The sequence below is a fragment of the Cebidichthys violaceus genome, unplaced genomic scaffold (assembly GCF_023349555.1).
Source record: "Cebidichthys violaceus isolate CVI_PGR_0920_01 unplaced genomic scaffold, fCebVio1.0.p SCAF_11, whole genome shotgun sequence".
Lineage (NCBI taxonomy): Eukaryota > Metazoa > Chordata > Actinopteri > Perciformes > Stichaeidae > Cebidichthys > Cebidichthys violaceus.
Genome location: NW_027176274.1, coordinates 5,140,062 through 5,212,150, shown reverse-complemented (window position 1 = coordinate 5,212,150; position 72,089 = coordinate 5,140,062). Strand labels below are relative to the sequence as shown.

The 72,089-nt window shown below is 41.0% G+C and overlaps 2 protein-coding genes across 2 annotated transcripts in view; both read right to left on the bottom strand.

Annotated features, from left to right (window-relative positions):
• Positions 1-30,999: 30,999 nt before the first annotated feature.
• wnt10a (wingless-type MMTV integration site family, member 10a) lies at positions 31,000-53,682 on the bottom strand. The gene is made up of 4 exons (XM_068701594.1): positions 53,242-53,682; positions 51,274-51,539; positions 45,367-45,740; positions 31,000-33,439 (listed from the first exon to the last, which is right to left on the bottom strand). Exons 1-4 carry the CDS (start codon positions 53,301-53,303, stop codon positions 32,876-32,878), a joined length of 1,266 nt encoding a protein of 421 aa, XP_068557695.1. The 5' UTR covers positions 53,304-53,682; the 3' UTR covers positions 31,000-32,875.
• Positions 53,683-65,005: 11,323 nt separating this feature from the next.
• Positions 65,006-72,089, bottom strand: part of wnt6b (wingless-type MMTV integration site family, member 6b) — a 22,063-nt gene continuing 14,979 nt past the window's right edge. Inside the window, exons 3-4 of the mRNA XM_068701582.1 lie at positions 69,745-70,049; positions 65,006-68,366 (exon numbers count right to left, since the gene is read on the bottom strand). Of these exons, the coding sequence (XP_068557683.1) occupies positions 67,905-68,366; positions 69,745-70,049 (767 nt within the window). The 3' untranslated portion in view covers positions 65,006-67,904. The remainder of the gene's footprint in view (positions 68,367-69,744; positions 70,050-72,089) is intronic.

The window sequence follows — 72,089 nt, the reverse complement described above, 5'->3', positions numbered from 1 at the left end:
CTATTCTTTTTTTTTCACCTGTGCTGCCAGCATCACCTACAAAGTGTTGGAACAACAGAGAGAAAACACTCAAGAGTATGGCAGTTAAATGGTGCCCTGTCTGAGATTACTATCCACCGTGTGTGTGTGTGTGTGTGTGTGTGTGTGTGCGCGTGTGTGTGTGCGTGTGTGTACATTAGCATGCTATGCCCGTTGAGTTGCTCCGTCTGGATGCTCGTCGGATATCAAACACAATAAAGCAGCGAGTGGAATGGAGCTGATTGCTATCTCCAAATGTAATCAAACCAATTCAACCCACTAAAACACAGGCACATACTCTCCCTCACACACACACACACACACACACACACACACACACACACACACACACACACACACACATCCTCTCCTACTTCAAACCCAGAGTAAAGGCCACACTCTTCCACTCCTTTCTCAGTGCCTCCTCCCTGGTTCAGATCATTGGTCATGCTGTGCTCGCCATGTCCTTGGCCCAGGATGTACGGCACAGTCACCGAGTGCTGCTCTTTGCTGTGGTATCAGTGGTCGGCCATTTTACAAACATCCTCCAAGAGAACCTGTCAGTGGAGTTCCTATCCAGTCGAGCCAAGAACTGCAGCTTCCCATGACCCTCAGCTTTCATGGGTTGGGCTGACCTACAGTGAACCCCAAGAAGACCTTTTGGAGCAACTCAAGTTTTTTGGATCAGTTTGTCTATTATGAATGAGGCATGAATATGATAATATCTGACCATCGCGTAAGGCCTCTTATCATGCTCTTTGGGTTTTTTGGGTTAAGTTGCCCTGTGTTCTCCAATCGTTTTTGGCTTGGTGGCTCTCCATAATGTGAGTGTGTGTGTGGGTAAGAGAGATGGGTAGAGAAAGGCAGTGACACAGGGAGAAAGAGGCTGTGTGTGACAGAGATGAGCTGGGGAATAACTACTTGATCAGGGAAATGTGGATGATATCTGACACCAAGTATGGACGTAAAATGTCAGTTTCTGGTGAGAGAAAAGCTGCCAAAGATGATTTCTGGTTCAGGGACCTTGGATCTTAGACGTAGATTTGGTTGACAGTTTCAGATTTTTGGTCCACTTAGCCTTCATGAAAATATCTGTAAGAACATCTAAACTTGTCAAATCTACTTGAGCTCTCAGATTAAGTATGGCTATACTTGCACGAGTATGTGTGTGTCTGTGCATGCTCTTGGACAAGTGTTTGGTTGGCTCTCACATAGTCGTAGACTACTTCAGACAGAACAATCTGTTCAAGCACACAGCAGCAACCGAACCAGTGAAATGTGAGGAGGTGAGGAGGACAGAGAAAAGAAACACAGAGAGAATAAAGTGTAGACAGAGGCACAGAGACAAAGCCAGAGGGAGACAGAGACAAACCAGCAATAAGTCAAAAAGTTAGAGAGCACTGAGATAAAACGTTGAGAGTGAGAGAGAAGGCACAGACCGAGAGACAAGAATCAAACAAGACAGAGCCAAATCGTAATTTTTTGATTCCTTGCTAAGACAAGCATGTTCTAAGTATCCAGGAGTGATCTGCTGGCCTTCTCTGAAAACACCATCACAGGGGGAGGCATTCCTTAACCTTTAACCTTTTGTAACCGGCAACAACCAGCTCTCATCTCCCGTTTGCCAATTTGTGGCCTGGGAAATAAAAGCTTTGAAAAAGGAGAGAATCCAAACTAATGTCTTATGGGTTTAGAACTGCTCAGTGTATAATGGTCAGACATTTTGGGGATGATTAAGCTATATATATATATATATATATATATATATATATATATATATATATATATATACAGTCCTGGTTATAGTATAGCTTAATCCAAAGAATGAAAACATATCCAAAGTGTAATTATTTATTCGGCTAAATTTTTCTTTTTTTTAAGATTACCTCTGAAGGAATAGTTTAATGTTTTGGGAAATTTGCTTCAAGGTGATACCACTCTTACTTCTGTATATTTCAACAGGAAAACACAAAATAACACAACAACACTGGGACACAAACACTGGCCTCGAATACCGGACTCCTGGTTATAAGTTGTATGTTTTTTAGTTCTTTATGCTACGCCACCATTTTCAGAGCAGTTTCTCTTTAGTGACTAATAATGACGCCGTTTACATTGTAGTAACTTAACAGCCTATACGTCTCATAAAGACACTAAAGGGTGCATTATGCGTCGGTATCAGACACCCAGAGGCGTGACAAAGTGTTAGTGTTTGATGCTGTGTGAATGAGCACAGCCAACAGCTAGCTGGCTAGTTAGCTTAGCTTTGTACAAAGGCTGTAGACTGAGAGAAACAGCTAACCTGCCCAAGTCTAACATTGCTAATGCTCACTAGTTAACGCATATCTTATTTGTTCAAGTTGGATAAACCGAGGTGTTAAAATGTTTTTACACTTCAGTTCTGTTTAATGTGTTATGTTTGCTAGTAGTTTTCAGTCTTTATTCTGAGCTAACCAAGCTAGAGTTGACTGTTTCTTCATCGTATAGACATGATAATGGGGGTGAACTTCTCATCCAACTCTTGAAATCTCTTTGCTACCGAACATGTATAAATACATTTTCTGTTTAAGGTTATATGGTTATTCATTATTGTGTTGTTTTTGATTCAGCGTAGATCAAATACAAATGAATAACTTGCAGAAGGAAGAGATACACGAGTTCCACCTTTGGTGTTAACCTTTGCAGAGGGCCCCTTTTGCAAAGTCATATGAAACAGATTTACCTGGCCAGAGCAGAAAACTGCCGAGAGAGGAACAGAAAGAACAGGCAGAGGGGGGAAGGAGGGGGAGAAAGAGAAAGGGTGAGAGAAGATCCTCTGAGGGCAGCAGCTCTGGTTTCATCCAACCACTGATGCTGACTGGCAGCCATGTCAAAAGCTCAGGAGTCAAACGATGCTGATTTGCAAGTTCATCTTCAGGGCACGTCAAAGTAAAGCTTATTAAACATGGGTTTGGAGGGCCAGGAATGTGCAAACACACTAATTCACGTACACGAACACACATATGGAGGCACACACACATACATAAATGTGCAGACACTATTTGCAAAAATATATAACGTATACCCGCAAGTATTTTTACATGTGCTTGTGATATACGTGTGCATAGACACACACACATACGCTCTCCTTTGTCATAACTTCTTGACTGTCAGTATTTAATGAGCTGTAAAAACTTTCATGGTTATTATCCACACATACAGAAGAGTGGATTAAACATAATCACCGTTAAGACATCTTCATGTGGAGATTATCTCTGTGATGTACAGTAAAAAAAAAAAAAAAAGCCAGGCTTAGACTTTTTTAAGGGTGCAAGGCTCATAGGTTACTGGTAATAACACATTAAGGATAGTCACATGTCCTTGTTTTTTTCTGTATTTGAGGTCCAACTCAAAATCTTTGTAATGTTTAAGTTGCCCCATCTTTCACTTATAAATTGAGGTAGAAACAGCTAAATGAATACCGTGGTCAGTAACCATAAAAACATGGCATTCTCCGTCTTCTACATAGTTGTTTTCTGTTTTGCACTGTGTAAATATCCATATTCAGACACTGATAAAACAAAAGGCAACACTTTTGGCTGGTGTGTCTTGACCGAAATCAACATCACAAACCACTAATTGAGTAGAATAATTGGATGATTGAATTTGCTGTTTTGTCTGGAGGACATCACATGCACAAAAAAAACGCCAATGAAACAGTCACGTTGAATGTTTGAATGTGACAGTTTGATTAAACTTTAAATGTTTCGTATTTAACAAATGGTTGCCCAAGGCACATATTGCTTCATTTAATGCCTCAATTTAGCTGTTACATTTCTTTCTAATTTTGCTGTGATCATTTCATCGTGGTATGAGACAAGACAGAACACCCATTCCTTGTGAAACAATTTAAACATTTTTGCTTTTGCATTGTCAACACAGTGATTGACTTGGTTTATTAAGTAAAGGTCGACGCTTCCTTTGGGAAGCTTTGTTTTTACGAGGTGGCAGGCTTTGGTACACAGCAGGAGTGTCTCTGGGTGACATTCATCTTTTCCTCATGAACAGCACAGGAGCTCCGGGTCAGCTGGGGCCTGGCCTTGAGAGTTGGAAACCTCATTTAGGATGTAAAAATAAGAAAGTCAGGAATTGTAAATACATACAGAAGAACATCTTTATTCTTTATGACAGCGTATATCATGATTTTGGAGTATGCACTTTTAATGGTTTATTTTAGAGGTTTTTAAACTATCTGGGTCACTCATATTACAAGTTTCTCTGATAATTTATTGCCACTATAATACTTAGACAACATACTATATTTTCTGAATATGTTCTAATTTTCTTCTAGTTTTTCATTCAAATGCTGTATACTGGAGATGTAGAGGAGAGAAACAACACACACACACACACACACACACACACACACACACACACACACACACACACACAAGGATGGGAAATCTTTACAAGATAGAATAAATCTTCAACCTTTGGTATTTTTACTTAGGACACACTGTGTCATGCTGAGATAGTTTTTCACCATGACTTTAATGTGAATTGCTTGTGTCTCAGCATCGCTGCTAGGGCAACTAGACATGTTTGTAATAAAGAGAACAGAATGGGGGAAGGGGATTTGTCTGACACATAACATGGTTCATTCCATTTTCCAGTGGCATTAACTGTACATCAACCAAATTCTGGAGTGTGTGGAGACCACATGTCAGCGACATTCAACTATTTTTCATTGAAGCCATAAAAATGCTCCATTGTGTTTTACAACATTGCACTCCATTTTATGTTCATTTTCCCACTGGTGGGATGTATAACACTGGCATTACATCACTTGCAGAGACAGCCATTCCTGGCGTCAACAGCATCTCCGGCTAAAACATACAGATTTGGTGTCATCAAAGTTTCACTGGTGTTACACTCTGTCCACTGGGACCAGGCTGCCTAGACATCATGCTTTACTTAAATGCTCAGCTTAGTGGCGGTCGTGCTTCATGACTTTATTAAATCTTTGATCTTCACTGAGGTTATTCAAGGGGGGTGATCAGTCCTTTTATTGAATAGTCCTTGTCTGGACATGTCTTGGCGTGTTCCTGTCATTAAACACTAAGCTGCAATGCTTAAAAATGACCTATAGAGGGAGGAGTTCTCTATGCTCCTCCACCATGTCCTCTTATACCGCAGCTGGCTCCAACACCTGCTCTCCAGATGTCTTCTTCTGCAATCGGAGAAAATGAGCTCGACTTTCAAATTTTGTGGTACTTTTTTTTTTCTGTCAGCCACTCTCTCTCTTACTATCCTTAAAAAAAAGTGCCCTCACAAAGGAAACCTTCTTCATGAACTCTCCTCACCTTTCTTTTCTCACCTCTCACTTTCTGTCTCACACTGCCCTACTTTTCCACGCCATGATTGTTTATAGAAGTTTTTACGACACCCAAGCTGCTGGAAGCGAAGGTAAAGTGAAGGAACTGAAACATCACCTGGTGACAGAATGCAAAAGACACAAGGGGACCTCTTCACATCACTCCAATGACGCCACTCCCTCCCATATGCCTTCTTCACGCTCAATATAGCCGCTCAAACTGACAGCGATGAGGTATTTCTTTTTAATGCCCCTTTTATACACTTCAGCACCTAAGTGCACTGTGGCTAAATTAGTATATTTTTCTTTGGGCATGAAGAGAAGGAGGGAGTTGCCACACGCAAATGTTTTATGAGTCACATAATGATTCAGCGAGAAAATTAGTCTGAACTTGAACAATGGATTAAATACATGTGGGTTTTCTGTCAAGCCGGCAAAAGGTAACAATGAAACTTTACCAGCATTAGTGAAGTGTCCTGTGATTCTAAGTTGTTGGAGTGTAAATCATTTGCCCTTGGTGCAATTATCCTGTGTGTTTGTAGTAAATCTGCACGCATATGCCCTGCCTTTGAAGAATTAGCTACTAATCCTGTAACCCTGTCAGAGAAAGAGAGGGAGGGAAGACAGATAGAAGCAAGGCCAAAGAGAGGGAGAGATTCCTCCACGAGGGACAAGAGAGCACTCAGTTACAGATGATGATGATGGAAATCTCTGCAATGATTTCTGTTAAACCCTTTCAGAAAAATGTATTCCCATATTTAAATAGTTGGGGAAGTAGCCTATAACTGGAAGAAAAAAAAGATAAAAGTGAGCCACTGAGAGTGGTTCCACAGATGTTGATGCTTCAATGTGTTTTGTTGTATTTTGGGATTTCAACAGATTCGAAGACTTACACATTTCCGAGGGCAAGATCATTTTTTTTTTTTTTTACATTTTCTTTTATTTACACCACCACAAAATAGCATGCCAATAAAGGATAGCAGACACGGCCAAAGGGGAAGGCCAGGTCTTTAATATTTGTCAGAAGAGGGAAGCCACAGGGAGGGTGTTTCCCTCTGGCCTAGGGGCCGGTGCTGTGGTGACCGCTGCCTGCCTGCCGGGGCGCCTGTTAGCAACGATGTTTGATCCCGGGAGCTCCAGATCCCTGGAAAAGCTGAACTCCATTTGCCTGGGTTGGTTGACTTCTGGAAGCAGAACAGTCAAGTCAGCGGCGAATTGGCCCCAATTCTGTGCAGCTGCTCGGAGAGCGAGCACCACGAGAACCGCTCAAGGAACCGCTCGGGGAACCGCCACAGAACCGCGCGGAGAACCTCGACATGTGTCATAGCCACAATTTACAGAGTTGTGTGTTGTGAAACAGATATATGATACCACGACACTTAACAAAGTTATTTTGGAAATGGTATATAAGTCCTACCAACTACGGGGCTTGACTGCAGCAATGTAGATTTTCTCATTAAAGCGTGCTCTCTGCTTTCGCACACATGCAGTTGCAATAATTTCAACTTATTTGTTGCACATTATACTCTCATGCCTGAAGGTCTTACCAAAACAGTGCAGAAACATGTACGCCCAGACAACCACACTGTAGTGTGCAGTGTATTAGCACACACAGGGATGCTATTGCTCGGCGAACAGCAGGACGTAGTCATGTTTTACAAAGTTACATTTTGAATGTGACTGGTGTTTGGTTTCCATCCACCATGGAATGACTAATACTCCTCAGTATCAGTCAGTCCCGCTGGTCTGTGGTAACGCAGCGTATTTTTACAATACAGAGACAACAGCTGTTATGTAGATCTCTGCCCAAAAACACTACATCTCCATCAGTTATTAAATTGTTTCTTCTCTATTTATGTGGTTTGCTGGTGTATTTGTATGAATAAAGACAGTTAAAAGTGTATGTGTGTGTTTTCCGGCTCATTCATGTTACAAAAAGCTCACCAATGTGAGTGTTTTGCATACGTAATTCACAAAGTCAAAACTTATAAAACCTTGAAGAAAAAGGAAAAAGACGACCTATTAATACAGACAATGTGTTGGGTTCAAGGGATAAAAAGCCGTCATCCATGGAAACACGGGTTGTCATACCCTCTTCTGCCACAATGAACACAAGCTGGACTTGAGTCACGCTGTTGCTACATAGGAAAACACAACAAGACTAAACAAAAGGCAAAACATAAAATGAATTAGGAAATATTACTAATTAAAATCAAATCACTAATGTTGTAAGACATTACTGCACTGATTTCTTACAGGACCCTGAAAATTCTTATGATGTAAAAACATGATAAACACATGAAGGTGAAGTCCGTATCCATACAGTGAAAGAGAGATACATTCACGGAGAGATCGATAGTGATGGTGGTGTAGCATTGGGGGTTAGAGGGGCAGCTGTTCCTTGTATCTGGAGCAAATATTCCCAGGCCATCGTCATGACACACAAATACATAATGATCGGTAAGGCCACATCGGCCCATCAAAAATCACACTGTACACACAGAGGATTCCCAGACATTCTTGGTGATGCGTGGAGCCTCATGCCCCTGTCACCATGTGTTGAAGTAGTGCAGAGGCGACCACATCAGGGTCCTTTGCCCCACCCTGCTCTCCCACAGCATCTAACACACACACAAGCACACACACACACACACACACACACACACACACACGCCTGTGAGCCTTTTGTAACATAAATGTAACACGAATGAACACTAATATGCAAGTAAAACACACAAACACACACAGACAACTGCATGTGCAAATACACTCGCAAACCACATAAACACACACAAACACACACACACACACACACACACACACACACACACACACACACACACACACACACACACACACACAAACAGATGTATGCTGAGGCTTACCATGGACATATGGAACCATGCAGGGGTTCAAACCAATAATGTTTTTTCAACTAAGAATGTTTGCTGGTTGAATCTGGTTGATGTTACTGTGGTCTTGGTTGGTTTTTAGAATTTTTTGGAGATCTAAAAAGAATGCCGTGGGAAAGGAATGCAGCAAGAATTTGAATTGTAATCAAAGAGGAGCATGAATCCCAGTTTTCAAATGTTTAATGATCGTTGCAGCGGTTTCTGTTACTGCGTTGTAGTTCTGTTTCTTGACTTTGTCACAGAAGAGCTGTAATGCAGGACTCTCCAGATTTGACTTACTTTCTAATGTGATTTTCCAGCTATTTTATAGATAATATAACTTTTTCTTTAACAGCACCTGATTGAATTTAGTCTAACATAACGTACATATGTATTACAGGAACATATGGTGTGATTTTATCCTACAGATCTCCCAGGGTCTCCTAACCCACTGTTAAATATAACTAATAATCATTTTTAACAACAAGTATATGCTTGAAATGTTGCTGTGGCACTTACCTTTGCTATTTATTTACATATATTTGTGCAAGAACTATCCACCTGATTTCATTTTTTACTTGTTTACTTGTACTTGTACTCCCTGGTACCTGGTAAGCTTTCATTTACTCTTTACAAGTAAATCCAAGCAGCTTCATCTTCCTTTATGTGCCAGTAATTTGCCCGAATAAGTAATTTCGAATAATTTATCATTTAGGTATAGAAGAGCATACTTATCCAATATCACATATTGCTTCTGCAGTTTTCACCTCAAACTCAAATCTGTGAAGCTTTGAATCCAGATTCCCAGGCCCTGACCCCGTTTAGTGAAGAGTGATGGTGACCCTCTTTGACCCTGCAGTGGACCTGCGGGGGTCACACCTATTAGAGTGGTTATAAAGTCTTTCTGGTATTCTTTCTGTCTGTAATTAAAGCAATAAATTACCTGCTGATGGTGGCAGGGTGTTAATAGTGGCTTTACGGAGCCAATAACATGCAGGTGCTGCCGTTGGGCAGCTGTAGATGTCTTATGGACATTTGTTTTAATACACATTTTGACATGATTTTACATGTAGTTTATCTTCAAATGTAGTTTATTTATTAATTTGAGTCCCACATGGACTTAAAATAAGCTATATGAATGAATATACACATTTTTAAAATATTCTTTCATTTTGATTAAACTCTGTATGGTTTTCTGATAGTCATTGTGTCATTGTGATTATGATAATTCTAATTTACTACAAAGTATTGCAGAGTGCAGGATAGTTTGAAGAGAAAACGGGGAAATAATTATGAGTTGGAATCGATCGTTCTAAAGTACAATAATGAGTGTTAATGTTGGAATAAAAGAAAATCTTCATAATAGTTCTTGACATTAAAATATCATAGATATCTAGATATTCTTGATTCATAACAGTACCGTCTCTAAGTAAAGCAGTGGTACATACATTGTGTAATGTTTGTGATGAATATAGTTGTTAATTCGTAACTATTAAGAAGTAATTATGACATGTTCCTGCAGGTATCTGTCTGTTAGCTGGCAGCTCTCCAGGACCAAAGCTGCTCTACGCTCATGGAAGCTAAATGTCAGGCCAGTGTGGAGTGAAGGAGCCGTTTGACTTAATGGAAATATTGACCAAGTTTTCAACGTCTCACCCCTCAGTCTGGACCTCTAGTCCGCTCGATAAAACCTTCCCATGATACCACATGTGCGCACACGCTCACACACAGATCCCAGTTTCATCAGCGTCTCTGTCTTGTGTAGTTGCTATGGCTACGAATGGCCCCGATTTCAACCGTAACAAAACCTCACAGGGATCCAAGACCAAAAAAGCATCATGATAACCAACGACTGTATATTTCAGAGACAGCCAGCTTTGTTCTTCTTTCCAGTGCAGTGATTTCAAGTTCAAAATAACACGAGAGAAAATGAGAAAAGATGGAAATTAGGCTGGATGGCTGGCTCGTGGCTGGTGTGTTTTACTCCAAGTTGGTGCAAAATGTAGTTTTTCAATAGAAGGTCTAAATGAGATGTCATCATTCTCTCAGTCCCACAGTGTCGAAACAAGTTGTGAAACGAGGATCAAATGTAAAACAGAAAAGTCATGATAATGCTCCCCTTCCTCGAAGGGATTATATGTTTACATTATGATTTGGACAGTCCATTTTCAGCTCTTCATTACGTGTCAAGGCTCCATTTAGGCAATCAAAACAACTTTGGTTCAAGATGTTATTACGGTTAGGAACCTTAGACCACTTAAACAATTTGGCTGAGGTTAGCGTTAGGGTCAGCTCAAATCTCTGAAGAAAACAAGCAACTTGACTCACAAGAAAGTGACTGACAGACTGCCTTCTCCATGCCAAACTATTATTTTCAGCAAGATGTCACCATTTTTCCTTGGTGATTGTTGAGCTTATTTTTCTCTTTCTTTCTCACTTCATCAAATAAAAGCAGGGAAATTGTATTACCAATGAGAATTCTGAATCGGCAGAAATGGAAAATTTAGAAACACAAATTTAGCAATAGTTAAAATCTAAGTGAAAACACTTGTTGCTCATGAGAATGTGGACACCCTGAGCATGGATTCATCATGTTTGATCAACAGATGATGAAAGCACAGTATGATAATGATGCATATCTCAATCACAAGCTACACATCAGTTATTCAGGTTTTGTTGTGCTTTTGTAAATGCAAGTAAAAGAGTTCCTGTGAGAAAAGACTTTAAAGAGATCCTCCCCTCCATCACCATCATCTGGATACAATTGTGTCATTACAGCGCCGACTCCTGTCTGCGAGTGAGGGGCTGTTAAACACCCCGATGATAAGGCTTCAAAATGAACTTTTATTTTCTCAATCCATTCCTCGCTTGACTCTCTCTCCCTCTTCCAATGTATCCAGTCTCAGGCGCCACACAAGAAGCTGGGGAATAAAGGAAATAAGGTTGCTCCCGTCTCGGCAAGTGGGACCTCATTTGACTTTTGACCTCACTTTGTGACTGGTTTAAGAGCGGTGACTCAACACAGACACACACAAACACTTACCGTAACTCAGTGCTCTTGTTCCCGTAACATTTACAAATAAGTGAGACAGCTTGCAACTGTGTGTAGCTGCTAGAAACGCTGGAAGTCAGAGAGCAGCTTCAGAGCTTTTACTGGAAAGACGAATGAAAACTCTAGATTGGTTTGTGTAAAATCACCTGGTTTTGAATACATCGAAAACACTTTTGCAGATTTTGAAAATATTTTTCAGTATACCAGCCTCTTTGTACCAAAGTCCCTGTAATTTTCCCTGTAGTGAAAAGAGAGAGGGTGTCCTCTATTCTTACCAGATTGTCAGCAGAGAAAATGGCTCAATTAACATAACTATAGAGATTTTCTCATTTTCCTTCAGCATGTTATGACTGTGCGCTGAAAGTGTTGCTGTCATGCAAATGTGTGTGACAATGCGGGCACGCACACATGCGTGTGTGTGTGTGTGTGTGTGTGTGTGTGTGTGTGTGTTTAAGTGTGGATCATTTAACAAATAATTTTCTCTTGATCCTCAAAAGTGACAACCACTCATTCACCTGATCTTCGAGTCGACCTCACCCTATTATTTGGCTGCAGCACATGGCCTTCCCCCTCAAAGCGGGTCAGCACTAACTTCTTCATCTAACGACTCCCAAGTCATTACTTAGTCTGCCCCGAAAATCAAAGACTTCATCCCACATGTAGAGCAATTTATGGCCATTTTAGACATCTTAACGGTCAAAGAGATTTATACTGGCTACACAGTATAAATAGAGTTAATTTTATTGAAAAAAAAAAAGCAAAAAAAGGCAATGTCTGGTCAGTCTGTCTGTTTAGCAAATACATAAAGCAGAAGATTTGTGTTTTTCAGTCTGGCACCTATATTTGGGATACAGTCTCATCATCCTGGGACACGGGCCTTTTGAATCATACAGTTCATGTGGTGACCCACCAGACACAAGTTTGTGACTCATTCTGGGTCTTGGGTAATTGCCTAACATCCAGTGGGGTAGCTGCTTCTTCTTAGTCTTTTCATCAACATCATTTAAAGTGTATTTAATCTTTAGATTTAAGGAAATCTAAGAATGTTTTTCTTCAACGATTGTTAATAAGGCTGGCTCCTCCCCCAACCAATTCCCTAATCAGGGACATCTTATAAAATGCACCTATTGCCATAGCCTCATTGTTTTTGGCCCCTGTCCTCTGTTGTGGCTAGCAGTGGTCGATGTTACAGGAATGTATTTTATAGAATATTAAAGATTGGGGTGTAATTCCCCATATGGCGTTGTTGGTTCCCTGTCATTCTCCCCTTTAAGCCGTGCCGCATTCGTATTCATGCAACAGACCTGTTTGACTTTTTTATTTAGATGACTGTCGGGTTCTCGATGAAATAGCCCCACGGATTGATTGGATCTTGTAAGAAATAATTACTTCAATTAACTGAAAACGTTCAAATTTAAACTTCATACTTGCAGGTTTCGTAAAACAGCCATGGGAACATTACATGGGGGAAAACAGTGTTCTTCTTTAGTTCTCCTTCCTTCCGGTCCTCAATAGCTCCCACTGCTGCTGATTAGCAACATCCTGATGTCTGTGTGCGAGTGTGTGTGATCACTTCTGGTGTGGGATGACAAGATGACTGCTTTGATCACACCATCACCTCCCATGAACAGACACAGCTGGTCACGATGCTGTGTGAGTGTATTTGTGTGTGTGTGTGTGTACTGTATATATGTGTGTGTGTGTGTGTGTGTGTGTGTGTGTGTGTGTGTGTGTGTGTGTGTGTGTGTGTGTGTGCTGTATTGTGCATGCTCCAATTGAATGAATGGAAGTCCAATACACAGCGTGAACATATGTGACAACGGCTGAGTTTGTGTCCACAAAAGTGGGGGGAAGCTCGTCCCAGTGAGCCTTTACAATGAGGTTAGGTTACAAAGTGTTATTCAACACAACCTTATTAAAACATTAAGGAGCATTGATGCTTTTTTTTTTTTATAAACCACAAAAGCCTCGATACAAAACACATTTCAAGCAACTCATTATTAACTTGTGCCTCAATGTTGACTAGAGATGTGTAAACGTGTCTCTGCTTCATTTGCTTGTGACCAGTGAGCTGTTTTCTTAGTCTTATCAAATGTTTTAATATTTCTGTATGGTCCGCTTGCATTTAAGTGATTCAGCTTTTACTAAACCACACATTGTTTCACCACCGATCTCACTGTAACATGATACAAAGGTCTCTGTTGCATTGTAAACACTGTCCTCAATGCAGCATTATGCTGTTGGAATGTGGAAGACACAGTTATGAACAGACAGAACAGCACAGACACACCACTGTGGCTCCAATGCCTTGATTTTATGCTTTAATACTGTCATCTAGAACCTATACAGGATAAACCATTCATTATGTCCCTCTCCAATTAATGAATCTTGTCTATATTCTTGTTTTTCAATGGGTTGCGTGCAAATCGGGGGCGGGCCTCCACCAAGACCAGAGAGTGGTGGAATACACACCCGAAGCTGTTTAGTAACAGCTACAAATTCTGCAACAGGGATTACTTTTACAGTTTAGTTACAACCCTGAATGTGTTAAGGAGAAGTGGGTAACACTTTTAAAGCTGGCACCCCATTCATTCCTATGAAAATTACTCAGTGAGCAGATATACGTAAAAAACGTCCTTTTGCTTCTGCTTTGTTGGGCCCATTGAGAAAGCGCACCAAAGTCCATCTCAAGCCAGTTGAGAGCATTTATGTCCCGTGTGCTCCCCACACACAAAGTCATGTAATCATACGGATCAAATCAAAAATACAGAGTCATTTTAGTGTGTTTGTTCCACTCAGTGTGTCACGTGCTGTTGTTAGAAGACCAATTGTTCATCACATGGATGCATCGCATGGATATGAGAAAGACAAACGTTTTCATCACGTGTCCTCAGTAATGCTGCTCCTTCAAAAAATAGCCATATCTATGAGAAGATAAGTTTGATATTGATATTACTATATTTCACTTTGTGGAACCAGTAAGCAATTCTCTGAGAATTGTAGGCCTCTGTTAAAAACCTTTTGCTACCATTGCCAACCCATGGCGATGGAGAACATGTGACAGATATTACCCCGCTTTCTTTATATAGACCTAATTCTGCCCAAAGCTTTCCTCATGGCCCCGAACCTGACAAGCAAAAAGAGGGAGACAGAGAGAGAGAGAGAGCGAGAGAGAGAGAGAGAGAGAATAAATACATATTCCTGAGAATGACATATTCGCTAAAGACAGCAAACAGGAAGATAACAGAAGGAGAGATCAGAGAAGGGGAGAGAAACGGACAGAGAGGGTTTGGAACTGAGCTCTATAAAGGAGGAAACCACAGAGAAAACCTCTGTGGCCGAGGCATCCATCATCCTCATGTTACTGCGATGGGAAGAGATTGCTGACCTCACCAGCAGATGTGGAGCCTGCTAGCTGGGCTGGGTTTGCCAGGGAAGAGTTGGACTGATGAATTTACATCGGCATTCCCAGCCAAGTTTTTCAATGGCCATTTAGCTGGCATGCTTATAATTGAATGGTCATCTTGCTAGTACACATTTATGGTCATTTAGCCTAAATATGTATGTAGAACAGTCACCTAGTACAATCATGTACAAGGGAAATAAAGGAAATATTTGTTAGGGGGGGGTTATCAAAGCTAATACAGCTGAGTCTGAACATACCAACCTGATGTTTTTGATATTTAACCTTATTCTAAGTGATTTAGTAGCCTAGACCTAACCATATGTGGGTTGCAGGACGCAAACCAGAGTCACATCAAAATATTTGTATTTATATACGTAGCCCTCAGTCAGAGATCACACATTTTCCTCAAGGTACTTTACAATCTGAATAACATACAACACACTATATTCCTCCAGTCCAAAGGCAAAGACCCACAGACTATGGTGCGATGCAGAAGAATCCAGGAGGACGTTGAGCAACTTCCAGGTGCCGGCAAAGATATAGGACCTAAACCACACAACCTCAACTCCACCATGGAGACCTGAAAGAGGACATACTACACAAACACACAAGAGGCTAAACTCAAGCGCAGCATTCACACAGACAAGAGAAAAGAAGCATTCTTATGGAGAGAGAGACAAGAGGCTAAATCACATGAAGGATGAAGATCGGGTTCCAAAACATCTGGAATGAGAAACCAACAGCCAGGGGAACATCAGTCCTTTGCCTTGTACTGCAAATCTCTATGTGACAACTGGCCTATATCAATGTTTATGTAATGTGTATTGCTCTGTACTAGAGGATGTAAGGCTGATTTACAATATGGGATACACTATCACTAAAGCCTCCACAAAGACGAGCAAGTTATGGCAACTTCTCTTGAGAACTGCTGAAAGTACCACAATGAAGAAAATAACACTTGGCCCCCAACGGCTCAGTGTTCATGAAGACTTGGTCCCATGTTGGTGTGTTGACAAGTCATGCTATATCAATATCATTGGCTCTGGACTGACCTCTCCAGGATTTTTAACATTTAAAGCTTTGTTACTCAGTTAATCAATGTTTTATTTGTTTTCCACATGACTCTCCTTGTCCATGCTTCTGCACTTTTCCTTCAATCTCACCCTCTTCTTCTCATAAGCTCTCATTTCCCACCTTCTCATGCTATTGCTACTACTTTGTTTTGTCTTTAAGCCACCTTTACTTCTCTTTATCTCTAACCATCTCTTGATCCCATGCAGCGCTCTCTGTCACATCTCCACTGGAAAGTCCCCTGAGTTTAGCAGTGGCACCAGGAGCTGCAGCAGCAGTGTTTGGGTCGCACTGGTGAGGGGAAGGCACGCCACTGGCAGCTGGCCTACCACATTAGAGGACTTTGGTGTATGCGTGTGTGCATGTACGCGTGTATGCATGTGCGCTTGAATGCGTGTGAGTGCATGCGTGTGTGTGTGTGTGTGTGTGTGTGTGTGTGTGTGTGTGTGTGTGTGTGTGTGTGTGTGTGTACAATAATAAGAGCCCTGCTGCCTGTCAGCCACAAGGCAGCAGCTGCTCAGGCCCACAGATTAGAGGCTTGCACTGCACTGGATGCCCTTAGTGAGTGGTTAGATGGATGGATGAATGGATGGATGGATGGATGGATGGTGGTGAGAGGTTGGGAACTGACCGTTCACTAAGACCCTCTTAGTTACAGTTACTACACCTGACAAGTTTTGCTTTCTTGTACGGCACGTACACAATCATAATGTTGGGAAATTTACCACTCAAGATTCATCGAAATTTTCAGACCGAGGTTGACAAAAGCAGATTTCTTAATTTTCTCAATGTGCTAACATTAGTAGACAAAACACACAGATTGTCCACCTCAACATGTTGAAAATTCCAAAGCTTGTTAGACTTGACTAGTGCTGTTAGAGCCACAAGACAAGTCAAATAACGAGAGAAAAGAAAAGCGACAGTATTGGAAATTTGTTCAAATGCTTCCAACCTTTGTTTTCCTGATAAGCATCCTCTCAATGTCCAATCAGGAGAGACAGATGAAGAAAAGATAATTGTTTACTATTAGCAGATGATATGTGATGATAAAGTCTTGACAGAATGTTTGAAGCTTGGACTCTACAGGGAGATTTGTAATCGAGGGGCGTAGCAGATAAATCCACCCGTGGAGTCAGACACTGGTGGTGGTGGCGGCGGATGAGGCTGATGAGGCTGATAGAATGATGAGTTGATGAAGCTGATGGATCTGCAAAGACTGGGCGGAGATGGGGAAGTGTAGGGGCGCGTAACAGCAGCATGAACCCACTGAATAGAGAGTCAATCATATTTAAAAGCGATAGCAGCAAGATGATACGCTAACGATGTAATTGTTACGTTGGATAGAGGAGACCAGCTGATCTAAACAGCTGATATCATGATTGACAGCCCCGAGGAAGGAAATTCTGAGTGAGCATGCGTGAGGAGTGAATGGCAGATGTATGAGAAATAAACTACAAGCCTAAACCCAAACGTGGGACATTGTGGTGATGTGTTATGCACTGTAGCTAGAATTTTGCTACAAGTGCGCCCTGACCACAGACGTTTCTATAACATAACCCACGTAGCTTTAGTTACCCGAACGTAACCATAAGTTTAGCAGATCAGAATGGTCACATGCATTGCTTTTTGAAAGGTCAGTTGGTGGTGAAAAAAATCACAGGAATCACAGAATTATTGCCAAATGACTAAACCATCCCACAGAAGTTCAATAAAAGAGATATTTCATACATGATACATGTTGCATTAGAGCGCCCCCGATCCTCATCATTAGAGCTTGTCATCCACAAAGATCGTCCTTCACTCCTTTTCCTTTGATGACATGGTACAGCTCAGTCTTAAGTAAAGTTTAACTAATATCTCCTTTGTTGATGTCTAAAAAGCATATTTTTTCCATCCAAAAGTTTAAACTTCAACTATTTAAGCTGCATCACTCTAGTGGCGTTTTCATGTATTCAAACTGAATTCAATTTGTTTGACAGCTGTACAAGGACCTCTTTAGAAGACTAGGTGACTGCCGTCTATCCCACCTGTGCATAAAATCTATTTTAGGGTGGAATTCCCCTTTAGGCGGGAGCTATCTGTCATGTGCCAGTGAGGTATCCCCCCTGATCCTCTGTTGTGGTTTCTCTGGGTGAGATGAAGGCTATTGCTGTGACACTGGGAGGTAGGCGAACTCTTAAACGCTCCCTCTCTGTGTCTGATCTCTTTGTTCCCTACATACTGGCATGCGCATGCATGAGTGAAAATACACACACACACACATTAATGAAAAAAATCCAAGTACCTGGAAGCACGCACACACACACACACACCCACACACACACACACACACGCACACACACACACACACAGTTAGTTGATCCCTGTAAGAGTATACCCTTTATGTCATAACCCCAATAAAAGCACAGCCCTCCAGATGTCTGGTGTGTGTATCATTGTATTGGGCAGATCACGTAAGATGAATGCCCACTCGCTACATCAGAAAGAATTCTCAATTCCCTTTGACACACACACACACACACACACACACACACACACACACACACACACACACGTCATCCAGAAGGTGTGATCGTGTCAGTGGCAGAGAGGTGGTGAGACACCAGTGGCTGCCTCATACAAAGAGGAATGCTGTTCATGAGACATCTGGTGCAGGTAAGGATGTTAAATGGTCAAATATTATGTCATCATGTTCAGGTGCTGGTGAGGAAGAAGGGGATGTTTGTACACCTCATGTTTCACACAATGAAACATATTGTCTCATTCTCTGTGACACACAAGCACAATACATTCTGTGGATCATTTTACACGTGACATTTCAGGAATAGTAATAATATAAATATAATATGATAATTCAAGAAAATGTAATAGAAGAACAAATTTGTGCCTCATGGATTACAAAAGAGATCACAAACAACATTTCACACATCTTTGAATACAAAAAAGTATTGGATTTTAGCAACAAAGATTTTGAACACAGTTAACGGTATACAGTACATGCGTAGCACTGTCATTTCAGGTATGCTAGCATACTGACATGAGCGACTACCTCGAAGCACCTCTGCCCATAAGTACAGTCTCAGAGAGTCAGTCTCATTAACCCTGTAGCTATAATGGCATTTAAAGTGGGCAATAACAATTGGAGGCCACAGAAAGTTTGTTTAACATTTATGCTACACAGCACCCACTTTGTGAAGGCCTTATGTCCTTATTTTCAAAATGTTTTGTCTTTCCTGTCCAACATTGTGATTTCCCTAATTTTAAATATCAGAAAAAGCATAATTTTGGCATGAAGGCCAAAAGTATGTAGACAATAATGACCATCATTAATAATCAACCAGATGAAAAGAAAGACTTTGCGTTTGGATGTCTCTGTCTACTTTTGGCTCAGGTCTCATCTCCTGAGAGGTCCCTGGTCTGAAGGAATACATACTTTGAAAAGATTCTATGTGTGTGTACGTGCACACATATATATATGTGTGCACGTACACACCAGCCTTCAGCGAGGGGCAGGTTTGAACACTGTGGTAGCAGTGAAGCCTTGGCACTCCCCATCGGACATGTTTAAATCTGTCCTCATCACTGATTCTCCACTTAATCTGCACCTCATTGCCTCTGTCTGTCACATCAAAAAGTGAAGGCAGGAGCGGCAGAAATAAATGATGCATTCTGTGTGCCCTTCTGCAATTTGTTTCTTTATGTCAATACAGTACTAGAGGCCAATAAAGTTCACATTTGGGTTAAAATGGAAGAAAAAGGAACAGCATCTGCAGGTTTAAGTGGTGGTGGGAGTGGTGGTGAGGGTGATGATGGCGTGGTGGGTGGGGGGTGGTGGAGGTTGGGGTGGTGTGGACATGAAATAGGAGTTGTAAGCTCCAGTCACACCTGTATGAAACAGAAGGTGAAAGTTTGAGTCTACATTCCTCACACTCTTCCCTTTAGTTAAACACATGGAATGTACTGTATACGCTTTATGTGTGCGAAAGAGTTAGAAACTGTTTGTGTGTGTGTTTAAGAGGTAACAGTTAGAGGCACAGACATGTAGGCTACACTGTAGACAACACATCATGTCTGTTTCTGTTACAAAGGGAAGTGATACCAAAAGGGACTTCATTTAAATTGGAAAATTAGAAAGCTATTGTGAGAGACAGAGATGTGCACTTACTTAGCGCATTTCTATACAGTCTACACATACAGTTCTGCATAAGTAGAACCAGTGTCAGTAAGTAAGGCCAGGCGATCCAGCATGTTCCCCGCATATCTGCCCACGCTGTACCACAGTCTGCAAACAAGGTTGCCCTGCGGGATCGTGGAAGAGAAATATGAGGGATGGACAGGAGGGATCAGAGGAGGGAAGAATGTAAGGAATGGAGGGTGAACTCAGCCCGGCAGGTCTGTGCAGAGACAGCATGTGCAGTTAACTTTATGTAAGGTACTAAAAATGGCCCATCTCTCTGCCTCAGCATAAATAACTTGCTACTGATTAACCTACATCACATCAAGCCTCACACCCAATCTTTGACACTGTCTCCATCCGTGGCCAAGAATCAGTCTCTATCTCTCAGTAGTGTTTCTCCCAACGATCTTGATAGCTTGGTGTCTAATTAACACAGTTCATCAAATGATGTATTTGTACCATCGACTCCGGTCTCATCATTACCTGGAAAAAAAAATTCCCTTTTATGGGGCATTTTGGGTAAAATAAAAGTGGAAGGGGACACACAGCTAATAAGTTACAATAGCTTCCTCCATTTTTTGGACTCCATTAACTTTGAGGTCAAAAGCGTCTAGATGGCTGGATTTTGGTCATGATTTTAACCAGTAGCGTTACTCTGGACACACATTCTCACCCCCAATGCGTCAAATACCTCCTAAGACATAGAATCTTAAAGGTTAGACTGACATACCAAGAAAATGTTAGAGTTTTTGTGAAAACCTTACATTTAACTACATTGATGACAAACGCTATTAGTTCCTCATCAAGGCTATGTACACAGCTGAGAACAGTTTTGTTAATGACTATAATTGAAGCTCAGGCAGTGACAAAAAACGTTTTGTTTACCTTCATTGCCATGGATAACTGGAAATCCTGTGCTGTGTTGAATCTCCAGCAGAAGTGCATCACAATGTCTAAATGGTACTGTCGTAAAAATGATCAGTTGGCATGATGGTGTTCTTCCTGAAGAATACCTGTATTCTAATGGAGATGTGAATTTATAAAATACAAGGTTTGATATGCTACAATGAACAAAATGTAAGCAAAGGAACCATTTTGTCTATTTGCATCCATTATGATGGCATAATAAAGATTGCTCAGTGTAACTCATGTTACACATGCACAGGCAGCTCACAAACTCAAGCTTAACAGTATGCTTAATCACCCAAGCAGGCCGGACCACCAACAGTACCACTGAGCTACTGAGTTCATGACAATCCTTTGATGCACAACAGGTCAAAGGAGAATATCTAAGGAATTGAAAGACTACAAATGAGAAATTACTCAGAAATGAAGTCGTTTGGCTAACCACTAGTTTTCAGATCTCTCTATAGAACCATACACACACCCTTTCTCTGAGGCTTAAAGTCTGGTTTGGTAGAAGACCGTGGGCTGCAGCACACCATGGGTCAATGAAGAAGATGGTAGGAGGTGGAAAGGCCAAAAAAAAACAAGCTTCTAACAAGCTTAAGATTAAAGGGTACCACTGCTTGTCCCTCGTTGCGTTATTAATGCCGGAATTAGTAACTATATTGTCTCAGATGTTTTTAATGCTTGGTTGATGATCCAGAATTTTAAGTTTGGGGCAGTTAACTGATCAAAGCATGACACCAGCCGGGTCGTAAAGGGGAGGGCTGAGGTCCATACTGTACAACTACTATAAGAGAATATAGAAAAAGAGACAGAGAGAGAGAGAGAGAGAGAGAGAGAGAGAGAGAGAGAGGGAGAGAGAGAGAGAGATGAATAAAGTATTTCATAGTTAAAGCAAATTGCATTGCAGAGATTTATGGAGAAACAAAACAACATATATTACAGCAAGATGACTCTCCTAAAGCTTTCCAAATAACAGTTTTACACTATCACAGAAATATTGGAATAGGTTTTGTAGCTAACTATTGGAATCCCAGTTCCCTTGCAATTTGTGGGCTAGCCAAGGTAGCTGCCCATTCATCTGCAGTTATAACAAATATAGCATGATTGTGCAGGCTACATTTGCTTACTGTATGGAGAGCTGAATGTTTGGTCCAGCCAGCCTCTGCCTTTTCTCCCGTTGGTTTTGGGAAGGTGAAGCACAGTACCCCTCACTGCAATCTTTATCAGAGCAGCAAACCCATTTGTTTATCAGCTGGGTTCACGTCTAGAAGTCTGGCATCAACAGGTTCCACTCTTTGTGGCAAAGTTCAGTCAGCTTTGAAGAGAAATGACCGCAGGAACACGACCAGTTCCTGAGGTATGTTGCGTTGGGGGACGGTCCTCTGTTGCTTTTCTGCCTCTGCTTCCATTCTTGGTTTCCATTTGATTTCGCTGCTTGTCTGTGTATTCTAGTTCAGTGGTCAGAAAGAAATGACGTTTTCTTAAATTACCTTAAAAGACCAAAGTTTTATAAAACTTGTCCTTGTCTGCTACTACTTATCAATCAAGAACACACAATTAATCTACAGAAACCCTGTGCCCCGGGAGTCCTCTGAAGTTAGCTACAATTACTAATCCACTGGGCTAGTTGTATCTGTTGCTTTTGGACCGACTCGAGACAATGGCAAACTTTTTGAAATTATTAAGGTGAACCAGTTTATCTGGAAAGCTTTTGAAGGCTTTTGCTGCTTTCCACAACATACTCATGGTTTCAAGGATTCATTGATAATTCATTGTCATTTATCAACACAGGGTTGCACAACAAAATGATGTTACAGCCCATTTGCCACACAAGAAAAACATGACAAAATTAAAGAAAAACATTAGTGAATTCCTGTAGTGCATTTTTTTTTCATTTGCATCAGGCGGTATGTAAACAAGTTGCTGGGCAGATCTTAAAATTAAAAATTAAAAAAAATCAGGGAAACATTGTCCATCAACTTTGATGATGTTGAAGCACCAAGCATCATGTAAACAAAGAGTCCGCCTCCTTTTTCTGCAACCGGACATTAGCTAGAAGCAGACTGTGTGGTGGAAAAGTCTGAGATCATAACTAGTTGTGCATAGCTTCCATCCCGGCCCTCCTCCCTCTCCACCTGGTGGCCTTTGGTGGGCGTCCGGCAGGTCTGGCTAGGTGGTCCGCCGTGGGCGGTGATCGTCTCAAGGTCCGCCCCCCATATGAATTAATCCAATCCCCACCCTTCCTTCTCTGATGTTGATGAGTGTATTCAGTCATATGCCTTAAGTGCTCCAGTAATGAAAATTGCTGGAGGACGTGACACGTGCAAAGATAGCGTGACTTGTTGTCAGAATGGCTACACTTTTAAGATTAAGACTTTGAAGTTGAAAAATACAAGAATTTTCCTGTTACTGCCAAAGTACTCCCCTCAGATCCATTTGTGCTGTATGAGTATGCAGTTGTAATGATCAACAAGAACATTTCCTATATTGTCTAGCTGTCAGCAGCGTAGGTGGATCGTGGGCGTCTTGGCCTGCTGAGTCACAATTCTAAAACATTCAAGATTCCTGATGGACAAAGCATGAATAGTATGAGATTAATGCAGGCATGTCAACTCAGCATTTTCTTATATAATAGGAAAGAAGAAAAACACTGCAGGTGCATACAAAAACCGTGGAAGGATGTTGATGAGGACTTCCATGATAGCTGTAATACTTTATATGTCGTGGATGTGAAAGAGTTTCTAGCAATTCAAGAAAGTGCCTCATGACAGATGAGGAAAGAATCCAGACACAAAAGACCAAACATTAACGGCATATTACGCACATTTCTTTTGTCTGGGAGCAATGGCCAAGATTTCTGCGATCCTCAGGTGTGTGTTTTTTTTTAATTCATCTTAGGCCAGTCTCCTGTGAAATACACTTATTTTAATTTGCATTCAAAAGTTAGATGAAACGGTTTGTCAGATATGCAGCTGCAGCCAGCAGCTAGTTGGCTTAGCTTCAAATAAAGTGTGAAACGGAGAGAAGGTTAGCCAAGCTCTCTTCCAGCACCTCTAAAGCTCGCTTATTAACACTTTGTATTTTATTTGTTTAATTAAAACCTGTAGTGTAAAATGTACAATTTTCATGAAAAAAAAAACAACACCAGACCAAGAAACGTCAATTCTATAATAATCCCCAAATTGTACAATTATTCTTTTAAGACGTAATCATACGGGAAATACCTTTTGTAGAATCAAGATTCTGCTCAAATCTTCAGGATAATGTTAACCATATCTACAGTTGATCATCCGATTGTAGATGCCGTCAGGTAAGGAATTTAGTTACATTCAAGCCAGTGAATGCACCCTACACTATCAGCCCATGTCATGCAATTATTTATATCTTAAATACTGTAATTATGTGTATTCACTTACGTTTGGTCATGCACTTGTAAAAAAGGATTGCTGTTCACGGGAAATGTCTTCACCAGCTGGATCGCTATTTACAATTGTTTTAAACTGCAGAGAGACGATTATTACTGAGCCATGCAGTTTTCAATATGCACCTGAATTAGGCATTTCTCAATCTGCATTCTTCTCTGTGCTTTTGCTCTCACGCACATATGAAACATCACCAGACAAGTACTGTCCTGATTTGAAGTTTGCATTTAGCCAAGCATGGCCCAAATACCTGCAAACATATTGCTATTTTCTACTTGGTTGAGCTCAAAGTTTCTACCAGTTCTAGGGGAATCAGTAAAGCTAAAGGTTCCTCCTGGGGAAAACCACTGGACCAGAGGGGTTGGCCTTCTTCCATATATAGCCCTTCTTGTGAGGAAATGTTTGACCCTCGCTGATCAATATTTTAGGAAATTGCTCCTTGTGTCACTCCCCATCTCCCAAGCTGAGGAGGACGTGATCGCAGTATGTGTGTGTGTGCTTATGAGGCTTGAGTTAAAGTGAATGCGTCAGCAGGCCCATAGCATTCCTCCCCACCATCTCATTCCCTTTCAGGCTTCAAGAAAGTGGAACTCAAATCCAGTGGAGCAAGTGTCAGCTTAGGTCGAGCGGAACATGTTGCAAATGGTGTTAAAAGCATGTACTCGTTGGCCTCCGCTCTCAATAATTAATGAGAGAAGGACCACAAAAAAATGATCCCTGTTTCCTCTTCGATCCTTCCCTGGTGGAAGAGGGCATGAATTAGTAAAACAGATCAAACTGCAGTGTTAGCGCAGATCAAGTATTTGTAAAGAAGCTGAAAGGACTATATACAAGACAGGTCCTATGAGATAATGTGGATGTGCTTGCATGTTCCCTGTTCCTGTCACATTGAATTTTAATTTGGAATGGAGCAATTCTACAAGGTATAAGATTGATAAATTAATTATCAAAACACAAAACCTATCTTTAGACAGAAATGTCTTGGAAAAGAGTTTTAAAAAGCTGTATTAATGAAGTTTAAACTGAAAAACCTGCAACCCGAAATAGAAAACAGCAGTTTTCTGGAGAATATACATTGATAAGTTGGTGAACAAATCAATGGCAGATAACTTCAAACTGATTTAACCTCAGAGGGTTGGTCTGCTTCAGCTAATTGGATTAAACTATCCACTTGGCCATGTATGGTGATGTCTGAAACGTACATTTCAAGCAGTGCGTACTGAAATTGGAGTGACTGATCATGAGCAATCTGTTAAGAGTAAGCCATGCAACAGAAAGAAACACTTGCTAATATTACTTTGCTACAAGACCCATTGTAAATATGACTAGTTTTCTTGAAAACACCTGATGATTGACAAAAAGACACCTTTGTGGACAAATGAAGGGCCCAACTAACAACCGAATCACCAACCATTTGAACGATGGTCTTGCTGTTAGAGCAAAAAAAGGCAGATATTTGTAGCTAAGAGTAGATAAAAAAGTTTCATGTCCTAATCCAGCTCAGAACATCCACAGCGCTTTAATAAACACCAATGTAACGTAATCAATGGTCAGCTGACTGCTTGGACAACCCGTTTGATCAGAGGCCTTTTGCATCTGATACAGACACACCGAGGCACCCTTCAGTGCCTCTATGAGATGCACTAGCATTTCAGCTAACACCAGTGTAAACCCATTTGTGTCATTGTTGGACTGTCAGTGCAACTGAGGGAGTATAAAGAGAGAGGGAGTCCATGTAGGGTCGACGTGAGGGGAGGTTGGATGGGTCAAACAAATCGCCAATCGTATCTCGTGTGAAACCAAGTCAATTTTCTGTTACGTGACTTACGTCATCCCTGGTGCACCCAAAATGTACGCTATAGCGCATCATAGTTTGAAGCATAGGGCCACTGACCAAGCGCCAGTATTTGATGATTTGGGAGTCAAAATGTGTTGACATGTGGCATGCGCCCACAGCATCTGTGGATAACTATTATTTTGCAGTATTCAATGTGTCTTTCTCCTGAGTTTACTTGTAGGGACTGGTCCCTTACATTTGTTCTTTCAATCCACCCTTGAGGGAAAACGCAAAGAGAACATTTATTCCCAATCAAGCTTGTAGCAACTAGCTGCCTTTCTGTCTCCAGATCTTCAGCGTCCTACATGTCATGTTTTCCATCTTGAAGCTTCTTGCCTTACCGTCTCTGCACCTTATTGCTCACTTACTTTTTTTGTTGGTTTCTGCACATTTTGGTCAAACTAACCTGGATTTTCGGTGACCAGTGTAACAGTTTAGGGTCTCAAGGATTAAACCTCAAGAAGTACCAGATCAGTATGAGTATCACACACACTCAAACAAATGCACACATGCCAACAAATGATGTGCAAACACTTGCATTCACAAATGCTCATACACAAACATGCCAGAAAGACAGAGGTATGCTCTCTCATGCTATCTCTTGCACACATACTTTACACGTATATGCCCAGCAGTTACAAACACACTGATTACAGCGTGCACGCTGTGCTCTTGTTACTTGTAGGAATATGCAAAATATATGCCTTTAATCAGTTTGTTTACTGGGAGATTAACTGAGGTATTAAAACATGCTTTGCCAGTCATCTTAAAAACAACAATATCAATTAATCAATTAAGGTTAAGATTAATGAATATACCTGTTGGAAGTTTGTAGTGCCAGTGTGCTGGCAAAGCCTTTTAACTTCAGAACTTAGAGAAACTGGTGTATTTTCCCTTCTAAGAGAAAAGAAAAACATTGATTTACAAGCTAATGGTTTACAAGCCATTTCGCTCTGCACAGTAAAGACACACATGTCACTACATGTTACATGAGTCCATTTAGGCATCATTGCAAAACAACTGACCATGTCCTTGAAAACATCTAAGAATGTCTTGCAAGTGATACAGACCTGCTAGTTCATGCAAAGGGATCATAACATAATAAATCTCATTCAGCAGCGTAATGATGTTTCAGCTCAAATCTGCAGTCCCTTTGGGACCTGCTCTCTATCAAAATAACAGCCACTGTTCAAATAAACTCAACACACAAGTCCAGGCCTGGTGTTTCTTCACAGGCAAGAGCTATTCTCATGAAGATTAATGTTTTCTTTTTTCTTCTTTTGAGTGATCTGATATTAAACAAGTATTTATCAAGGATTGTGATATCTGTTCAGGTTGTGAATAGCCGCATGACCATTTGACATTTCTTTCTTTCTATGCAAGATGAAATCATTAAATTAAAAAAAAGAGAAGTCTTGATTGATTTCTGCACAATTTATTAAACACAATAGGGAGGATCAGCTGAACTTTGGTTTGGCAGCCGTTGAAGCCTACCGGTGGAAGAACCCAGCAGGGATATAGCAGGTTTCTCAACTTTGGCATCAGGTCATTGTCAACACATAATTGGAACATGCACGCACGCACCCTGTCGCTTAAATGCATGTGCCCGCAAAAAGAAACACACAAGCTTGCATAAACAAACACGCACATGCAATTCACACATTGTGTTGTCACCACGAGAACAGATCCACTCATAAACTATTTATACACGTAGAAAGGGAGCTGAAGAGCATGTTCACTTGAATCAATGCACTAAAAGGTGCTCTATGCATGCTAAACGGAACGTACAGATGGTGCTCCAAGGAGTAGAGAGGAGAGGTGGGAGCCTTCAAAGGAAGCTTTCTTTTTTCCCCTGAAAGCGAGCGGTATGTTTGGATAAGAATAGAACCGCATGACTCTGAAATAGCACCTTTTTACTGCACATCTGTTTACTTTGAAAGTGTATCTCTTGCATTCTTACACTTGACTTGGTGACTTCATCACTTCCCTCAGGGCAGGGAATATATAAGTGAGTCAGGACGCTCAACAGGATTTCTCTCTGCACGCAAGCAGCAACTGGTAAGGGAGGGTCTACACTTGACCAAGGTCTTATCTGGTCTGGGTATATCTTAAGGTTTCTAACAAAACATTCAGGCTATGTGCAGTCAGAAGCAATCACTGTAATCGCTGTAATTAGAATATGGAGCCCAACTATTCCAATGATGGGTCTCTTTTGTTGTTTTTTTCAGTCAATGTGGAAAGAATAAAAGCTTCTGCACACTTTCTCCACATCAGATTTGACATTTAATAGCTGAACTTTCTGTCAAAGGCCGTCTTTAAAGCATGAGAAACAACTGTTTCCAGACTACATCCTCTTTTATACCAGTATATTCCCCAATAAAAGGGCAACAACCAGTTATAACGCTGTGTCAAATTAACTGTTTATTTTCTTCTGTTATATATTTTTCACATTCCAATTGTATAAAATATGGAAAATAATAAATCTACATTTTTAAGACTCATTTGGAAAAAAAAACATTCCCAAAACATAAAACACACAGTAGCACATACTGTATGCATTATGGCCAGTAAGGGACACGCCACTGATTTTTCACATCAAGTTAAATTTACTTGTCAGAGAGAATATTATCTTAGACTGTATATAAGAAGTGGACGTAGTCACCATGACGTCACCCATTGATTTGTGGGCTGCTGTCTTGAAGCCTTAAAATAAAATAAATAAAAAGACTATAAATTCATACAGAAAGGCTGCGTTACTAACTGGAGGTGTGGAGTTTGAGATATATGAGTATTTACTTGGTAAGAAAGATCAACAACTGGGTTATGTTGAACTGGAAGACCAACATCAACGCTGTGTACAAGAAGGGATGAGTCGACTCTTTTTCTTGAGGAAACTTCGATCCTTCAACGTGAGCAGCAAGATGTAGGAGATGTTCTACCAGTCTGTTGTGGTCAATGCACTGTACTTCTCCGTAGTCTGCTGGGGGAGCAGCATTGGAGCCGGAGACACCAACAGACTTAATGAACTGGTTAAGAAGGCCGGCTCCATCATTGGCTGCAAACAAGACAATCTGGAAAAGGTGGTGGAGAGGAGGACACTGAAGAAACTATTATCCATATTGGATAACCCGGATCACCCTCTCCACCACCTACTGCAGGGACAGCGGAGCACTTTCTCCAACAGACTGATCCAGCTCCGCTGTCACAAGGACAGATACAGGAGAACATTCCTGCCCTCTGCTATAGGACTTTATAATTAATCACCTCTGGCCAATCATCATCCTTCAAATGACTACAACACAGCTACACGGTTGTTGCTTGTTGATCCTTGCACTACTGTGTAGTTTGTTTGGTTTACCTTGTTGTTAATTTAATACCATTCTAATTCATTGTATATACTGTGCATTTTTTATTCTATTTTATCTTATTTTTGTTATTCTATTTGTTCAAATTCTATTTCTGCTCTGTTATTTTATTGTACTGTATATATTGTGAATTTCCGTAATATTTTATATTTATTTATATTAATTTTTACTCTGTAAATTGCTGCTGCTACAAACTAATTTCCCTCTGGGGATGAATAAAGTTTCTACCCATCTATCTATTTATCTATCTATCTATCTATCTATCTATCTATCTATCTCTCTCTCTCTCTCTCTCTCTCTCGCTCTCTCTCTCTCTCTCTCTCTCTCTCTCTCTCTCTCTCTCTCTCTCTCTCGCTATCTATCTATCTATCTATCTATCTATCTATCTATCTATCTATCTATCTATCTATCTATCTATCTATGTTAAGGAAAATGTAGGACTCAGTGATGATTGAGCCACAGGGCGCTTTCACAAGCCAACATTAAGTCCGTTTTAATCAAACTATGTTGTGGTTCAACCCGTTGTACGGTTCGTTTGTGAAAGCAGTAATCGTCCTCTGATATGGAGCAAAGCAGCTGGTCTGAGACAGCTTGTGGTCTCCTTTTCCAAGTTCCAACTTCTGCAGAAGTCCCATGTTTGCTTGACATCTGGGCAGAAGAGAACATACAAAATAGAAAACAGTGACCTTAATTATAAAGTTGTTTGAGACTGAGGTTGAAGGGGTCGAAGTGCAAAAACTTCAACAGCAATATTTCAAAGTCTGCAATTCCTTACACAGAAGTGGCAGCTTTCCAGCAAAAGAGATACATTTGCTCCTGCGTACACGCCGCTTAGCACATTATTATTATTTTTTATTTGGTCTGCTTTCATTTGTGCACTGTGAAACCAAACCAGACTTGATAGAAAACTAAACACAAGTGTCATATTCCCTCTGATCGAGAGATTGCATTGAGAAACAGAAGCTGGTGGAAGAGAAGCTGAAGACCGGACGTAGAGCCATGACTTTGGCTCTCTATGAGACTCAGGATACTCTGCTGCTTACATTTTTTGACCATTCTTTTTTTTTTAATCCGTCTCTTATAAGTCTGCCAACTTTATGGAAGCGCATAACTAAATCTCTGCCTTCAAAAGGCATAAGGAACCCCAAGACAGTGAATTTTCAAAATGGTCAACTGTTTTACGATTCTATATCTGGACCTAATGCAGCATGTTGTTTTTATGAACATTTTTCCTGATTCCTTTGTGACTAAAAGATCGACAATAGCGTAATGTTCAATGAGGAAGCTGTTATTCTTCTAACCTGTTCAAAATAACTTATGGACAAAATAATGATAATCACAGGAATATATTGTAGGTGTTCCCATAGGAGGAATTCTAATGACTCTGAAGTAACCTCACCACAATATGCTAGCATACAGTAACTAACGGATGCATCATCATCAGTATGCTTACCAGTGATACAATAAACATAAAATGGTTCTCTTACCAAATACACTGCTTTCATGTATTTTATTATTTATCACATTAAAGCCCCTTTCAATATTATGGTCTTTCATTATTGTCTTACAAATATTAAGTTATCCACAAAAATAAAATAACTTAGATAATAACCATATTAAAACATAAAAATACATACATACATACATTACATTTATGACATGAAAAAAATGCATATTGCTGATATCTCCCAGAGTTTTCCTGGACACAGTTCTGTATGTGCAAACTACTTATCAGAATTTAAAATAATCTGTTATACTGGAAACACAATTCCAGATTTTTTTTTCATCTGCTTTCAACACAGAAACACATTTGCTTGAAATAAATTACACTGTCTGATAAGGAGCCTCACTCACACACTTTTCTTGAGACCAAATATGATCTTCGAAATGTGCATAGACAGGAATCATCTTTGTTTTTTATATACTTAGACGTTGACATCAGAAAATCCCTATTTTCACACATGGATGAAGTGTGTAGAAGGTGAACGTAGCTATATCACAAGAAGCTTACAGTGTCGCACACAGTACATTACATCACAAAACAGGAAACACTTTGATTGATGGCATCTTAGGATGTTTATAGTGCGAGGAACCGAAGCCTGTTCGTGTGCCCTCAGTTTCCTGAGGCACTTTAACTTTATTGATTGTATTTGTGCAGCATCATTCAGTTCTATTTACAATGCTGTTAAGATCATGCCGAAGATGAAAACGCTACTTGTTAAATGAAGGTCTATTGTGCATTGTACTCTTGACGGTCCTCTTACATCACACACCACACACAACACAGACAACACATGGAACGTTTTTGATAGATCTCAAGGAAGGACAATATATCTGTGCTACGAGGCTAACCTCATCGTGCATAGAGTTAGTGATTGTACTTACTCTGTTGGAAGCTGATTTGTGTGGATTTTATTTCAACACCCTCTATTAGAGGGAAGGAGATGGTTTCAGTTTTAAGGGTCTTATATGAGGAATCGTACCAAAAATCTGACTTTCAGCTCTGTAATTTGTTTGACTTTAGCTTCAGCTACTGTGATTCATCATTGCTGTAAATGTCCTCGTATATAAAAGTCCAGTCTGTCATGGGACTCGTGTGAATGCATTTTTTTGAGGGGTGTCATCACTGTAAGCAGGGTTACACATTATGCATACAACATAGTAACATTGACTGATACAGCTAGAGTGTCAGTTGAGCCAGACAATCCGCTGCTGTATTTTTTGGTGTAACATGATAGTTGCTCTAAACATTGAAACTTCTGAACTGCCCTTGAACAAGGCACTAAATCCTTAAGTGCTCCAGGTGTGTTGTGCTGTCAAATCCTGTGCATTGTGAATCCTGATGTGTGAAAAGGTCTATAGTTGTCTCAGCCTTTCCACTTTGTATACTGCTGGTGCTATGAAGCGTTATTATTTTCTTTCTGCATGCAATCTACTGCTTACTCTCAACTTCCTCTTTGCTCACCTGAATATTACGCAGCTGTATGTCAACATATGCTGATGACACAACAATATTTTGTTGTTTTTTTGAGCCCAGATTTCAGATTCAGAGCTTTCAGATAGTCAACCGATATAACTATGTTCCTTTATCTCAAGAGGAAGATAGTACACATCCAAGCTCTCTGAGTTGTGGCAGCTTTAGACAAATCCTGCATGTGCACACTCTTAACCAACATGCACATCTATCTTTCTGCTTGCTCAATCGCTTCACACTCTGTCCTCGCTCTTCTGGAAAACAGCAGTCCACCGCGAAAAGGTATGGGGCACATATATTACAGTCATATTCCCCTTTCAAATGAATAGTCTTGATTTTCAAAAGGGTCTCTTTTTCTTTGTTTTCTTTAGTGTGTACAGTCTTTTAGTGTGTTTCTTCATTTACAGACACTGACCCACTCTGTTATCCTGCATTCTTCGCACACCACATAGCAGCACCAATGAAACTTGCAGTTGCAGCGTTCGCTCCGCGTCTGCTGCAGGATGTTGTGGCCTCTCCCGCAGCACAGACTCTCGCAGTTATCCATGCCGGGGCTGGTCTTGTTGCAGATCCGACCCTGCGTTCCTGTCGAGTCCGACCCCAGGTCCCGCTCGCAGAAATCTGGGGACTTTTCAAAGTAGACCAGTTCGTTGACATTTGGCCGCCGCCGATGTGTATGGTGGTGGTGATTGTGGTGGTTGTTCTGATGATGGTGATGGTGGTGGTGGTTGTGGTGGTTGTGATGGTTGTGGTGGTTGTGGTGGTTGTTGTTGTGGTTGGAGTGGTCGAGCTGTCCGGTGTTTCGGTTGTGAGCCTTGATGAGCGTGGCGATGTGGAAGCGCTCTTTGAGGATTGAGCCCACCACCCGGAACTCTGGGGTGACCTGCCAGCAGGTTTTCAGCTGGCAGCTCCCCGACGTCCCGTGGCACTTGCATTTCCTTCTCATGTGGTCGAGCACCACCTGCGAAAAAACACAGAAGGGGACAGACAAAAAAGAGAGAGTGGGATGGAGTGAGGAAGTGAGCAGAGGCGAGGATGTAGAGGAGGGGGATGGAGGAGGTGAGAAGAAAGAAAAGGAGAAGGATTAATGGCTTTCTTGATTACTAGCTGCCTTTGAAGTTTAATATATACAGGTACAGGGCAGACCGCATGCCATAATTCAAACTTGATTTTTGGGGGCGAATTTGTTTGTTCTTTTAAGCACTCAGCTACACATAGTTCCCTGAAGGAATATTGGTCCCGCATTTAACAAGCCAGGTGGTCTGACTCTGAGCCTGTTGTCAAACATACTGATATCAAATAACACCAACGGATGCAGGCATTTCCCAAACAGACAGTAGTGTCATCATTCATTTCTTGGCATCAAGTAATGACTCTGTGCATGACACACATGTAGCGGCACATTGGAGCACTAAAGTATTTATATTATAATATTTTCACTTATAGTTTTAATGCTGGCCTTTATTCCTACATAGCGGAATGGTTCATCAAACTGCTCTTGCTGTAGGCCCTGTTCTAGCAAAGTACTACAAAGGTCTAAAAAGATGTTGCAGATGTCTGTAAAAAAAATAAACTTTACTATCATCGTCATTATACATTGTACATATATATGAAATTTAGTCTCTGCATTTAACCCATCCCTAGCCAATTGGGAGCAGTGGGCTGCTGAGAAGCACCCGGGAACGATTCGAGGTTCTGTGTCTCGTATATGTGAATAAATAAACAAGCATGAAAACAAAAAGTTCAATCAGAGCATGATGACCACTGCAATACCTATACAGTAAACACACATACACACACACACACATACACACACACACACACACACACACACACACACACACACAGGTACATCCCACATGGCATGAATGCTGTCCATCCCGATGATATTCCCTCAAGGCCATGTGTATGTATTTATGTGTGTGTGTGTGTGTGTGTGTGTGTGTGTGTGTGTGTGTGTGTGTGTGTGTGTGTGTGTGTGTGTGTGTGTGTGTATGTGTGTGTCTGCGTGTGCTTGTCAGTCATCACTTGTTTTAAACTTTAAGATCCAATTACCAACAGGAACACTCAGGCCACCCAGAGTACTGACAGATGCTGCTGCTGTTGCCACCCCTATCAACACACACACACACACACACACACACACACACACACACACACGCACACACACACACACGCACACATGCTGGACACTTGCACAGTTCAACACATTCCACACATGTGCTAGCAATAATGCTAATCTCCACAAACACACAAAACATGATTGTCACCCACACGCTCTCTGTCATCCGCCGAGAATGAGACAGAGATGGCGAACCACAGTACAAGTTAAAGAGATGAGTACAGGAGGGTAGTCTTTGTGTCTGTGTAAGCGTGAAACCTCTACCGTATGTCCATGCTTGTGTGTGATACTTCCTGTATGTGCCTATGTGTGTGTGTGCAGGAATAATCCTGTAGTCTCTTCTTGCTTTTCCTTCAGAACATCAAACTCCAGAATGCGATTCAAACTGATTATTTCCTTTGTTAAGAAATCAGATAGTCCAACCCCCTTCTGTTATTAAACTAGGATCTCATCCATTAGATAAGCAGCAGTAGGAACGGAAGGATTGAGGGAAAAATAGCGATGGGAGAGATCTATAATATATATCTATTGAGTGTGACAATCCTGTTCCCCACTTCTATAAAGTCATGGTTATTTTTTTCAGAGGGAGCTAGAACAAGTTGTGGAGGGCTTGCGTGCTCTGAGGCTCCATTGCATGCTGTGCTGTGGTTTTCACAGTTGAGCAAAAAAAAAAAAAAAAAAAAAGGAAACATAAATCATGTTTCCTTGTTCTGGAGCATGGATGAGTGGAGAGGTGGGTGAGAGGATGAAATAGTGATAAATAGAGCTAGTTGACTCATCTGTTTGGAATGAAGAATGAAAAAAAGAGAAGCAAAAAAAAAACGTGTTTGCTACAAAGTCAATAGTGATCCGTTGCAGTTCAATAGAAATAGAATTGAAACAAAAACAAATCAAAGGCAGAGTAAATTTGTTCATAGAGTTTGGGTTAGATTATTTAAATAATGGTTTCCTACTTTGTAGGTCAAATTCATACAATATGCTTATATTAAGATAGGATTATGTTACTATCACTCATCAAATCTGCCAGTAATGTTTTAAGAAAATGAAGTGATTGGAACATTGCTGCTGCAGCTTTAAATCAGTACAGTGGTGTGTTATAACAATTACACAAAATAATCCAAAATCTTTTCAAGAAGCAAGCATTTTGGATAAACATGGGTCTACTGTTATTGGGAGTGTTGACAACAACATTTGAAGAAGCTGTGCTCCGTGGTGAGGAGAGGCTGTACGACTTTATAGTAAACAACATTATAACAGCTCAAACAGCACTTGCACTGAGTTCAGATTGCAGCGTTTGGTTCAGTTTTTAGGGCAGAGGCAACCCCAGAATCACAAACGCGCTGGCCTTAAACACACAGCAAAGTCTGTAATCATAAAACTCTCCAACCCACTTAAACCTTAAAGGAACCAACTGACCTAAGTCATAATTGCATCCACATTGCTTTGAAGGTACATTCACACAGCAGGATAGGGGTTCAAAGGACAGTAAAACAACAGAAAAAGCAAACAAGTAAAGTGTTATTTCTAATGACATTTTGTCATATTTTGGGAGGGGGGGGAATAAAAAGCCACTGGGAGATTATGGACCACAGCAGCATGACTTTTTTTATTTTATTTTCATGTGTATCAGAGCAGAGAAAAAAGTTTCCTCGGGGTTTCCTGGAAGCAACATATGGAAATGTTCTCGCTAACACTGTGATGCCTCCAGTAGTAGGCTGGAGCATGTCTGGCTTCTGAACCTAATATTTACCATTAATTGCAGCAAAATGAAATCGACCCTCCCCTGAACAGTGACTGTCCAACCATAGCCTAGCAACCATAACCAGGCACTGTAGGCCTTTGGATTTGCCCACAAGCAGCGTGTGCAGGGCTGAAGTAAGATTAAAAGAGTTTAGAGGGTGGTGTGGTTGTTTTAGCCTCTGCAAACACAAGAGCTTACGTGCATGGAATGGATTCAACAGCTTGCAGATCTAACGTAACATGAAATTGTTAGCGTGTAAGGCTAGTTTAACTACCTATAGCTTACCTACTGTAGCAACAGAGCGTTATTTCCAAGTCCAAGCAGCATATCATTCACAAAATACATTTTTGGAGCTACAGGTAGTGTAACCATACACAACTAAGACATCTACTGTATAATATAATAATAATGACAATAATAATACATATTTCCCCATTGTGTGTACACTGGTTTAGCCAACCTTTGCAGCTGCATCGTGTTCTTTATTGGATATGGGGAAGTTTGTACTAACAGCAACCACAAATACAAACGGGTAGAAATTAGCCAGGCAGATAACGAGGCCTAAGGGGTGCAGGTTTTAGAATAACTAATGTAATGCCTTATGTGGATATAAATGGATACTGCTGCATCCTAAAACGTTGCTTTGTTCTATAAGACACAACCTGTTACCGATTGGCGAGGCCTGCAAGAAGTTTCTAGATGTAATACCACAGCATTAAAAAATTAACATAATTCAGCATCAAAGGAATGACATCTGTGAGTTCTGTTTTAGGGTGGATTCACCTGTTAAACACACAAGGCATGCGCACACCCTGTCCTCTGACTTGGCAGAGCTTAATAAAAGTGTGCAGGCTCCGAAGACCTCATCAAAAGAAAATAACTCTGGCTGACAAGTACGTCAAATACTCTTTTCACGTGTCGTTGAAAGGCAAAGAGGTACGATCCAAATCCTCAGCAGGTAATAAACAGGAAGTAGGGGAGCTGTCTGCTCTTGCCATATTAAAAGTGGTCTGTCAGTATGACATGTGAAGTGCTGATCCATCTGACAAAAGAGCTGCGAAACACTAGTTGAGTACGTTTTGTACAAGAGGAGAAAAAGAAAAAAATGAACAAATGAGCACCTGATTTAACTTAATCTAATGGAAATGCTATATTACTAATAAATATGTTTTTAGCTATCACTCTTCAAATAGTTGTGAGTCAGATTAGGTGAAATGTTTGGGATTTTCTGGTTCCTTCCTGTTCCTTCCCATCTGTACCTGGGGGCTACGTCCGACCGTTCCTTGGTCTGTGTTTACGATATCTATCTTGACTGCAGCAGAAAAAGGGGAAGATCTTTAGAATTACCCCTGAGGGCACTGGGGCTGGCGGAGGAGGGGCTGGGTGGAGCTGAAGGGGGGTGTACAGTATATGTGGAGGTAGAGAGAGGAGAGAGGGAACGAGAGAGGAAAAGAGCATGACAGGAGGAGGAGATGATCTTTGGATTATCTCTTTGCTGTCCCTACACCGCCTGATCCACAAACTGCTGCTCAGTCATCGCGTCCTGCTGCTGTTTGCGATATTACATTGTATTCAGCAATGCAATCTCACCTGTCATCAGCTGTGGTTGTCTGGGTAGTGTGACACGGAAATATATACAAATATCGTACGTCTCACACGACTTGATAAAGCAAGATGAAGCAATAAAAAGCCTGCTTGAAACAAACACTTTTCATAACACACTTACTATCAGCTACGGTGATGCATGTGCATGTAAAGTGTGAGAAGAATAAAATAAGTTACCATGTTAAAGGAGGAAAAGAGCTAATGTTTTAAAGATAAAACAAGCGACAATGATATGTCCCACTGCAGTCCTTTGGCTTACATTGCACATACACTGAGGGATGTAATTGCTTCAAAGTCAATGGTGGTCGGACCACAGTTAGAAACAAACATCTGGCAAGTTTTAATTGGCTTAGAGAGTAAGACAGAGGCTTCTATAAAACAACCCCAGACAGAGATCAAATACAACATGTTGGTGGCAGATTAGGACTGCAGGCTACATAATACAGTAGACCGGGGAAAAGTGCAGCACACTGGATTAGAGCGCAGCAGACTACCGTGCAACGAAGAGGAGCGGACGAAGTAAACCAAAGATCAGAGCTGGTGTCAGGCCTGAGTACCACAATCTGATGCTTCGGCTTTACTAGAGAGGAAGAATCAAAAGCCATAAAACAAGAGCAGAGAAAGAGAGGGTGAAGACATGTGACCGGGTTCCCGAGACAGAATTGAACCACAAGAGTTTCAGTTATTTGCTAGGACAACTGTACTCTCACACAGTGTCCCGTCTTTGTGTTTGTTTTTGTCTTATGACATGATGAAGTCGCAGGTCATGTTGTAGCCAATCAACACCATTTTTTATTTATTTTTTGTCTCATGTTAAATGAATACAAAAGTGCAGTATGTGTCAATTAACCATTTTGCACACGTTTAACACATCCCCTGTAGCAAAAGTGAATATTTATGAAGCAAATTTTCTGGAGCTGGACCAAATATCAAGATTTGGTTATGTCAATACTGGCTCAATAGTAATGAAGGGTGACTTAAAGCATAGTTTATTTTCTTTGTAGAGGGAAAGTCCTGTAGCAAAACACCATCAATCTTTGATGGAGGGAGGAAACAGCCAGTGAAGAATTGAGCAATTTCCTCTCTGTCTGTGCTTGTACCAGCAGTAATGAGGAATACCACACCAGAAATATTCCTTGCTGTCAAATATGTGATCCCATCCTTGTATAATCTTTCAATCTATTTTTTTCAAAGGCAACATAAGAAGTCTGTAAAACTGCTATTTAGTGTAGAATGCTTTAATTTTGTTCTCAATCCAAATTAATAATGAAAACTTTTTGCATTATAAGACTTATTAAGTAAATATTCACCATGTTGTCATAACCAGCTGCACTGTACCAGTACATGTATAATTTATGTCTTATTCCCTGTTTTGTTGGGCGCATTGAATTTAATCGTTGGCCAATCCCTGTGTCATCACCACGAACCGCTTTTTTGGGAAAATCCTAATCTAACGTCTTTGTGTCCCACAATCGACCCTTCCTGCTGATAAACAGGCATGCTGCCTGGTGTTTCTTCAGTTCAAAGACAATCTACTAAATGGTCTTTAAAGCCAAGCGGAGAGCCAAGGCGATATCAAAGCACACAAACAAATCCCACAGCAGCACATTAAGCCCAGACATCACTTTAAACAAATCAAACGCCTTGCTTCAAAAGAACAGTTAAGCGTACGCAGACAAATACACACGCACACATGCAAACACAATACCATGCAATTACTGAGCAAAAGCATATCTACACCATACAGTGAGGACTACATTATAATGTGTCTGTGTGTGTGTGTGTGTGTGTGTGTGTGTGTGTGTGTGTGTGTGTGTGTGTGTGTGTGTGTGTGTATGTGTATTTACGCACTGTTAATTGCACACAATGTCCACAGCTCTTACTTAGAGACTCTTGTAAAATGTTATTACCAGCGTAAGCACTTCCACCTGCTCAGCTTTTACTACGAAACATTTTCCTCTGTGTATATTTACGTGTGAGTGTGTGAGAGGCATGTACATATGCACATGATTGTGTGTGTGTGTGTGTGTGTGTGTGTGTGTGTGTGTGTGTGTGTGTGTGTGTGTGTGTGTGTGTGTGTGTGTACAGTGCAGGGTGGGTCAGAGCAAATGCGCTGCCGCTGTACTGTCAGGACTCTGGAATGTACTGCACACCACTGATGATATGAAATGGCCTCAGAGGAGCACAGGACCACGGGCGCACTAATGTTGCTATTTTTGATCAAACACACTTTTCTTTTCGTGTGGGTTCTGAGTCAATGAATTAACGTGAATGGGCTCTGCAGAGCTGTTTGTCATCACTCAAGGGTTAAATTAGGCATAAAAGGACCCTTGGCGTCATACTATTGCTGGTTTGGATCAAGAGGGGGGTGCTGCTCTAGATTCATTATGGTTTAAATCACTTTTATATATATATATATATTCAATGCGCTGGTGAAGCAATGCTGTGCCTTGACTCACACAAATGGTCTTCAATGGCCTGAAACATCAGCTTCTTATAGATAATAGTTGGTGGCATCTCAGTTGTCACCACAATCTTCTAAGGCGGGTTATTAAGTTATTTCATTTTTTAAATGAAACATACAGTACACCATTATCAGCTGCTGCAGTAGGGGCTGGCATCAGACAAGACTAAATCAAAATTTTGCCAAGAGTAAGCTGATGTTCTTTAACAGCGGATGCAATAAGACAATATAAATATATTGATTCAATTAGCCTCAGACAGGTTAACATATTCAGTTGCTGTGTGTCCTTGGTCCTAAGAGAACCATTGCCACATAAAGCTTGCACTTTTCCCTGGGGTCTGGCTATGGCTATTGGGCATTCACACGCCAGTCCATCACAAAATAGAGGGACTGTGAATAGAGAGTTCGGCCACCTCCACGATTTGTGGCTAGCCTTCCATCCTATAGAAGCACAGTTCACTGTTAGCTTGAGAGTAGCAGTAGCTAGCCGAGCAGCATACATCTGTCACCAAAAACGTTGCCAACAGTGCACTTTTGAGTGATCTAATTAGAAGGATTTCAGTTAAATCCCTCTTGCAACTCTAACTTGTCCATGTGCGCCTACACTCCCACTTACTGATACTGTCAACAAAATGCCAGAGACACAAGTGCCTTCGTGGACATAACTATTGAAAATGTTTGAGTCAGAGCAAATGTCTCAAATGTTCAAAATAAGTTCCAAGTATTAAACAGCAGATTGGCTTCATTACAAATTTGGATAGGAATTGCAGAAGAAGTTGAAATGTATATTGTATACATATTTCTTTACTCCCCTGAAGTCAGGCCCTGATGGTGAATTGTAATTACCAGACCACGCTTGCCAGTGACATGGCAGACTGTTGCAGAGCCAGCACTGTCTCCACCCGTCTAATGAACAGACAGGATTCAACAGAACCTCTGCACGGCTCTAAGCTGTGCAACATGAACACAGGAAAGCGTGCCAAGCATTTGTTTTGAGGTGTGCTCACTAAACGATGGAGTAGAACGCTCAGGAAAGGAAGAAAAAAAAAAAAACTTGGCCATCAAATTTACTGCCCCGGTTAAGTGTTTCCATGTTCCAAGCAGCCACTTCAAACACGTAGTCAGGCTTTTAAAACCGCTCTTATTAACTACTGAACAGTAGTTTGTTTTAGTTCACTGCAACAACACCATGGAGGGCTGAACAGCGCATCTTCACGGTTAATGCGGAATACAGACTTCTTGAAAACGCCATAAATACTAGGTTAGCAAAGTCGTTGGGAGGGGATTTATCTAACAATGTTACGTTGATGTGAAATGTATTCAAATATTAGTTTTATATATATGTATTTTTCAAGCAGCTGGTAAAGTTTGAACATCACCTATTTATGGCGTTAGTGATATGCTGACATCATATGTGAATAAACCTGCCCTCCGCATTAATATCTTGCGCCTCCTTAGTGCTCAGTATTATTTCTGTAATCAGCCCTGCTGGAGAGCAGTTGGAGGAGGCAGAGCAGCAGTGGGGGAAGAGAGGAGGGAAGGAAGGGCGAATCTCTTTCTACTTTCCGCCCCGGTGTTTGAAGTCTAAAATCTTTTGCAGGGTTTTAAACATCTGTTTCCAAACTGCCAGCAGCCACTAATTAGGGCTAAAAACAAGACGGAACGTCGTGAGAACCCTGGGGTGGGCATGAGGCGACATGCACACCCCACTAAAAAACCACCGCATTCCTCTGCCTAAAGACTACTTCTCTGAAAAGGGGGAGTGGGGCAGGGGATGGAGGGGAGGGGCGGAGGGAGGTGAGGTGGTGGTAGTGTCGGGTCGGTGGGAGGAAAGAGATACGGGAAGGGTAGGCATTATTTTGAAGTCCCACCTGTCAGTGTTTTTTGTTTGATTCTAGGGGTCGTTTGTGTGTGTGTGTGTGTGTGTGTGTGTGTGTGTGTGTGTGTGTGTGTGTGTGTGTGTGTGTGTGTATGTTTCAAGCTCCAAGGTTTTTTTTGTTGTTGAGGCTTTCTATAGCATTTGAAGTCATCAAGGTGCATGGTATTTTAAAGTTTAAAAGCTCTGCAGTGACTCATTTCTAAATGTGTTCTGTCTCTCCCTTATCTTCGTCGTCCTGCCTTCTTTCTTTATGAATCTCTTTCTCCTCTCTTCCCTCTCTCTCTAGAGGAACTACCTCTGTACATTACACTTATTCAAGCACTTATCTCCCGCCTGTGTTGAGGTGTACCAAGCCAGCTCTTTAAGCGTCTCAATGTAAACAATCATTTGATACTGATACGAACTGACATCGTCCCCTCATTGTATACCTCTACATTTGGTAATTTCAACAGCACAGTGGGGATTCTCCTCTATGTCCTCTCCTTTTGAACATTTTGGAGTTGCTTTCATTGTTTCTGTGCAACACTGATATACTGTATAACCAGACAGATTAGAGAAGTGAGCAGGCAAAGACTTCAGCTTTGAACCCTGCCAAGGGGTCGTCAAGCTTGAGTCAAAATACAAGAAGCAAAGGTCAGGAGAAGTGGGCGTCAGTCAGTCCTCTCTGATTGTAACCAAAATCTTTTCCAAAAAATGAGGTACCATCTCTTTGATGTTGATGACTCTGAGTCTCTCTTGTTTGATTGATGCTTCAACTCTCTTGGCCGGAAAATTCACAGCCTGGCACACGGAAAGCTCAATTTACTGTGACGAATCTGAGAACCAATATTTTGTTCTTCTAAAGAACCTTCTGGAAAGATCAACCTGTAAATTAAAATATGGCAAAGTAGTGCCAGTTTTAATTTGTTTTCTTTGAGCTACTGTTTGTCTTTTCGAAGGGTGTGATTATATATTCCGAATTCCCTCAGGGCACTCCACCTGTCAAATGGTGTAACTGGATTGCTTTGATAAACTTGTTTATAATGTTACATGATTTATTGCATCAACTTTGCCTTTTAATGTCATCAGGTCGTTAAAAGGTTCCCATGTAATAAAGCATAGCACCCAAATTAACTTCTTTGTTGCTTCCGGTAACATCTACAGATAAAGTTGGCTTTTCTATAAATTCACAACACATCCCTCTGTCTATTGTATTTCGTATTGCAGGCATGAAGCCATTATAATGCCATACAGTCTCAGCCAAAAGAGAAGAGAAACATCAGCTTCATTTTGACTCCATATTATTCGGTCAATTTTTCAAAATACAGTATACAGATCACTTATCAAATGTAATTGAGGTTATGCCTATCGTATAGGAATGTGAGGCTAATAGGCTAATTGGTGTCTGTGTCTTGGTGTGTTAGTAAAAGGGGATTATGTGAAGGCTGCAGTCAGTGACGATGATATATGACCATCTCCGCATGCTATTGTAAGGTCTTGTGTTTTGAGGGCGGAATTTACAGCGAAGTGAAGGTTGGTGATTATTTCAGCAGCTTATGTTTAACTCATTATTTTGAATTTGTCACATATTAGTGGCTCAATTCCACACTTACGCACAAGAACAGAGGTTTCAAACGCTCAAGGGCATTTTGACGGGATACACTGCCTCAAAAGGACAAACTAACAATCAAAGACAAACCTGTTTTAGATGTGGAACAGTTTGTACGGCTGCTCATGAACTCGTTACTACTCATATCATATCAGCCGCCATCCGAAGTTCATACTTCCAAGTCCTCAGCGCTGACTTGAATTTAAGTCCAGCTCTACATTTATAACTATTTCTACCATTACAGCTACTGCAGGGAAGCCGGTCAAGTTCGGCAGACGCGCTCCACATTTGTGTTTTGTCTGCATAATCAAGGAAACCAGAAGTAAACTGATGGAGAGATACAGGCCCAAATTACTCAAGAGGAAACAGGGAACAATGAGCAATTTACGATCGCTTCTTGTCTCTGTTCCACCACAGCGCTGCTGTATCATCAAGGCTTATCACTGTCATTTACATCTCTTTTCTCCCATTGCCCCACGCAGAAGCCTCTATAGGAGTGTGTTATTATAGTCACATTTTAACCTACAATTCTTTAAATAGTTAATTACTGAAGTAACGCATGGATTTGATTCAATTTAGTATACATATTTAATGTGACACTTTTACTTGGTCAAAAACAACAAACAACAATGATGCTGATGGTGATTATTCATTTGTCAAAAGGTGTCTTGATTTCAAAATAGTAATGAAATAAAAATAATAAATAAAATGTCAGTGTATCTACATGAGAAACAGAAAACGTATGCTTCTCAGCTGGGAAGATACCTACAACTATAGGTGAGGCTTCCTGGTTCAGTGTGTAAGATTTGGGCAGAAATGGAATTTGTTATTCATAACTATGTTTTCAATACAACTGACAATGGATGGGTTTTCATTACAATAGAATGATCCGTTTATATATAGGGAGCAGGTCCTCCTCCAGAGTCCGCAATGTTGCTCCGCAATGCTTCTACAGCCCAGAACGGACAAACCCAGCGCTGGCTCTGATCTGTGTAATGGGTTTGCGCTGGCTGAATGCTACAGCTAACCGCTACTTGAAGGTATGTCTCCCGGAGCTTCCGCCCCCACTTCTTTAGGCAAAGTATAGTCTCCTGATGGCGGGGAAGACGAAGAGAGACTCTACTCCATTAAAGGTACAGTGTGAAGGAATTAGTGGCATCTGGTGGTGGGCTTGAAGATTGCAACCAACTGAAACTTCCTTCTGTGTGCCAGTGTGTAGGAGAACTATGAGTAATTGGTTTGTCCGTCCTGGGCTACTGTTCAAACATGGGGTCCTGTTATGTGAAGTGGACCCACTCTGTAAATATATATATAAATGGCTCAATCTACAGTAAGAAAAACACAACCATTCATATCTTCAGGTGATTACACACTATAATATATCATTAATAAACCCTCCCTGCATGGTAAATCTTTTGAATTCAATAAAACTCTGAGAAACACATGCACACAAACAGCCACATCCTGTCACCATCCCCTCCCGACTCACCTGTCTCCCAACTCTATTATTGTGCAGCCTCATGCGGGCATGGATGTCCTTGTAGGTTTCGCGGGCATCCAAGAAGTCCCTCGAGAACTTCTCACCGAATTCCACATCGGGACTGCAGCCGCCCCACTCCCAGGAGTCCTGGGGTCCCGGCAGGTCGGCGGGGAAGTGCTCCATGACGCCGTGTACCATGCCCTTCCCCCGATGGATGGCCTCCAGTTGCAGGCGGTGTAGTTTGATGCGAAAGGCCTCCTCGTCCCCACGACGTTTCTCGTCACAGCTGCACGCCTTCAGTTTGCCCATGGAGCAAGCGTTGGCCACGGCGTGCACGACGCCTGCTGCTGCGATGGCATACGCAAAAGCACTCTCTCTGAAACCTGTGGGGTGAAAGGACAGGATAGGGGTGTTATGCCTCACGTGGAAGTAGAGGCTTATAAGAACTGTCACAGTCAGCAAACCGAGTTTGGGAAAGGAAAGTGGAAGAGAACCTGTTGAAACACAAGACGTGTTTTCAGTTAAAATGGTTTCCAAGAGGAAGACGGAATTCAGACTCACTTAACTGACGCTGTGCTTCACTGCAAGGTTCAGAATGACACAAGAAACACACGCAAATATAATGCATTCAACTATGTGACATGTTTCTTTTAAGAAGTCGCTGTAGAGGCATAAAATGTTACAAAATTGAGTTTATGTAAAATGGCAACAAATTTTCAATAACCTGCAGGCACAAAATACCAGTGTGCATGTGTCATGAACCTGTCAGGTGAAATGAGAGGATTACGAGGTCGATGAAGGATGAAATTTGATCCAGAATACTAAGGCGCTGTTTGCAAGTGCTTTTTAGTCGTGTTACATTTTCTATTTTTAACTGAAACAGCATCAGAAATAACAACAAAACTATTTAATTTTAAAGTTCTGTTGTAAAACTGCTGGATACAACTTTAAGATGCAAAGTGATTTTCCTAGCCCTAAAACTCAGTTTAACAACCGCTAAATGAGCGAGACAAAGACATGTTTCACTTCTGTTAGCAACATGTGTCCCATATGTGAGTGTGCACGCTTTGTTTCATACGCATTCAGTAACGCCGTAGTAAAAGTGCTTCCTCCATTTTGATAAAGACACACAAAAGAGTTTATTCACACGTTTATGCTGTATACACATATGCCAAGACTCATAAAACCTGGAAGAACATCTGGGACAATAGCAATTAAGTGTTCCAAACACTTGCGTACTTTGTCTCTGTGGGCCATCTGAACATTAACAGACCCACCAGACCACTCCCATCAGAGGACTCACAGAGGACTCAGACACAGAACAAGGCTGTGTCTCCTTCTTATGTACAAGATATGTGGCAATGCAACTTATTGCTGTCTACCTAGATGAACTAACTTAATTAATCTGTTGTGCTGCACCACTGTACTCCCTCAGTCCAGCTTTCTCCAAGTATTACCAATGCACTTTAGAAAGATCTTTTCTATTCTCCTCTTCTCTGACTGAGAAGCATCCGATGATCTCAGATAATTGTATTTTTTTGTAATTCAATATCTTAAAATGAAGGCTTAGGATCAAACTACGTGTTACTCTACGTGCATGTGTTTAGGTTAGAGAGGCTGATTATGCCAAACCGCGGCTTTTGCCTTGTAATCACTTCCATGGCTCAGACGGACCACTGCTGGAAGAGGAGGTGGTTAAATGGCTGTGTCCATGTAATCTCTCCATACGACGTGCGACTGCTTTTGCCGGCTGAACACATCCCTGTCTCCTGGACAGCGAGTCTAATTTGCACGCGGCACATGTAATGAGTACAACTCTACCACAACTGATCTGTAATTCCAAAGACTAATGTTACGGCGCTCTTCTCTTACACACACGCGCCGGCAATACAAACGAACATACTGTACACATTCATCCTCCATGTTGATATATAAAAAACCTGATCAAATTGTGGAATCTATGAATATTGAAGAATGAAGTGCGAAAACAGCGCTTGCACTGGTACACTCTCCAGTGTTTGTTGTTAGATGTCATCTGCCTGTAAGCATGGTGCCCTCAGGTTCTATAAAAGCAGCCCCACTGGCAGTCACTTACTTGTGTATGGAAACTTGTAAAGAAAACATGAAAAGAAACCACTTAGGGGTTTATAGCACACCGCCTTAAGGGGAAATGATTCAGGCTGCTTGTTGGAGTTGAATTAAAGGCTATTAACTGGAACTTACCCTTTTAGCACTGTTTGAAGTGTTTCCTTATTTGTATATTTAAGTAAACTTCATATTGTTTTGAGGTATGACGTAAAGTTTGACACATTCGCTGCATGTCATGCTGGACTTATTTGTCTTTCTTGACGCTGGGCACATAAAAAGTCGGAGGCAGCGCAATTACGAGTAAACGAGAAATTCATCCATGGAGCAAGCGACAGTCTCTAGTTGTCCCATACAACAAGAAAGACAGAAAGCAAAGCCCTTTGATTTGAATGGGGCCAGTCGGTCAACACAGGGGGCTGTGGCAAAACAACGCAGGGTCGTCCGTGAAAAAAGTTGAAAAGGCTCAACTTTTGCTGCAACTCAATGTAATTTGGCAAAGCGTCGTATTAACCTGCAGGCCTTAAACGAGCCCCCCACCAAGGCAGCCTTCTGCGCTGTTTTAATGTAGGGCTGTTTTAATGTAGGGATGTTTTAATGTAGGGCTGTTTTAATGTAGGGCTGTTTTAATGTAGGGATGTTTTAATGTAGGGATGTTTTAATGTAGGGATGTTTTAATGTAGGGCTGTTTTAATGTAGGGATGTTTTAATGTAGGGCTGTTTTAATGTAAGGATGTTTTAATGTAGGGCTGTTTTAATGTAGGGCTGTTTTAATGTAGGGCTGTTTTAATGTAGGGATGTTTTAATGTAGGGATGTTTTAATGTAGGGCTGTTTTAATGTAGGGATGTTTTCAGTCTGAAGCACCGAATAACAACTTGGACCAGATGCCGGTTGATTTTCAGGAAGCTGATTCTGATCCTCATTGCAACAAGCTGGCAACATTACCCACAGTGTCTCCAGCTGCACACAAACTAAACACTTTTAGGTTGATATGATATGACCATGTTGGCAAAAATGTCCTTATTAACATGTACAGCGTATATGGAGCAACATTAGCATTCACTTAGAGTCATATTTATGTCCACCTGATGAATGCAAATCCTAACTTTTGTCCGTAGTGTGTTTTGTCTTGTGTGCTAACCCTATCCCTAACCCACAGTGGGTTAATTGGTTTGCTAAAAACAGATTCATAGTCTGTAGTCAAGTCGTGATCTGATGTTATGATAAAAGAAGATTATTATAGCAGGTTTAAAGTTTAAGGGCAATTATGAATTAGTTTTTTTATCAGCAAAAAAAAAAGATGCACAGACTCACACACATGTATAATTTGACTAACTAACTGAGAATCTGCCCCCATCCACCCTAACACCTATACTCGCACAAGGTGGGGGAAGTGAACGGGATGGCACTTAGGCACATCCTTATACATAGGAAGCCTGTTTTAGCTCTTGCCCTGCTCTGAGTCGGGCTCTGCAACCCGGGCCCCCGGAAGACTGGGAACAAATCAATCTAACAAATAATTTATCGGCTGCGACACGCCCGGCTGAACTGATGGTTGAGAAAGTGACAAAATGAATTAAAGATTCAAAGGGAACTGTCACTTTGTGTTACAGAAACCGACTAAACAGGTTTATGCTTTTGCCGCGGAGAGTTGGGAAAGTGCTGAGAGCAAATTCACAAGCACTTGCACTGACAAGGGAAGTAAAAGCATTAGGAGCAGCCCAGCGAGGGAGGACACAGACACAGTGACAGAGAAAAAGAGGGAGAACGACAGGGAGAGATTCTCCTATTTCTGTCTGTCCATGATTTGCCCGACGTCCTCTTTAGCCTAGTTTTTGATGCAAGCTAAACAGGAATGAATATGGGCCCATAAAAGTTATCAGACTCAATCAGCAGCAGAGAGGATCAGAGCAGCATGTGATGTAGTAAAGCTAGACCCCAAACAAACATTGAGATACAGAGCCCCTGATAAACCACTCCAACACGTTGCAGCTCATCAGAAGATTTGAGAAAGCTCTGCAAGAATATTGGAACAGGCGATGTTCCAATTCCCCAAAATTGTTTCTACTCGAAAGGTTTTGTTTTATAGTGTATAAATAGATACATTTGTTACTATAGTATATTATTTAAAACGCAAAATACCAGTTTGGTATACATATGCCTTTCATATATTTTGATTGTGGGTAGTTACATTTAAAATATGTGTTAATCTCCACAATTCCATTTTATCCATGTCTGTAACTGTGTCAATGAAAGCACTGCCTCTTTGCAGCTGCACGCAACAATGGCTGCAGCACGCTAACTTACATTCATTTCTTATAGCTTCTGTGGCGATTTTGTGAATGTATCAACTTGTAACAGATGAATCATCCAATTTAAGAGGTTGTTTATGTCAGTGGTTTGGAGTTTCTGCACCCGAGGCAAACCAGGGATGCCAGACAACCAGCAACTGCCTGTACTAATAATGACAAACAGCCTTTCAATGAGTCAGTTAGGAGTGAAAGTAAGACCAGAGGTGTGCGGGCAAACTGTAGTTACTAGTTAATAGGTTTTTTTTCCTACAAAATACAGAGATGACAGGAAATAAAATCTTTAGTGAGGGTTACAAAACTCAGGTTTCATGATTGTATTTCCAACACATAAATTGGAGAACATAAATTATAGCAACACCCTTCCAGGAAAGATCTGACACATTTAATCAGTTCGTTTTATGATGGGGAATTCCATCAACAATCTAGTGACACGGTCTTAAAGGATACTTTGAAAAATTCTGATTTATACACTTTTTTGTATACTTTGCATACTTATTTTTATACTCTAAAAACTCCAAATGTAAGTTAACAAATAGATGTTGTTGTACCAAAGCCAATGCATTACAATGCAATGCATTAATATAAAATGCAAGAAGCGCCATTAGAGCTCTGTGGTGCACTTCATCTCAACATGTCAGGGTCTTTTCAGTGAAAATGAATTTGCTAACATTTTAGAGCCTTATTTATCATTATTAAAGATTTGGATCTATAAATAATTCAGCTTTGAGCACTATTTTGTTCCTCATGTGGCAATATTGAAAACAAACTCAACACTCAACAACCAACCACATTGTGTGCTGTTCATCCACCCAGGTGCTCTGGCTATTAAGAAACTGATGCCTTTTCCAGTCAATAACCCGAATGAGTCCATCTGAAGGACTTCCCAACTGTAGAGATCCTCTTTCACCCTTTGTGGCTTATTCTCAAAGCTCCAAGCTCTACAAACCATCACAGGAAACTGATCTGCATGAGGTTTGGTAATCTTGAGGTGACTAACCGCTTTTGATGTTACTTGTTCTTTTGTACTATTGAGTAGATACAGTAAGTATAGATACCAGTCTGCTAGTCACTAGAAATAACTTTACCATTTAGAGGACATCATACTTGTAAGATAATATTCAATAATTGCCCGCGGAGTGAGTTTGGAGAATAATATTACACCAATGCTTGTTTAGGACGTGTATTTTTGTGGAAACTAATCTTTCTAAGCCCATCCTTTCAAGGTGTTCTATCAAAGTGTGTTTGAGGATGAAACCACAGCCCGTTTGAAGAATAAACTTTTGAACTGCATGTCTGTACTTCATTGTTGTTTTTTTCAACAGGTACTTTGAGTTGACATCCCACCGCATTGCCGTCTCTTAAGTTTTCTCAAATGAGATTTGTGCATTTTATAACTTTTAAAATCGACGTCATCTTGCTTTCCAAGTGCTGCGATTGAAATGTTTGATGGAAGAGCCACAAAATGGTTACAAGAAAAGCAGATCGTGAACTGAAATGACATGTGACCGTAAAACTGACCTCTTTTAAAGACGATGCTGTCGTAGGGTATTTTGTTCCTAGTCTCCAGGCTGGAGCAGTTCCAGCGGTGTCCTCTGAACTGGTGCTGGCACTCGTGGATGGCAATCTGGATTCCCTGGATCGCTGAAGCCGTCACGTCGGGGTTCCTCATGCACACCTCCAGCTGCCGCCGCGTCAAACCTGGCAGTGTGAGACACACCGTGTTGGCGTTCAGGATCGGGTCGATGTTGGGGAGCTTCAGACCCAAGATTTCATTGGAGTCTACCCTGCATGGAGCATACAGGTAAGGTTATTGACAAGACACAAGTTCAACTAATACATTGTTTGCTTGCTCACAAAAGTGTATTTGAGATAAGTAGGGTTTCTGTTGGTCCTTGGGTGCCACAGCAGTCAGTTCCCTGACTTGATGGTACCCAGTGTAAAATCTCAATATTACATACTGTGGGTTGATCTACACTTGCTGATGTTTGAAATGCACTCATATATCTATTTATTTGTTTTTCAGATTTATTCACTTTATGATCATGCAAAGTTGTCACCGATATAAAAAGAGAGCTAAGACTATGACATGTGGTTTAAATACTACGCGGACGCTGAAACGCACTCTACTTGCATTTAGTGTTAACTTAGGCCAAATTCAGGTTTTGTATCCTGATCTTCACTTTGATGATGTGCATGATAATAGCTGTACAGTAGGTCAGATGAGTTGAAGTGGGGAGTGAGGAAACAGTATCCACTCGTTGGCATGCATCCAACAGTTCTAGTAAGAGTTTTAGATACACAGCAGGGAAAAAGCAATTTACCCCTCATACTGTAAAAGCACCTCAGCAAATCAGTTGGCAAGCGAATTCAATGGCTTTTTAGCTGCGATGTGTGTCTCTGTAGTCAACTGTCTGCTGCTTCTGTTGGAGATCAATCATGTGAACAACAGCAATTCAGCTGACAGCGGTCAAAGCCCTTTTCTACTTCACAGAGAAACAGTAAGAGCAGTAACGAGGAAAACACAGGCTGCGCTGATGATGGCTTGAGAGCTGAAAGGTGCTCAGCCTTTTCTTTTCATTATCATTACAAGTAAAGCACAGGTTGTGTCGCAGCGTTTGTATGATTGAGACACACAAATCAAGACTATGTATGGCTGCTGTGGGCACACACACAAACATGCACATCTGTGTGCACACATGCTTGGACAGCCAGACATGCACACACAAACACCCAGGTGTAGGGAGGAGTGTACGGTAACGCACACAGAGGCACTCTCACAGCTGTAGAAACTTTTCTTTCCACAGTTTCTTCAACATGTGTAACTGCAAGTTTCTTTTCTGTGAGCCTCTTTAACAAACCAAAAAAACAACTTTAAAAATCTTTCTGGCTGAAAAAAGCAACCAGTAGTTTTGGAGTATAATTACAAGCTAAAACAAAACATGCCGTGACATCAAATGTTGCTCATTTGCATATAGTGGCTTATTTTCTAGGTTTGACTGTGTGTCAATTTCAGTTTTTGTTCCTACCTGTTGTGTTTTGAGACTAGACCTGTTTCAACAACTATCTTTCCAAAAGGCAACTGTTTATTTATTGGCATTGTTCGGGAATGAGTGGTGCCTGGGAGGCAGGCAATTGGCGTAACGTTGTAAAAAGCAGACGAATGTGTCCTTCTTTATTTTGTGTTTTTTATATGTTGGCTCTCAGCACGTCAGCCGAGATAGTGAGGGTAATTTAACTTTTACTTTGAGAAGGAAAGCTGACATTAATGTTGTTTGAGTACATCATTATTTAATTTACAGAAACTAATAAATGAGGCTATGATGAAAATAGAGACGTAGATACATAAATACAGTTGTTAAACCCATTTTCATGAAATAAAAAAACAGAGATGCCTTTTAGTGTAATAAACCAACACAGGCATTCACTTTATTTTGTGTGAATTTATTCCTTTTAAATATATAATATTCCTTATTAAACTCAACTCACCTTTTATCCAAGATACAGATAACCACCAAGATGCATGTTATTCTGAGGATCGAGTGTTCCATTTTTGTTCCTTGCACTTATGAAAATAAATAAGATAGAAAAAAGTTTTCAAAATAAAGAGGCACGAGTTTAAAGTCCAGTATTCCGCCGTAAAGTTTCGGGAGGACGAAAACAGAAGAGCGGGGTCAGGTCAGGTCCGGCTCAACGTTGGCGCTGGACTTGACAGCTCCGACGACGTCCAGATGTGCCAGTCAGCGGCGGGATACTCATTCACAAAAAAAAGTTTCATCCACCTCTCAACTTGCTGAATGGAGGAGGTCGCAACGAGTAGAAGGGGAAAAGTCACTGTGGTCTATCTCATACACATCCGTACACATCCCGGTATCTCCGCCGAGGCTTTTGCGTTGATGTAACATCCGAGACGGGTCGGCTGAACCGAGATAGGCGCTCCAAATGAAGTCTGCTTGACTAGTGATGTTTCGGTGCGCTCCGATAGTCCTCTAAACTACTGCACTTAGCGCTTCGCCAGCCCACTTTTTTTTGCGTCACCCAGGCAGAAGAGGAGCGCCGAGGGAGGTCAAGTGCCTTGTTAAAGCAGGATAGAGATCCTTTTAGATAAGGAAACCAGGAACACTTAGCCTGCGCCCTCTGCGAGGGAGAACATTTATATTCACCGGAGGAGATGTGGTGGACTACAAAGTGTGGACTACACAAAGTGTATTGAAAAAAGTGAAGAATATTGTATCGATTTCAGCGATTTGGTTAAAAGGGTCAAGATGAGTATAGGAGGACCGAATGAGGATTATAAATATCATGAAGCTCAGGGAAGACTTTTTATCCTCAAATCAGACCATTATTTTAAGCTACCATGTGTGTGTGTGTGTGTGTGTGTGTGTGTGTGTGTGTGTGTGTGTGTGTGTGTGTGTACAATGGCACACTTTTTGCATCCTGCAATGACAAAAAGAACCAACAAATGGGGAAATTAAACAACTTACTTTACACGTTAATTCTTCCTTTGCTTTACTACTTGAATTCAAACAACTTCAATTATCTTCAACCTACAGGCGAATGTCCCCCTGTCTTGAATTATGTATTTAATTCATTTTTTTAAGTTTCCCTTCCATAAAGTTTGAGGACTCTAAAGAGAAATTATCTAGATAGATAGAGCAGAGGCTGACATATCCTGACTTTTAATCCCTCCAAAACCTCTGGATCTTTCACTTATAATGCAACAGCATATTCTCGTTACTCCCTCCCTGCCGGGTAACCCCTGTTTACATCATCAGAGCAGGGGATTTTCTCAGAGCCTTTTCTATGACTGTTTCCACAGGCTGAGTACTGCCAAGTAAACTGATTTTGATGAGTTGTCAATAATAAGCATCTATATGTGTTTAGGAGGTGGGTTTGCAAAGTTTGAATTCTGTCCATGTGAGGACCCTCTTGTGCTCCGAGAGAAGAAGAAGTATCGTAAAAAAATAAGGGCTTGTTAAAATCGTCGGCAAGTCCCCATTCTTCTCTAACCTTGCCTGTGTGTCATTGCCTTTAATCCTTCAATTTAAATGGGTATAACGTATAACAAAAAGCTCCCTTGTTGATGAAGACCACATGATATCACTCATCTCAGTGCTTTATGAATAGGCTAGAATAAAGATTCAGAGACCACAAATAAAAACCCAACCATTGGAGGGAAGGAAGCTTTCTGCCAGCATGGAGTCACCAGAGTAGTAAAACACAACACGAGTGCAGCATTCAGACGCTTTAAGTTGCCGTACACACATTTAGAAGATTAGGGACACAATCCTACACATTCATCACAGCACCCTGATCTGGAAGATTTGGCATGGACAGAACTCTGCTTCATTACTTCAAGGAATGAAAATAAAGCAGGCTTGTCAACTTAGTGTTTTTTTGTGACTATGAGTTTGGTTCTAAAGCAGGATGTTTTGAACGCTGTCATCTCAATCACCGTTCCTTAGAAATATGACTCATATATTACTCCCCTGTGTCCCCCTGGAGAATCAACAACAGCGGCTCTACTGTGAGCAGTGAGGCAGCTTTAAACCAAATCATGAAAAGGTGTTGAAGGTGATTCTTTTCCCTTTTTTGCTCTAAAGCAGTCTGATTATTGCCCCAAAAAAGAGGTTCATATAGATGAAAAATATGTAGTCATGATAAAAATAAAAAGTCTCATGATAGATCAAAAGTGCACTATGTCAAAATTACCCTAAAAATGAACCCCTAATAATCAAGACTATGTGACCTTTTAAGGGAGAAATGTATCTTTAACATAAAAAGTTCAGTAAAATGCACCTTTGCTAGACATTGTTTTGTAACCCACATGTTATAGTTGACACTCATAGCTTTATTTGAAAAACATATTTTCCCTTTGTGCAATTTATCAGTTGAGATTGTTTTGCTCTGATTTGCATATTTTTAAAGATATCTTCTATAGGTTGTCACAGCAAAACATTTTTGATCGATAAATAGCACAACATGTAAGAAATCTGTATTTTTAAAATTTTTTAATGTTGTGGTGATCTGTCCCTTTAAGTGACCTGTTTCATATATTGTTGACAGCAGTCAAAGTCCAGTCACTTTTGCTAATTGACAATTAAATGCTCAAAACACACTGTAACAGGAGCACAAGTAGAGGAGAACGATAAAGTCAGCAAAAGGTCTCCTCTGGGTTAATCTACCAGAAGTTAAATAACATTAGCAAACATTAGCTACCTATATGCTACTGGTTATATTGATACATTCCACCTGTATTTCAATAGAGGAATTCCTTTTTCTTTTTTTAAAGTTACATAGTATTGCTTTAAAAAGACAATAAGAAAGAAAATAATTAAAAAGTCAAAATCTGACATACTGATACTTTTTTATCATGAATAAATCTATTTAGCATATCTACCATGAGAACTTTTTTTTATTTTCATCATGACTAACTTTTCAACATTTCTTTTCATTTTCCTTGCTGATATGCGCTTCCATTGGGACGCTTACTTTGAAGCGATCCCGATTGGTTGTCACTGACCTCAAATTAACCACCAAGTATTCAGTCAAAGTCAATGTGGCTCAAGCAAATGCCATTAAGAACTGTTTTCATGCATTATTACTCTCAACATGTGTTTGGGATGATGACTTTCGGACCTAATTTTTTAAAACTTGAACGACAAGTGCAGGTCCCAGCAGGCAACAGCACTCTTTTACACACACACACACACGTTACATATTCAAGCTGCGGACCTACTACACATTATTCATAATGAAAAGAATATTGTGCGCACACAGTCGCGAACATGCAGACACATAATACACACAACTTCCACATCTGGACCGGAGTTCTCTGCCAAAGACTTGGGTCTGCCGACTTACTCTCTCCGACACACACACGCATGCACACACACACACACACACACACACACACACACACACACACACACACACACACACACACACACACACACACACACACACACACACACACACACCTTTTTTTGCTTCCCATGTTCACTTACATTCATTCAAAATGATATGGGAAACATTCAGTGGTAGAACCAGTTCCACTTGACTCCTGTGTCTAGAGACTTTATTTTTGTCAAATGCTAAAGCAGGTTTATAGTTCCCTGTGTTGTGCCTGAACATTATTTTTATTTTTAATATGATGTTCCTGTAGACCTTGAAAACATTTATCTTTCACTGCTCTCTCTCACTCACTCTGCCACGTGAAATATGAACCTGCTGAACATTTAATTCAATAATAAAGGAAAACACTGAGTTTTCGCCAGTATTTCTGTGGAGTTGCAGTGTCTGGTTCAATTGAAACTTTATTGTCCTGCAGGGAGAGACACGGCCGAGCTAAGTTTTCACAGTCTGGTGGCGAGTGATATGTAAACACATTAGGTCATACGGTATTTATGAAAATATAGGTTCTGGTCTTGTGCAATCAAACTGTTAACTTTAAGTGTAGCAGTATCATGGAACTGAAATGTATGGTAATATAAGACTTTATCTTTATGTTTGTACTGTTTCTGTCAGATACATCCAGCTGTGAAATGTGGGTTTAAGAACTAAATACAGTGTTGAGACTGGATTGGTGACGTGGCCTTTGCCTCAGGCTAAACAGAAACTCTTTCACACCAAGACAGTGTCACTTCTTTTCCAGTGAATCTGTGAGATTTAGTATGCAACGTGTACCACGCAAATCCAGATTATGTGTCAGACACACCTTTTGTTCATACAATGAAAAAGTGACATTCAAAATGTTTCAAAAGGGAAATAAGTACTTATCCACAATATAAGTAAATTCTTGCTGAACAAAGTGATTGATCTTTAAATGACGCTGTCTTTCTAGAAAATCAAGAAAGTATTTCTCCCTGAACACTAGTAGTTTGTACTTGCTTACTTACTTGGGTACACATTTCGGATTAATATCCACGATACAGTAATGCCCACTTATTAGATCATTATATCACCATTGACTTCAAACGTGTAAAAGAAGTTATGGTTTTTAATCAGCAAAGTAAAAAATCTGCGAGTTTTGATCCAATTTAAAGCAATTTACATTTTTATTGTAATATTGTCACATTATTACCGTGAAACGGTCACGGTTATGTTCAGGCAACACAACTGCAGTGACGGCTGCAGTCCGCTTTAAGGAACAAACTACTTAGTTAGGCTTAGAAAAAACATTATTGGGCTAAAAACAAGTATATAAGAGTAAGTAAAATGCATACAGAAACAACATAACATACCAAGAAAACATGTCAAGAACTTCACTTATGTCACAAATGTCAGTAACAAAACACAACCAAACCCAACACTGGGACACCGGTCTTGAACACCGGTCTCCTGTGTTTTTTTAACCATCCAGCTCTCTCTCACAGTTTATACTACGTCACTTGTTCAGAGTGAGAAATGAGTTCTTATTGCCCGCAAAATGACTTACAAATTGTCATGTCCTTCATGCGTCAATTGATGAGAGCGGTCTGGTTTTGCCCTGTTTCCAGTCTTTGTTCTAAACTAAGCCAATCTGCTGGTAACTGTAGCTCCACACATACAAACAACTCTTGGCAAAAAAAAGTGATTAACTGTTATTTTTCAAAATGTCAAACCATTGCTTTAAAGTGGATCAAAAACAGTTTTTCAACACTTCTCAATCTCCACTTGGTTAGCATCCAGATAATCTCCATACAGAGTTCAAACTGCATTGCTGCTTTGCTGCTTGGTTGCAAACCATGGTAACTTAAGTGTGATTACCTCTGTCACACTTGTAAACTCAAAGGTGACATATAAATGGTGATGTAGTATATTTTTGCCTTTTACATTGAAGAGGGTTCCCATTGTGTCTTGACGTTGGTGCATTTTACACAGTACAGTATTGAGCTTTCATTAGTCTGCAGCGTCCCCCCCCCCCTTTTACTGCCATGAACTTTTTAAGCTTTACTTCATTGTTGCAGAAATAGCAGCGCGGGTGTCATGGTCACTGTCACTAATTGATGCATGCACAGGACTGTCATGAACCCAAACCACTGTTACTGTCACCCTGCGATCTCATACCAAACAAAGTGGAAGGTAGTGCACTCCGATAGGATTTATGATCGAAGGTCAGAAATAAGTACAACATCCAGTCATTTAATGATAGCTTGTGGCTATTTCGCAAAATCCCTGATCTTCTCTCTCTGTGTCTCTGGCTGGTCTCGGCCTTTCTTTACCTGACTCTCTGTCACTATATGGGCCAATAGCACCGTGACAGTACATTGTGCAATATACTAACTGACAGAAGTCATGTTTGTCGCACCTCTCTCTCTCTCTCTCTCTCTCTCTCTCTCTCTCTCTCTCTCTCTCTCTGTGTCTCTCTGAGAAGGGAGTTCAAGCGAAGTTCATGTTTCTTGGAGAGTTTTGGACCGAGCTGACGAAAATGAGCAAAGCAGAGGGGAGCGCATCGGAGCAGAGGTTAGTCAATTACAAGGCTCAACTCTACTAACAAACTTCTAAAAAACAAATTCTTGGCTCTGTGTGTGTGTGTGTGTGTGTGTGTGTGTGTGTGTGTGTGTGTTTTTGTGAGCGTAGGAGACATAGAGAGGGGAGAAAAGGAGTATGGGTGTACGAGGCTGTCAATAAGCACCAGTGTTTGAATGCTTTTGCATGCAGGGGCACATGTTTTGGGATGTCGTGTGAAATGTGGAGAGCAGGCAGGACAAACAGTACAAAGGAAGGGACAGCTGTGCAATTACACCAGAGGGAACTGAGACAAATGACAGGGCTGTCAGTTAGACAATCAGTATTCCGATGGCATCTGTGATTGAAGTGTTTGAAAAAGAGAAAGTTAAAAACAAAAAGTAGTCATAAAGCATTTTTACTCTCCTTTTCCCACAAACCTTTTTTTACTTCTTTCGCTCAAAACACTTTGACTGAAGCAACAATATGACACTGTTTGGCTTTATCTGGCAGCAAAACAGGGATATCATTTGAACAGCAGGTAAATGAGCAGGGCTCTGCATGGATTTCTTCACAATGATTGACATTTAATTTTCTCTAATTTACAGTATTACTCAACCACTTTATCTGACAGGGGGACTACACCCATTGCCATGCCTGTTATTGCTGTGGTCGAAGACAGTCCAGAGAAAATTGTAAAAACAACTCTCTTCAAAATCCCAAAACTAGAGTGTTAAAACTCAAATTTGTGATGTCATCAAGCATAAAGTGTGGAACTGCTCCACAGACAATACATTGGGAAAGACTTTATAGACAACCCTGAGAGCACTCGGAGGAATGTTCCGAGTGAGTGGGTTCATTTTCTGTGTCAGAACTGACAACGCTGCAATAGAATAAAAGTCATTTGAGTATAAAAAAAAAGGAACGCTGACATTCAGCAGGTCTCCCATCCCGCCTCTACTGAGCAGCTCCAGACTTTATTCTTGATGGCATCACAATGTTGACACTTACTTCACTGGTTTCTGGCTTTGAGAGAGAGAAGCTCATGTTCACAAGTATCAATTTAATTTCCTAGGGCATGGAAATAATATATTGGAATTTTTAATTTTGGGAGGTGGTCCCCTTTATTAATCTAACATAATCTAATAATCCAACCATTCATGCTCTGCTCTGCTATGCAGTACACCTAATGTGTGTTGTACCTTCCAGTGCCAGTAACACATGCATGTTATTAGAGCAGTCACAGAGCTGTTTTGTACTATTGTATCTGTGTTGCAATCCCCACGCCAAGAACCCAGTGTGGTTCTAATCAATTAGCCCGTCACTGCGGGGAATGAAAATATCCCGGGGTTGTGAGAACTGGCTTTATTTTCGATGATCCTGACGATTCACAGAACGTACCGAGAGCACATGCCTGAGGGGAGGTAAAACAGGCACCTAAGAGGGATGCAAAACTTCTGTGATTTTTTTTTTTAACCCCCGGTGAATGGAAAAGAAAATATTTCTATAGGGTTGTATTGTTTGGGAAAGAGGGAGGAAGTGAAAGTTCAGAATCTCTGTTCACGATAATGCCTTGCTTAGAATTAGCTTACTTCTGTCATTGCACTTATTTTGTTCTTTAAACTTCCTAAGGAGCATAAAAAAAAGAAAAAAAATTGCTGAAACGTTTGCATCAAAAAGGAAACACAACTTTGACAACGTCAGTGTTGTTAATGAAGTGTTTTGGTCATATAGCGACCCTTACATTCTGGTGTTTTTTAACTATTTTTCTTCAGTTATATGTGTGACAATGATGTCTTGGTTTGAAACCCAGTTCAGAACCTTTGAACCGTTCTGTTTCTTTACTTTATACACATTACTCAAAAAAGGACACAATCACATAGTTTAAACTACATTGTCTCAACTCTTCAAGCAATCAAAACATCCAGCAGAACACCAGACCAAGGCACCCCATCACAAGCTGCCTCTGTAACTGTGCTGGCAAATCGGGGTCATGGATAAGACAGGTGAATCATGCTATCCTGAACACAGATTCTGTTCAAAATACGCTTATGCACACATGCAATTACACACTCCTGCAGTCTTTTTTGGTGCTTGTTTTCCTTCCCGCCTCACTTACCCCTGGGTATCTCTAAGTGGGAATGATTACAACATGTTTGCATGCTGTTGTTGTCTCAATGCCTTGTTGTGTGTGTGTGTGTGTGTGTGTGTATGTGTGTGTGTGTGTGTGTGTGTGTGTGTGTGTGTGTGTGCATGCCTCTGGAATATGTCTTTTTGTGTGCGTGTGTGTGTAATTCAACTAGGGAGGTATGCAAGGTAGCAGGCACAGCCAACCCAACGCTGTGTATCCAAACCTTTATCCTTGCTTCAGAGAGAACAGTTGCATAATTATATGGGCTACAAATGTCAATAAAAATCTCTTTTTTTGCTTTTTGGCAAAAACAAACACACACACTCAAATATAAGCACACATAGTTCAAGCATAAATGGCTGCATAGGCTGAAAGCTTTAGCTGATTGAAACTGATCCACATGACTGACAGCTGTACATTATTGTAGTTTACGCTCTATTGTCAATATTTTATTATAGTGTATTTCGCTTGATTTTACTTCAGTTGATATTCATTTCCAGCAGTCCCCTCAGTCTAGGCTGAGGGGGATAGAGGTGTCGTACTCCAAGGACGCCATCTTGTGTTCAAAAACCAAAACAGCATCTCAGTCCACTATGTCTACAAATACATCATCCAACAGAACAAAGGTAGTAAAATTGTTCTAAAAATGCTTATTACTGTATTACTGTTTTGGTGTCATAAATAATGCCTAAACAGATATATACTGTATGTTACATAATTCTTCGGTTAAACACCGCAGCAGCTCACATGTTACAGGTCAAAGGTCTTATTTAAGGACACCTTCATGTCTGTATGTCTGCTGTGTAGAGGGAGTATTTCCTACTCATCCCCAAATGGAAAAGATGCTTTGTACGCTGACCAAAAGTTGCCCATGCACATGTGTACACACATTAGCAAGCTGGTTGTCTGCTTCCCATCAAGGCATTCCACGACTGTTGTTGCACAAACAACCATGTTTATTGTCTCTGCCCTAAAGAGGAAGAGACCTGCCTCGTCTTCACATGGGAACACCGAGCCAACGCAGCCACTGTGGACGGCAGCCCCCACTCTATCTCCCACAAACCTCTGGCGGCCATGTTTTCACAACCCAAGATAACAGAGAGAAGGCGAGAAAACAGTTACGGAGTTTGATGAATGACACAATCGCGAGGAAGATGTGATGGAGAGAGAGAGAGAGAGGATGTGGGACAGATGCTGGGAGATTTGGGGGGGGGGTGAAAGAGATGAGTAAAAGATACATTGCGAGGTCATCTCAATGTTTATCCACCCACGACAATGATGTGGGTCAATGAGTGTTTCTCAAGGCACCGAGTGTTGTTTCAGGATGTTGCAATGATGACAGGTTCCTCGATGAAAGCGCTCATATTTTCTCATAAAGTGCATTTCTCAAGGAGGGGGATTTTGCCAAAATACATTTTAAAATGAAACTAGCTCAGCTTTATCTGCACAGTAATTTGTCTGACTTAACACTCGACTCACCTCGCGTTCAGGGAACAACCCACGGCATGATAAGTCATACTCTGGATGTGTTTTGCTGTACGGTAAATGTCATTTAAGGGCCCCGAGGCAAGCTGTGCCTAAAAGGCGGAGATGCAGTGTTTTGCACAAAATGGACTATTAAATCTCACAGCACTGGCAGCCTAGTTGGGTGGCCTGTGGAACTTAGGCAGCAGCTGAGCCATCACCTCCGGGGCCTGCATTAACTCATAAAGATCACTGTCTCTTCCAAACACACTGAGCCAAAGTGGAGGTCATGCATGTTCATGCGGATGTGTGCAAATGTGAGAATGTGTCTCTATCTTAAAAGCATGAAAAATGATACTTTTAGTGCACATTTCATTTATAAAAGAAGTAAGCTTGCTTCATTTCACGGTCTGAATTAAACACGTGTGTGTGTGTGTGTGTGTGTGTGTGTGTGTGTGTGTGTGTGTGTGTGTGTGTGTGTGAGTCTCCCACTCCTATAATTACCATCATTGGTATCAGATGAAACCCCACACAGAGTTGATCTCGAGATGTGCCCTTTGTGTAAGCAACATCTCACTGCTAGATTGATGGAGAATTGGTGGAGTTCACACAAATGGAGGAGCATTATAGTGTCGGGTTACCTCTAAGTTCTCTCTCTCTCTCTCTCTCACTCTCTCTCTCTCTCTCTTTCTCGTTATCTACTCAGTCGTTGCCTCCTTTCCCCTTTCCTTCATTAATAATTTTCCCTCCCTTGTCGCTCATTTCCCTGCAAAGGCCCACCCATTTCTCATTTTTATATAAGCTCATCCCTCCATGTTCTAGCTCTCTTCTTGTTTTTTCGCAAGTGAACACAAACACACACATGTACAGGAAATGCATGGTAAATAAAATCAGCAGACCACCTAGACTCCACTGTAGGAGATAAGAAATAGGAGGACTCTACTTATCTGACTGATTTACGGAAATGACAGCAAACACTATAGATCCATTTACAGTGGCAACCCTTCATTAATACTTTGTGGGAGAGTGCATTTGTGTGTGTGTGTGTGTGTGTGTGTGTGTGTGTAGGCACTTAACCGTCATTGTAGGTGGAGACACAACTCAACTCTAATAGGGACAATGTTGCATTCCTCAGGCACTATTTCTTTCTCAGAGGGACACATGGAAAAATTCTAACCTGGCCGCGCACCCTCACACACACTGACAAAGACAGACACATGCAGCCACATGCACACAGATGTCGACAGACAACCATATTTATACCAATGCTCTAATAAATCTATCTGCTCACTTGTCTATTTTCTCTGGCTTTGCCCATGCAGCACTGAATGCCTGCTCAGCTTAAAGACAGAGGGAGAGGAGAGGACAGGAGAGGAGAGGACAGGAGAGGAGAGGACAGGAGAGGAGAGGAGAAGAAAGGAAAGGAGAGTAGAGGAGAGGAGAGGAGAGGTGAGGAGAGGAGAGGAGAGGAGAGGAGAGGAGAGGAGAGGGCGAAGGAGCTACAGTAGGGGGATATAGGAGCAGGCGAGAGCCCCCTGGCATTTTCCTGTTCTTTGGCCTACCTCTCCATGTCTTAAACACAACTGCTGGCCCGACTCTGCTACACACCTACGTGCAACAAATTCCTGGAAAATATGAACTTGTGTCAACTTGTAGAGCTCAAAACTAATGCAGGTCGACTCTTTTTCCCCCTCCTTGTCTTTTCATTTCTACAGAATAAATACCTCAAAACAACACGTCTTTTTGCTGAGTGGCAAAAATAATCTAATCAAAGCAGAAGTGTGGACAGGATCTAGTTTGGTGATAATCATCACTGAAGTGAAAACCTTATATAAAATAAATTATACATTCAAACAATGCCTGGGAGAACTCCGAGAGGAAAAAGTGCGATAAGATGTAATGAAATTAGTCTGTACATTGTGTCAGGTTGAAATCTTGTATTTGTGATGCTTCTCCTCGCAGGATATATGATTTATATATATGATGACAGGTTTGATGTGGAATATTTGTGTCAGGATTGGACCAGGATAGACCAATATAAAGTTTAAACTAGCGTAACACACAACATATACTGAGATTAAATATGCTATCCAACAAATTCATTTTTTCTGTAGTTTTTGACACAGCTTATTTTAAGTCTACCGGAATGTGTTTAAATGGTTCAAATAATGAATTTGTGCACACATACTATACAATTCATGGAAAGAATGAGATTAAATAAAAAAAACAGAATGTTTTACCTTTTATTTGAATAGTGTTTTGATTGTGCGTCACACACAGTAGTTGTACGCTAAATGAAAATGCAACAGAACATCTAGATATGAAATGATTTCTGAAGAATACAAAAATGAAGAGCATAACAAAATGTGAAGCAAACAAAATGCCTTTGAATGGATAACAGAATGATGGTTAGTTGCTGACACACAACTTAGTTGGCCGAAGATGGGTTGCATTATGTAGTTGTCACTGAGGTGTTTTATTGTTTCCATTCTGGTACAAATGCTTTAATCTGCTCCTTCCTTTTGCTCCCTTTTGCTACATGCTGTTGTTTCCCACCAAACAGTTAAGGTATTTACTAAAAGTACTTTGAATTTGCTTAATTTAACATATGCAGGTATTGAATGGTCTTAGGTCCACATCACTCGACAGATCAGATAGAGACGTTCACAAAGTCAGACAGCACTGAAGTCAGCCCAAAACGCTATAAATATCATATAGTGTTGCCATCACCTCATCATTCTTATTATAATAACACGATCAAAGTTGCTGGGAAACAATAACTAACTAAAAAGCATGTCATCATGATTACCACATAAACATATTTACTGGCCCTTTGGTAACAACTGCGTGTGAGAGTTGTTTTTTGTTGATCTCATTCTAATATTAAATATATGTACTATGCTCTTCATAAAAATGCTCTCAGTTGCTTGATTGCTGCAACAGTGATCATCGTAATAATGACCCATATGTTGCATTGAAATGACAAGAATGCAGTCTTGCAACGGCACATGCTAAATATAAAACTGTGGGGCCGAAAAGGCTTTTGATGAACACTCCAAAAACGATCTCTTAAACGTAAGGCTAACAGCGAATATCCACTTTGACTTAAAATGTACTGTATACTAGTGATTTTGTAACTTTGAAAGTAACTGTGTAAGTATGTAACGGCCAGATCTGAACAATGATAGCTTCCAGAAACACAAACTTCACCAACTGTAAAATCAAAACAGGCCGATTCTGAACCCACACACTCAGAGACCACAGCAGAGACAACAGCCTCATCAGAACAAGTGGAGGCAATGTATTATTATAGTTCAGTATACTTACTCTACATTGTCTGGTAATAAAACGTGAGTGTAAATGAGACGACAGGTTTATGGGGAACATACTTCCTCTGAATATGAGCAAATATAAGATCTTGTCTGCCTCACACAGAGGCAGAGAGTCAAAGAGCAGTGTGCTTTTAATAACCAACATAATGCAGTTTAATGTCAGACAGCAACTTGATTGAAGATATAGGCCTATAAAAGGTACTGTCAACTGAAGGATACGGTGATAACTGGCCAACCTGCACAAACACATACTCAACACGTTCTCTCAAACACACACACACACACACACACACACACACACACACACACACACACTGCATATACAGTATCAAACAAAAGCTAACATCCAAAGTGCATTATTACATTAGCCCTGTATATCATAACAGATAAACAAAATACATTATATACAGTTTCTCGATACCAAACAATGAAATGTGAATAAAGGTTTCTCTTTTGGTTTAATAGAAACAAACAACCGCAAAAGGTTTTATTGCCAAGCTATTGAGAAAGTCCACGGCAGCCATCGTATCCAAAGTGCTTCTGAGAGAGGTGGAAGTGAGTAGTCTTGTCATCATATCTTTATATAAATAACAGTCTTTGCTGGCAGGCCAAGTCCACACCTGCAAAACATGGTGTTGACAGCATTCTTCAAATATGATAATGTGATACCATTTCCCTTTTTAGTTTATTTTTGATGCAGTAGCAGAAAAAAAAAAATCAAGATCCGCATTGTTTGTATTTGATGTTTGAAATTTACTTAAAGCTACAGTTAATGTAACTGAGAGATACTTAGAACAACATTTTTAAGATTTGTGGTAAAATGTAAAGATTCTCTGTTTATTGCTCATGTCTAATTAATATCGGGGCTTAATCTTTCTATGATCCTGTAGATCTGACAGACGTAAAATAACGGACAACACAATAAAGAATCGTCAGAGACTCAAACGTTTCATGATAGTCAGTGTGGCCCTCATAGATTAGCAGCCAATTTATACAATTGATCGTTTGCTAAACCTCTCCCATATTAGCAATTGTCCAATCATAGCTCAGCAGCCATAACCGGGAATGACAGGTCTGTCAAGCCTAGGGTTTCTCCGCATGCTGACATGATGTGCATGGGGCTGTAGTAGGAGTGATGCTCTGCATATAAAGAGTTTGTTTTTCTGAAACCCAAAAGAAAAGAGTAAAAGTGTAAAGAATGGATTACTCCAATGAAGGATGCAATTGTTGGCATGCTTTCTACCTACAGTCCAGGCCAAGGAGCATTTTTTCAAGACGGGGCTTAGGGAATGGACAGTTATGGGAATTCCATAACCAAATCAGGTGCATCAGCACAAGGTGAAGTCTGAAACGCTTTGGCTTTAACTGGCAGCTAACAACAAGCAGTGTTGTTTAACTGGTGGTGGAATTGACACCAAGAAACCTCCTCTTTCCATTCAGAAAAATACATATTTTGACATTCTTTGGTCCTTTTTCATGAACAAGAAAAAGAAAAATAGGTAGCTCAGAAACAAACATGTTCTCTATTTGACTTCCTTTAGTCCCCCTGCCTTTGTTTCCATGTGGTTGCATTCAAATCCACATTCCTGGGAATCAAGAAGCCAGAACTATGATAAAATGCTATTTAAAATGAACATTTTTCGGGGCACTATCTGAATGTGACTGGTGCAAAAACAAAAGGATCACCATGAAAATCCAAATCTTTTCCTTCTTTCACACCAGCCAAACTAAAGCAAAAAACCTCCAAATGTAACAGAAGTAACAAAGTCATATTGACTGCTGTCAACCTCAGTTCATCAGTGACAGAGACTAAGCTCTTTTCGGACCAAGCATTTCTTGCACTGGACCACACAGCACCAGTGGAAACGACACAGACAGTTCTCCTCCAACACCACTGTTTCCTCCCGGTAGCCGCGCTCGCAGCACAGCAGGTCGCAGCCGCTGATGTCCATGGCTGTGCTGTTGCACATGCGCCCCCGTGTCCCGAGCGAGCCAGTTTTCCGATTTGCAAGGCAGAAATCGGGCGACTCATCGGAGTAGATCAGATCCTGCTTGTCCGGTGGCTTAATGTTCTGGCCGACAGGGATCAGGGTCTTGCCGTCGTTGCCGCCCATCACCTTGGAGGCACCGTTGAAGCGCTCCAGCAGTCGGTCGCCCACCTCACGGAAATGAGGCATCTTTTTCCAGCACGTGCGCAAGGTGCACGACCCCGACAGACCGTGACACTTGCACTCTGTCCGCATGTAGAGCTTCACCGCCTGGGAAGGGGAGAGTGGGTGGAGGGGTTGGTGGGTGTAAGGTTATGGGTGGCAGGGGAAAGCAGAGAGGTGAAGGAGGTAAATGGGCGATAAATAAGAAGAAAGAGAGATGGTTGATCAAACAGAAGGAAGAGGACAAAGGAAACTTTTAAACTCGCACTCTGAAGTGAAGCAGGACAAATGACAAGTTCTCTAAAGAAGTTATTTATTGTTGTGTTTTCATAGTATATCACAGAAAAGGCCACTGGATCACACACACACACACACACACACACACACACACAAATACACACACTGATAGATAGGTAAGATAAAAGCAGACGCTATTCAGAAGGAATTTAACTCCCCAACCCCCCTCTCCCTCCATGTTGCCTCTGGCCTTCCTACATCTAACAAGCCTTGACAACAGATCATTCACTTATACTGCACATAATTAACCCATCACACACGCCTGTTCAGACACACACACACACACACACACACACACACTTGCAAAACGTGTATACGAGTATGCACGCATGCTTGCACATAAATAGACATTTGCATGCATCACAACACACTTATTTCTCAACCTCTGGGCATTTGTGTGCAGGTTTCTCCTTTTGTTCAAATGGTTTGTTCGCTAATGCTACACTTGGATTAAGTCCCAAAATCCTCCCCTCTTCTCTCTACCTGCCTTTGACCCCAACCAAAGTGAACTTTGTGACTCTGTGTTTTGCTTGTGTGTGTGTGTGTGTGTGTGTGTGTGTGTGTGTGTGTGTGTGTGTGTGTCAACATTTCTGCAAGAGGGTGTAACAAACTGGGACGCAACACTGACAGCTAAAAGTAAATGTGATCTGGAAGATTTACCGAGCTATATTTCAAACGAACGTAATTAACTACTCTCCAAAGCTGCTACTTTATCTCCACTCTTTCGGTAGCACGTAGAGTTGTCGAGGCCATACTTCACTCGGCAGCTCATACGGGCAACAAAGAGGAACTTTAAACTTCTACAAGGGCTATGGAAACATTAGAAGCTACCTGCCTCGGAGGCTTGAAAACAAAATGTGTGGCACGCTCTTGTTTTTGTGTTCCAGAAACCTGATTCTTGTTAGAATATCAGCTTACGCCGCTACACATATATGGCTGGGGGCGATGTCTTTCTCTTTTGCGTGTTCGTGGAATGATGGAACATTCCACAGGACAGGCAACACCTTTGCTGCTAAAATCTTTGAGAGTTAAGTGAAATATCATACACTGGTGTTTACAGTACAGCACAGTAGCAGTTCGAAAAAACTGTTTTTGTTCACACATACAGTTGTGTTCAATCTATTTCGTACTCTACCCATTCAAGATGTAAACAGAAACTGCACAGAAATAGTGAGGCTCAGTTTCTTACCAGCCGCCCAGCCTCGTTGTTGTGCAGGTCAACGAGCGTCCTGATGTCACTCTTGCCCCTTCTTCTCTTGGCATCCATAAACTGTTTCGACTTTTCATAACCAAACTCCACATCATCTCCGCAGCCCCCCCACTCCCACTTGACTCCGTCTCCAGTGGGGGAGGATGAGGACGGCCTCGGAGGTGCTCTGTTCCTGGTCGCCTCACAGCCACACAGCAGGAGGTCTCCCATGCTGCAGGCCTGGGTCACGGCGTGGGTCACACCGGCCGCCGTGATGGCATAAACAAACGCCGTCTCCCTGATATCTATGATACAAGGAACGAGGGAAAAGAGGGGGTTTAGTTTATTGATTGGTTCCCAAGTTTGGTTGGCACACAAGTCCCCGAAATACAGGATAAACTGATATCTGATGTTATTGAGAATTCTGTTATGATTTCACCACAACTGAAAGGGATAATTCATAATCCAAACGTAAACAGGCACAACATCAGAAGTCAAAACAGAGGGTTTGAACTTGCTAGCTAAGCTAACCAGCAAATATACATCTTCCCAAAATTTTAGACTTTAAGTTGGAAACATTTTTTAAACAGGAGGTTGAAAAAAGGGCCATCATTTGGAAAATAGAATAAGTCATCCAAATATGCAAATGCACACAGGCATTTACTTTTTTCAATTCAACCCTTTCAGCATTTTCATTATGACACAGTGACACGCCCATGGTAAATACCTACACATTACACACACCATGGTCAGACATCTGTTGATCATACTCATCCTCAATCAATCCCAGGATAACAACTGGGAGAAAAGACAGCCCTACAAATGGCAGACGCTAGTTTCCATCCATCCATCCAGTCATCCATGCTTCTGTCCCTCCATCAAGTCCGTTAATATCGCAGCCATGTGGAACAGGATAAAAGCACCTTTCTCTCAATCCTCGTCCATTACTACGATCTCAAGCGCCATTGGATTTGCGGTGCTGAGAGGATGTCTATTATCCCTCTGTCATTCACACACCACAGCTGATGGTGTATTTTGGGTGCAGAGCTTAACACTCCTGGCTGAAGGCATGTCCAACCACAACTGCAAATTGATCGTCTGTCCTTGCCGGAGGCTTCAGCATCATTCTCTTTATGCACAGTTATTGCAGAATCTCAGAGACCTACTTGGCTGACTATCTTGCGCATTCTTTGTCCTCTTTGTCCAGTTATGAAAAACAAATCTTTATTGAACCAGAAAAACCACAACATCTTAAACCTCAAATCAATTTTAACCGCCGTGTTTAGTTACTGGGACTGAACCAAGCATTGCTTCGGCACAAAATAGTCCTAAAAACAATACAGCTGGTGATATTCTCTATTTTTATCATTATGAGAAAATCGAATGAAAAAAAAAAAAAAAACAACGCGTCAAATACAAGCGCTTGGTCAGTGTCTGTAAGCTTCATTCTATGATGCTCTAGGTACCCACCTAGCACCAGTGTTGGATGTGTCAGGGACAGTGTGTCGGTTTCCACTCGTTACATGCATAGTGTCTTTTCAAAATAAATTTCGGTTTAGGTTTAGGCACCAAAACCACTTAAATAGGTTTTGGAAAAGAGCGTGTTTTATGTTAACTTGACTGATGACTCATGTGACTGAAAAGTGAGACATACATTTGTCACCTTTTATTGCTGTTTCTATTTCTTCAGTAGAACCCAATGGGCTTGGGGAGACAGATAATGCTTTGTTTGTTGACAATAAGTCTGTGTAAATTTTGCCTAGAAACAAGCAAGCAGAGGGAATTGTTCAGGACATTGATGATTTCAATGGCAGAACTCTGCCTAGATTGATGATGAACTAGGGACTGAGTATATGCGTGTGTGTGTGTGTGTGTGTGTGTGTGTGTGTGTGTGTGTGTGTGTGTGTGTGTGTGTGTGTGTGTGTGTGTGTGTTAGAGAGAATGAGAGGGAGAATAGCCACTTAGCAAGACTAAGGGAAGGACTTTTAAGAGCTGGAAGGCGGTGAGCGTGCAGTCACCACCGTCAACACTGCCAACTCCATATCGCATGATTCAGTGAATGGGATTCATTAGGAACAGTAACACACACATACACACACACACACACACACACACACACACACAGAATGGGTGGCGTGCGACGAGACATGCACACCCCAGCATGCCGTGATATCAATACCAGCTGTACACCCCAACACCCAGATATGTCTCCAATACAGGCAAATATGTGTACGTTTGTGTGCATGTTTAAGCAATTTAAAGCATTTATGACATTACACAAATAGTCAGTTGTCAAATGTTTTGTGCGTCTTATTTTGATGTTTGTTAAATGAACGAGTTCTGTG

What these genes read in the sequence shown, in the direction of transcription:
- wnt10a (XM_068701594.1), bottom strand. Translation starts at nt 53,303, where the DNA reads ATGGAACACTCGATCCTCAGAATAACATGCATCTTGGTGGTTATCTGT. An exon ending in ATCTGTATCTTGGATAAAAG is followed by an intron (nt 51,540 to 53,241) that starts GTGAGTTGAGTT and finishes TGCTCCATGCAG; the next exon opens with GGTAGACTCCAATGAAATCT. An exon ending in CAGCATCGTCTTTAAAAGAG is followed by an intron (nt 45,741 to 51,273) that starts GTCAGTTTTACG and finishes TTCACCCCACAG; the next exon opens with GTTTCAGAGAGAGTGCTTTT.